Genomic DNA, 72089 nt, shown 5'->3' on the forward strand with positions numbered 1-72089 from the left:
TGAGGTTTGAATTCCTCCAGAAGATTATTCTTGAGAAGCACTGCCAGGTCAAGCTGTTTCTTGGAGTGCAGTACTTTATCTTTCTGTGTTCAGAATGCCAGCACTCCCAAGGGTTGGATGGTGGAGGCTTCTATTCTAGGTCAGTTTACAGGCTCCAGGGCCAGAACAATAAGTCTGGTTGTTTGGTCAGCAACATTCCTGGGATCTGGCTCACAGCGTCTGGTTCTTGGGGTGTTTCCTACTGAACCTCCTGGCCAACTTTCTTGGGGGGGAGCTGTTGTGATAGATTTTAATACGGAAATCTCAAAGAGAAGTGAGTGCAAAAAGGTAAGCTCATATTGCAAACCTATCACAATAATTTCATAACAGGATTCTTCCAACCTCTTGAATACTAGGTCCCATATCAACTATATGGTATAAACAGAAATGCAAAAATCAAAGTCACCATTTATTTATTTTCAACATAGCAAAGAAGGAAGTGGAAGTGGCTTTACTTCCTTAGTGGTCTTAGAAAAATAGGATTGCTAGATCTGGGTGCAAACATCTGGATGATCAGCAAATAAAAAAAAAGCAATAGGAGTGCATACATTTTTATTCTGCCATCTTGGAGTTGTCTGGATTTTTGCAGCCAGATCACCCTTATAGAAAAAGAAACAAATACACCACAATGATGAAACATTGTTCTCCTTTCTAAAATGCTCTGATGAAACAGGGGAAGATGAAACACAGTATTTTAGAACCAGGTATATTTTCCGACTGGCATTTCCTTCCAATCCTTTTTCTGGCTAATATCATTAGAAAGCCGCTCTCAGGTGAGGAGATAATTCCGATCTACAACTGTATTAATATTATCTGTAATACATTAACTGAGCTCATATCTAGTCCTCAAACTGAATTAAGCTGTGGATTAGTGAAAGTAAATTTCACTAAGTAAATTTCCACCAACTATTCATCAGAACTTATTCTAGAAATAAAGCATGATTCTCAAGTAGTTGGAAAACTCCAAGAGTTGTTTAGTGAACCGCAGCTACCTTTTTCCATTGCATTTCGATGAAGGAATCTTTAATGTTGAAATTCACTGCCTCTCCACCATTACAAGCTGCTCCAGGGCAACGATCTATCAAGTTCTGACTGTATCAAACTGTTTGTGCTGGATTCAGCATCTAACACTGCTCTGACTTGCTGCACAATCAGCCAAGAAACAATAATTTTCAATTAAGAAACCTGGAGAAGACTTGGGGACTTGATTTATGGTGCATGACTAATTACCAAATAGCTACTCTAATGAAAATTAAGCTCCTGGTTACTACAAAGATTTAACTTTTTGTTTGTTAGTTAGTTTGGGGGCTGGTTTTTTTTTTTTTTTTTAGATGTTGATATGACAGAAATATAATTCACTGAAAAGTTGTTATAGATGAGAAGACAATACCCTGCCATAAGTTGTAATTAAAAAGATCTGATTCCAATTTTATATCCATGGAGTATATGAACACACACACACACATGTATATACATACACATACATACATACACTCGTATACTCATATACATATTCTTATTATTATGTATCTAAAGGCAACAAAGGTCCCATTAATCACTCAGCCATTTTTTCACTGAAGACCAAATTACAGGCATTTTATTCTTCCTTTCCTTTCCTTTCCTTTCCTTTCCTTTCCTTTCCTTTCCTTTCCTTTCCTTTCCTTTCCTTTCCTTTCCTTTCCTTTCCTTTCCTTTCCTTTCCTTTCCTTTCCTTTCCTTTCCTTTCCTTCTGCAAATAAGGCAATTACTAACTTGGTCAGGAAAGAACTTGTGATGACCAGGTTTTAACTCTATGTCACTTCCTCAGTCTGAATTGTTTCTCCAAGCAACTCTTTAATTTATGGGGAATGAGGGAAGCAATGCACATATCTGTATCAAGCACAGATTTGTTAGATAGGTGGGCATATTTGGAAATGTGAAAGCATGTTGTAGACACTCTTGCAAAATGGCTTTCATGAAGTTTACAAATTTATTCACATTTGAGATTGTGTCTGTAAGGACAATTTTGTCTACTCTTGGTTTATGTCACGGCTAGGGTAGGGGATCAGCAGCAACTGTAGCAAGTGGGAATAGTGGTACCCATCCCCCCCCCCTGAATTCCTACCTCCAAATGCCTTCCCATGAAAAAATGGCATCAAAGCAAGATAGTCCTGATGCTTCAGTTAGCCAACTGCCATCTAACACTCTGTGATACTTCAGAAAGCTGCTTCCCAGCTGTTTGATGATTGTGCATTTTCTTCATTCACTGCTTAGTCTGCATGACATTGCTGATCTTACAGTTCCTACTACTTGACAGTGTGACTAAGCAGAGGCAGGTGAACCATTAGAGTTTAAGCTATTGTGAATTCTGAAAGAGGATCTCTTCCACTTCAAAACTGCACTGATTTGCAGGTATAAGTTTTGGATTCATATTGGAAAGCAAGCTGTCCTAGATTATCCCCGAAGGGAAAACAGTAAATGGTTAATGCAGAATACTATTTTTAAAAGCCTTTTTGAAACTGCTACTTTAGGATCAGAAAGACAGGTGGCAGCCAGGAAGGAAATTTTATTTTATTTTTTCCTTCCTGACCCCTTTGTAATGTCTGGAATTTTCTTGAGTAGTTACAGCAGATTTTTCCATGGATTGGAAATTGCAAGTATTTATTTTCACCTTTTCTAGCACCATTTCCAGTTCATTTGCAGGGAAGATAACACAGTGAGCTCTCTGTCATAGCCAGCTGAATGAGTTGTGTCATGTTCACTAACTCCACTTTGCCAGACCCAAACAGCAATAATATCTAGAGACAATCCAAAATGGCAGCAACATAGCTATAATAGTTCAGTGTCTTGCACTTTTATCCTCAGGATTTTGTTTGGATGGAGTTCCATGAATCATTGGGATGCAAGGCTTCATCATTTCACACTATAATTACTTTATCATAGATTCATTAATACTGTTTTGTTCTTTGCTATAGAACTGCAATTTTAGGCTTCTTTTCATGCATTTCCAAATGTAGGTGAAACTTTTCTCTCTGGGAAAAGTTAATATCCACAAATGTCATGCAGAAGACTTCCCTTTATTCTCCAGTATCAGTACCTATTGAATGATACTGCTGGAGCTAATGCTGGCCTGAAAACTAGACATTTAGGTAAAGCAGTCACTTGAGTCATATGGGCTACAAGAAAAATGAATAAATCTTCCTTTGCTTGGTGTGATTGCTTGTGCATGCATACACATAAAACACCATTGGTGAGTCATATTTGTACTTAATCTTCTTCCACAATATCAGACTCCATTGCTCTGCTATTTATCTTTACTGCAAATGTGTGAGGGGGCACCACAGTCACACAATTGATGAAAGGACAGGAATAATATTGCTCTGAGTGTTGAGATCACATTAAAGGAGTAAAAGTTTTATAAATTTATTTATAAATTTTCCCTGCAACAGGAAAATTTAGTAACAAAAAAAAAGTATCAGGAGAAATATGTATTAAAAAGTATATTAAAGGGTTTTTTAAAAAAAGGAAACGTTTGTTTTGAATCAAGGTTGACTTCTGGTGACTTCATGGGCACATCTTGTAATGTTCTTAGCAAGAACATGGAAGTGGTTTGTGGTTTTCAGCCTCCCAGTCTACTCACAGCCCTGGTTGCCTGGTGGTTTCCTCTCCAAGTACTAACCAAATCCAAATTTGTTTCATTTTTTGAGATCAGTCAAGATTGCTAGGATTAAAATGTTTTGATTGGCATTAACAATGATATTAAGTATTATCAAAATTGATGCAAATAAATTTATGGATTCTTTAAAATGCATTTAAAAATCCTGATGAATCAGAATAGTGGCCAACCAGTGTGGACTATAAACGAGTCCAGATTTACACTTATCCATATTTCCTCAATCACATTATTCCTGCTTCCATAGTGATATTGCCCTGCACCCTTTTGTATTATTAATGCTGAATGGAAAGTGGGAAAACTGCAGAAGGGCAGAGTAATGCTTTGCATATAGAGCATTTGAGATTCAGTCCTTGGCATCTCCAGTTAAGAGGGTCTAAAGTTACAAGGCAGAGAAAGATCTCCAACTTAGAAAGCTGCTGTCCCACAATGATTGATAGTACTCACTGAATGGAACAAAACATATACTGTAAGGCAGCTTTGGGGAGGGAGGGGTTGTAGCTCATTAGGACAACCCATGCTTTGCATGCAAAAGAGCAAGATTCAGTCATTGGCGTCTCCAGATACTGCTGGGAAAGACTCCTACCTGAAATTCCATAGAACTACTGCTTGGCAGCACAAACTGTTCTGAACTGGGTGGATCAATGGTCTGAAACAATATAAAGAAGCAGCTTTCTATGAATCTATCTGGCCCATTACTATGTCTGGACCATTACTATACTAACGCATCATTGCTGACCACAGCTAAAGCAGGAGTGTCCTGGGTGGCCTTCAGGATAATTTCATGAAGACTTGGCCTAATTTAAAAACCTTGGGCAAAATCTTTTCATAAGAGCAAATTACCCCTTTGTGTATGTGCTGTGTGCTCCTTGGGAGGATGTGGCAAGAGAGAAGGACAGGGAAGATAACATCAGAAAGAGAGAAAATTATCAGAGAGAGAGAACTTCTAGTTCCATCCCCATCCAAACCAAGGCCCTAAAGGAAATTGACACTGGTCAGAAAAAAGCATGCCACTACTGAACTAAGGGACAGATACTGCAAGTGCTGCTAACTGAACAATGATAATGTAAGGAAAAGAGTTGGGAAAATATTTGATTATCCAGTACAAGAATAAAATAGAACTAAAAATATTGTGCACAGCTCAGAGATAGTCCACATATCTAATTTCTCACTTGGCCTCTTACTATTGGTCTGAAAGTTAAGCAGTACCCATTGTGTGAAGGAAATATACATTCATGTACTGTGAGTCTATTTCATTTTGTTATTCTAGAAGTTGTCATTGTGTGATTAACTTCAAAAAGGTTTTATGATGGATAGAACAGAGATTTACTGAAATGAAAAGAAAATGAGTGATACCATGGCACTTGAAAACAAATTTATGTCAAAATTTAAACTTTTAGGATCACCTAGACCCATGTAAATCTTGTAGCAATATTTCCATTATAAATTTTTATTTAGTTTTTTAGGTTCTACAATATAATTCATTTAATAGTTTATATGGAATTGTTATGGGCATGCCTCAATATGCCCATGTAACGCTGATGATATGCAAGCTGCACTGGTTACCAGTTGGCTTCTGAGCTCAGATCACATGAAAGCCCTACATGCCATATGGCCGAGATAATTGCAAGATTGCCTGTCTCCTATTGTGTCTGCTTATCTGGTAAGTTCTGATAGAGGTGGCATGTTTGGGTCCTATCTTTTGAGTAATGCCCTCTTGCAGGACCTAGGAGGCATGCCTTTTCATCCACAGCACCTGCCTTCTACAACACCATTCCCACTGAGACCTACGGAGCCCTAACCCTACTTGCCCTTAAGGGAGCATTGAAGATCTGGATCAGTAAGGGCAAGTGATGTTGCAACTGTATGATTTTTCTCTTTTTGAATCATTACATTGTTTTTAATCTTTGTTAGCTGCTCAGAGTTGTATATGAATGGGCACCCACTGGAATAGAAGGGAGGGAGGGAGGAATAACACTATAACATTATGTCATTGTAAAATGATAATTGTCTATCTCATAATAATGGTTTGTTCTTCAGATTCTCATAGTATTTTAGAAATTATTTCCCCTTTTACCATCCCTCAGGTTCTAAACATACTGAGAACTGATTCTCATAGCCAGCTGTCTCATAACCAGAAGACTTCTAGCCAACTGCCATGATGAAATGCTTGCATACATGTGGATTGTACATGCACATCTCTGTGTGTACTGACAGCTTGCATACACCTGTAAAAGCTCCAAAAGCCCAAGGGAATGAAGCATTAGGAAAAGCAATGCATATAAAGTTGTTAATGTCAGTTTATATATATTCAGAATCATCACTGTGTGGCACCAAGATCAGAAGCTGAGATTTATCATTTCTTGTTGACTGCCTTGTGATAAATATCTGACTTTCATGAACATCTTTAATAGAAGGGACATGCTTAATAGAAGGGACCCAGAGTTTTCCCTCTGTACTAGATCTGGTGGGGCAAGCAGAAACAATGGGAGAAAGACAGTCCCACAGGTAGGCTGGCCGTATGTCATATACAGCTTTATAGGTGATAACCAGTACTCTGAATTGCACCTGGAAGCCTGCTTGAGATTCCCAAACTGCATACCAACTCTGACTGGTGAAGTACACTCCTATGTAGAGTTAAAGATACAAAATTCCCAGAGCTGGAGGGGGGGGGGGGGCTTAAAACCCATAGCCAACAGTCTTCTGTTCTTCCCCATCCAGACCCTCACAGCCTCCAGGCACTGGGAAAGGACTTTGGCAGAATTGTTTGGTAGAGATGTACAACTAGGTATCATCTGCATAGTGATGATACTGCACCCCATGTCAGCAGATGGCCTCACCTAACAGCTTCATGTAGATGTTAAATAGGAGTGGTAGAGGGTCAAGCCCTTAGGAACCCCAGGGGCCTAACCTAGACCTCTCCCTCCCAACACTGACTAGAACATGCCCTGGTAAAAGAAGGAAAACCACCATAACACAGTATGAGTACCACGGTTCTTACACTGCGTCCAGGCCTAACCCCCTTGAGATGGCCCAGAAGGATATCATGATCAATGGTATTGAAAGCCACTGAGAGAATCAAGGAGAGCCAGGATGCATGCATCCCCATCCTGGGCCTGCCAGAGGTCATCAAAAGTGTCATCAATGTTATCTCGGTACTATATCCAGGCTTGAATCCTGAATGAAAAGGATCCAGATAATCAGCTTTTCTCTCTGGAGCTATAACTCATCCAACTTCTCAACAACCTTTCCTAAAAAGAAAAGGTTGGGGACTTGATTAAAATTGTCCAGATTTGTTGGGTCTTGTGATGATATTTTAAGGAAGGGGGAGACAACCACACAATTCAAGGCAGATGGAACCACCTCCTCCTGCAGAGAAGCATTCACCATAATACGGGCCCAAACACGGACACAAGTACCAAGCCAAGGAGATCAGGTTAATTAATTAACCAGGAGGGAGAGGGATCTAAAACACAGGTGGCTGAGCTCACAGATCCAAGGATCCTGTTCATTTCATTAGGGCCAACAGGTCCTGAGAGACATGAGCAAAAATAACAGTAAATGACTTATTAGGACTGGAACTCAGTGCCATCAGCATACAAGACTTAATTTTACCATACTGTCTACATAAATACATGATAATAATATCGAGACACTGAATATCAAGTAGAACTAGCAGAATTGTGCTTTCCACATCCAGTTTCCAGCATTGGACATCTACCAACATAACTAAAACAGTTTCAGTACCATAAAATGTATCAATTAAAAGCCCAAATGAATTGGTCCCAGAAAATAATTATAATTCCAATGTGTCTGACGGTTATGAGACCACCACCTTCTGAATCACCATTCCCAGAAATTGAATATTTTAAACTGGCCTATTATTGTACTGCTCTCTCATTGTGTTTTAGCATTTCCTCAGCATTCAGTTGGGAAATTACCACTGTTTATCAAGCCTTTATTTGAATATATCCATAAAGATGTAGATTGTTTCTATATTGTTTTTATTCCATTGCTGAAATACTCTTACAGATAGTTTGCATTCTTATTCCATTAGTAGGTAAGGCCTATTAAAGCCTCAATCAGTTTAAGATTCAGAATCACACAAGACTGTGGGAGTTTCCTCTTTTTCAACTGTACCATATCCAGTCCAGCTGTTGCTACTTTTGTAATGGGTAATACAGCTTCATTGTACAAACTTATTGTTGTTTCACTGCTGAAGCAACCTTGTTAAAAAGAGGAAATCACAGGATAAACAAAGTAAAAAAAAAAAAATCATAATAGCATCATAACAATAGGCAGCTGAATCATCTCATCTTCTAGCATTTGCTTGTGATTTTTCATAATGCTAAGTTTCTCGATTAAAAAGACATGGAGAGATCTTGTTTTACAGCAGATTTGAAACACACAGAAAAAATGCTACATGCTGAGCAATGAAATTGATTTTTTTTCCCTTCTCTTGAAAAAGACCTATCCATTTCATTCACATCTGCCATATTTTTAAGTTAAAAAAAAACAATAGGCATCTACAAAAATATTTTGGTAAAATCCATGGAAGGCTGCAGGGGTTCTAAAACACTGAGAGATATTTCTTCTGACCTCCATATAAATAACTCATCTACAGTTCCCATTGTAAATATTCTTATTTAGTTGGAATGAAATAATAGCAGAGATACAAAAAAATCTGTTCTTTGTTCTTCGTGATATTTTACACTTGATATAAGGTTATTAATAAAAACAAAGCATTGTGTGCATTGAAGATTACAGGGTCTCTGGCAGTTATGTGCTGTTACCTAAATATTTACAAAATACTGTGTAGGAGAATGTGTTCATTGATTACAGATACATTCTGCTTGAAAACGAATAGATTAGATTATTACCATATACAGTCATGGGAACACAATCAATCCCCACACACACACACACACACAAACATATAAATAGACAGCAATGTTTATTTTTTCAACTTACAACTCATCCTCTAGCTTCAGCTTCAGGGTGGCATATATAGCAAAACAGTTAAAATATAAACCAGTATAAAAAGTAGAATTACACACATTTGGCCTTTAAATTGCCATCACTTTTAAGGATACAATTCATTTAGTTACTCCAGAACACTACTTTAGGGTACCTGTTACATTAAGGAGCTTGGTTACAAGGCACCTCCTTAAATTAAAGATGCATTCTTAATGCCTGCAGAAGTGGGAGAAGACAAAAACAAACCTAGAGATGAATGACCAGATCCAATACTGTGAGGTCTGCTTATGCAATGGGGATTCTAACTCTTCCTGTATGCTCACTCATACTCCAAATTTGCTCAGGTTGATCTCCTCACATTCTGGAGCAGGCTCTGAAATACAGAAGGGTCTCCCTCCCTCCCAGTATTGCTGATGGAAGAAATTCTACCATTGCAAGTAGCAGACTTTTTTTACAAAATGCTTTTTAAAGTAATCACAGGTAAATCCTAATTAAGAAATAGTGCACATTTATATTTTTTACTGCATAGTTCTGAGCTTGTGTGGCTTGCTGCCAGCATTTGGAGGTAGGCAGCTGGGTGGGAACAAAAGCTGGCTAGGTGACCTTAGACTGGGAACTGCATGAAAATAGGTAACGTTTGCCTAGAAGAGGAAAGAGAAGTCAGGGAGAACAGAGGCCCTATTTCAGACTTTCAGAGACAGGATATAAACTTTTTTCAATAGGATTAAACTGCAAAAGTGCATTTATTGGGTAGATTAGAAAAAGAATAAGTAAAACCATTTCTACAATAACATGTTGTGGTCTGGTTTGCAAAAGAGGACATTGGAAGGGTGAAATACACATTCCAGGCTAGATCATATGCCTCTGACAACAGTTCTGCTATCCCACCATGCAGCAAAATAATTATAAATTGTACAGACATTTTCTGAGTATTCAGACTATTGAACTGGTATTTGGGCTTTTATGGATGAATAAATTTACCATCAAAAATATTTCCTTTCATGACAAGATCCCAACAGGTAATGGTAATTGCCAAGTACATAATATTCTCAGCACCAACTTCTTCAGGGTTTGGAGACTTCTGTGTTTCCCACTCACCCTTTTTTTTCCAGTAATAGCTGTGAAGTGAGGCATTGTATATCCAAAACTGGATTAAAATGGTTGGTTCTGCAGCCTGGATATTATAAAGCACTCATAAGGTCATCAATTTACTTCTACTGATTTATGCTTTGAAAGCTGAGTGTGACTCATTCTTGGCAGTGTAAAGAAAGTACGGAAAGTAAAAGCAATTGGAAAATGTATCTGCAGAACATCCTTCCAATAATTTATTGCTAGTTGCCTATACAGCTAAACATGGATAGAACTTTATTTCATCTAATGTCTGCATATGTTGAGAAGAGAATGCAAGCAATTTAAGTACAATGGCCTCCTTGGCCAAGATGTTACCTACGTTTTGCTTCTGAACAATGAAATATAGAAAATGTGGGGGCCAAACAGCAATCTGAAAAAGATATGAACATGAATCTATATTTCCAGCTGGATAAAATCTGTACCTTGATTTCTCTGTTAATTTAGAGCTGTGTCCAAACATGAGGAAGAGTAGGGTATGTGAGGGACAATGAGAAGTGTGTGTGTGTAAACTAAAAGCCAAAGTCAGCATATAATGCATGGATGCAAACTGTTTGGGGACCCTTGTACATCATGTCATAGGCCACATTTTGGTGGAGCATCAAGAATGTGGAATGAAAACAAAAAAGAAAACAAAAGTATCCAGAATGGAAAAATATACATTTTTCCTAAACCATCCATGACTTGAGTGCCTGCCACCATTCACCCTCTAATACCACCAATTTTAACTTATTTATCAGAAATCAGCAACAGCTAAGGAACTGAGGGCCAAGCAAATAATCTGGAAAGGCCCCAGATCTTGCAACCATCATACACATACTTCTATAGACTGGGAACTCTGCATGATCGCGGTTCACAGCCAGGGTGGATTTAAACCCTAAACCTATTCATATCTTCCATTCAGTGTTTAGATTTCAAAGGCAAGACCATTGTCATTATACACCTCCAGTTTCATACTTTGAACACTTACATACCACCACTGTTTCCACTTCCCAATCTCTCAGAATTGAAGCCAATCTATGATTGCACTCACTTCTGTCAATTTGAAAATATTAGGAATAATGCTACAGTGTCTAAACTCAGGGGCGGGGGGAGAGAAAGGAGCCAGGAAGTAGAGTAAGGCATGAGTTCCCATCAATGGGAGAGCAGACCACCCACAAGCTCTGCAGAGCTGCTGCTTGAAGTGAAAGGGCCAGCACTGCTGTGGTTTCAGACATACCACAACTGAGTCAGCAATAAATCACCTAAGTTCCATGCATAATTGATACTGTGAGTTGGATAGATCCTGAGCTACTTCTGAACTGGCACAAAGACCCTTCATGGAAGTGCTCTTTAAGTCAATGTACAGAAAGAAAATATGAAATATTTTAGTAGTAGGAGCTATATAGTAGGAGCTATATCCTATTATGTAGGATATTGTAGTAGAGCTAATAGTAGGAGCTATATCCTACTATGCTGCAAAGAAATTATTCAGTACAACAGAAAAGGAGTTGAAACTTACCTATCTGTGTCTGATTTGCTTACTGGTTATATCCCTATCATTGCATTGAAAGGCTCAGTAGGTTCATCCTTATAGCTTTCAGATTTCTTTTAGCCTATTTTCTTCATAAATCAGAACAACTAGTGATATCACTTCTTTCATATTACTGGAGACCAGAGTTCCTCAGAAGACATTCTGAGAATGGGAAGATGTTCTGAGAACCCCTGAAGAATTTCTTCCCAGAAAATAGTTCTCAAAATGGCCGTTCCAGTATCTGCAAATAAGATGATGACATTTGCAAGGCCGTTTTCATCTATCTTTAAAATGTATACTTAATTGTAACCACTACAGTAGTACTAAAATGGTGAGATGAGTCAACAGCTGGGGACCAGTCTGGAATTATTACTGTACTGGGAATGTTTAATTATTGTTGACTTTTTAAAAACTGAACTATCCCTTTGAAAAACTTTTCAATAGACAGAATTCTTTCTTCTTAATCTCTTGTCAAAACTGAAATGGACTCAGAGAGAACAAGCCTTTTGTTGTGTACTGTTATGTGTTACCATACCTATCAAAACCATTTCAGCTTCCTTTTTTTGTACAGATTCTGCATCAAATTGTTAAAAGAAACAGCAGTGTATAGAAAAGAGGAGGCTGTGCAACAGAAGTCTATTAAATGTAGTGATGGCTTTTTTTTTTAATGATTTTGATTTAATGATCCAACCTCCTTTCTAGTTTGCCAGTAGCAATATGTCAGTTTCTTTGTTTGTTTGTTTTGCACCAGTTAATGCCGGATGTCACTTCTGTTGTTCATGTTGAGATGGCTTTTGCCAGCTCCCAGCTAGCTAAATGCTCCGTTAGTTGTTAGATGCCAGCACCCTTTCAGGGTAGAACATTTTTTTAAAATCATTTCAGTGTCTTGGGAGGAAGCTTCATGCAACCTTTTGTGGCGTATAACAAGATTTTTTTTTAAAAAAATTAAAATCCCAGACCAGTGCAGAAAGGCAATGTAGCATAGGAAGCAGTGCAACCTGCATGCAATGCCAGGTGCATATTGCTGAATGGAGACTGAATGGAATACTCTGCTGTCAGCCCCCACTGGGCAAATGTTCCTCTTACTACAGCTTCTGTCAGATGGCATTGGCAGCAATGACTGGTACACCCATATAGTTCACAGTCACAGTGAACCTTTTTGTAACCATGCTTCATTTGTAACACAGCCTTTTGCTATGCTTTTCCAGCCATCTGTGTCGAATCCAGGGCGTATGTATATTTGGACGATGCTATGCCATCTACAAAACTCTTCTAGCTGGCTCCTTCTTCACTGAATGAAACACCTGAGAAAGTAGGCACAAGATTTACTGCTCCAAAGTATGCTAGTGCCTATCCGATGAATGTTTGCCACATTTAAGAACAAGCTAGATCTTACGGTGCTTAGCCATTGGGACATTACCAATATAAGTAAAACATAAAACAATGGATAATACCCACATGCCCAGAGGGAGGAAACTTTAAATCCTGTTGAAATTGATGAAAATAATATTAAATGCAGCTTGAGGATGCAAAATTGATTTTCATTAACTTTTTTAAGTTTAAAAAGTAGGGAATGTGATACACATAATTGTATGTCTTCCCTGCCTGGTAGGCCCACTGAAATCCATCGGGACAAGTTAACTGCAATTAATTTAAGCCCAGAGATACATACAGGATTTTAAGCTTGCCCATGCACTTTGACTTCATAATTATTTTAGTGGTGACACTATTCTCATAACTATTTGTGAAGAGTTTAGTGCTTGGCAACACCACTAAATTAAAAACACTAAGAACTTTCCTGTAAGCTTGTAAACTAATCAAAGATAAAATACCTAAAGTAGCCTGCCCTGCCCTTTCAAATGCCATGGATTTGAAAGGTCCAGAATTCCCAGAAAGGATAGCAAAACACATCTGGAGGAAACCACTTGACTCCTCCCCAATAACACTGTTGAATTTTAATAACACAATTGCTGAAATTGGTGGTAAATTTCCTGAGACAAAGAACACATGGAAACTAAATTATAAGTCTTAACTTAGTCTTAATATAGCCTAAATTAACCAAAAAACTACATTATATCCTAACAAAACCTAGAAGAAAATAGAAAATCCCAGCTCTGCATATAAATGTGATGATGATTCTGGGAATTCTGAAAGGAACTGAGATGAACAATTGGGGATGATCCTGCTGCTAGACAACATTGAGGCATCTACCTTAAGGAGATTATTTTGGATATCATGAAGAAGCATCAACTTATTAATGACATGATTATTATTACACTACTATCACTATTGTTGCATGTTTCCTGTCAGGAAGCTATAGATGGTGAGGTCAACAAAAGATGTGTTAGGAGTAATTTTTAGCTGAGTGTATGGAAATGTATTTATTTATGTATTTATTTATCAAATTTTTATGGCTGCCCATCTCACAAAAAAGTGACTCTTGTTGATAGAAGGGAGTTTCTGTGGTTTTGGCATAATAGCCCTATTCAGGCATTGAGGAAAAGTGGCACCCTGTGGGAAATGATCATCAGCACATTATTTGTGCTCCCCCTCTTGCACTCCCCTCCAAATGAACGTGATGGCCATCAGTGGAAGATCTTGTCACATGAAAAAGAGTGAGAAGGGTTTTTACAAACAAGCTAATGCACACTGACATACAAGGGAATGAAGCTGTTTTTATCTTCCCCTCCTGAGTACAGCAATGCCTGAACAGGCTAGTGTCATAGCGCAGAACAGTTTCCAATGAATGTGCCATTCACTGTACATTTTAATTCATTAAAACACCTTACTTATAAACCATTTAGATTATCAGATAGATAGGTATTTCTATAAATACCAACGTACTATAGCCATATAATTTTTACTTTCAAGTGGAGAGTCAGTATCTACCACCTCCTAGGTTTGGCCCTGGAGGGAACTGTATGGATACTTTCCTGCAACAAAATCAATTGTTCTTAATTTTTTCAGTGATTTGATAAGATGAATTGATTTTGTGAATAGCCCGGTAGAAGTCCAGAGTGCGGGTAGCTAACCCCATTTTAAATAAATTTGGGTGGTTTTGAAGAATGAAAGAAATCCGTTTGTCAGCATATTGACAAGTGCTCGTATGATAACTGCACTTGCCCAAAATACTGAAAGATGAATCCTGCATGCAGTAGTCAGTGGCCAAGATCAGCACATTAGCTCCATCACAAGGTGAAGAATATCTAGCAATGGTATGAATACTCCATCACGTGTTGAACTCTTTACATTAATCTTATGTCTGTAGCCATTGAAAACAGTCATTCATGTTGAGTCATCTAGTATCCAATGGTTACATGTGATAATCCCCTAAAAAAAAACAGGTGTATATATCAATACTGGAGCCATTAAAAATACTAGCTGGGAATTCCAGAAATTGCAATCGTCTCAACATATTTAGAGGATGCTAGCCAAAGAAAGACTGCATTAAATTATAAAACTGGATCTTCTGGGTGCTGTGTAAAGTTACTGTTCCACTAGAAACATAGGTGTGGGCAAGGGGGGCAAGCATGGTGACATCACAATTAAAACACAATGACTTATATACTTGCATCCAAAGTTGAGACACAATTGTGAAAGGACAGGGATTGTATTGTGACATCATCGCATGCTTATTATTTTTCATCATTTTGATTACTTTCATACACATGTAACTATAATAAAAAAAAAAAACCAAGCAAAACTCTGCAGTTGCAGATGTTTTTACATTTACATTTACATCTAACTTCCTTCTTTGATTTGTAAATAAACCAAAAGGAAGAATTACTGCAATATCAAACATATTTCAAATTTCCAACTGCAAGTATTTGTAGTCTTGTTGCTTGGAGAGAAAAATCCCACAGCAGAAACTTAGAGTTAAATAGTATGGCAGTTTTGTTATTGTTGTTAGAAGTGATTAATTACTCAAATCCACTGTGAACCATTTATTCAGTGCATGGTATGTAAGCCTGGCCCTTTTATCTTCTTCATTCTGCAATATACAACTGGTTAGTTTTAATCCACTGAACTAAACAATGGTGTGAGGCCTTCAAGGCACACAGTTTGGATAAACGCCACTGTATATTCACGAAGAGGATCTCTAAAATCAGCTATGAAAATGTCATGATTGTTCATGCTATTGTGGCCTCAATGAAGAGGGGTCCCTCAGCACATTTGGTGAAGCTGCCTTTGTTTTCCCAAGAGATGAAAGCAGAGCAGTAAACCATTTTTGTACAGTGTCATGAAAGAAACATCTGTGACAAGAATTTCTAATGTTGTTTTTCAAAGCCACAGAAGAGACTAAAAGAAGTTGAGCAAAATCAATCTCATCCTAAGTTTTCCAAAGCAAGACACTTCATTTGCTCTCTTTCATGTGTTGTTTTTGCACATATGCAGAGCTGAGTGTATCTCAGAGTTGAGAAGGGACCTGAGAATCACTTTTACCAGTCATACCAATGCAGATATATGAATTAATTCCAAATTGTTCATCAATTCTGTAGCATCAGTGGACATTTGTAAAGATATTTTCCTTATTTGCATGCATTCTATTTTGACAGTGCATGGAGACAAACACCAATTTTACTGTACATTTTATCTCATGCTCATATCTTATGTAGATTGTCCTTACTACTTAGCAGAATGAGATAGAAAGATCATGCAGGTCACCAATTTCACCAGGATTAGCTCTTCCGCTTCAAGGTAGGTTTAATCTGCTTAACCTACTATACATCAATTGAAAGACTAGAATGGTTGTTGATGTCTATTCAGGTAACCTTCCTCATTATCTTTATATAGTAGCTGTTACATATATATTTGTTTATTTCTAAGATTTATATGCTACCTTTCTTCAGAGCATCTAAGATTACATGAAGGACATCCTGAGGGGTATTATATATGGAAGGAGAACAATGCCACAACCTCCTTCAAAAGCCAAAGCACAGCAGTCCCTGGGTTAAGAATGTCCGACTTACAGACAACTCATACTTACGAACAGGCTGCCTGTAATTAAAAATGGTAGACAGCATTCTCCTTCCTCAAGCTGACAAACCGCTGAAGCCATGCAATATTTTCACGAACCACTGAAGCCACGTGTTTTTAATATACAGCTTGTTTTCAGTGATTTTCACTGGTTCATGAAAACATTGCGCAGATTCAGTGGTTCGCCAGCTCAGGGAAGGAGAACACTGTCTACCATTTTTAATAACAGGCAGCCCGTTTGTAACTACAAGTTCTGACTTACATATAAATTCAAGTTAAAGGTAGGCTTAGGAATGGAACTCATTCTTAATCTGGGGGCTGCCTGTACTTTCATTTCTCTTCACTCTTAGAAGTGAAGACGCAACATTGTTTCATGAAGCAGCTTAAGATGTTGCTTCTCTCCAACCTTCATCAAAGTAAAGCACTCACTCAATTATCTGCAGAGTCCTATTTACTGTTCATAGTCATCCACTTTTTGTGGAAGGCTTCTTGGATGATAGTCAGTGATCTGTAATACCCATAGCCTACCATTTGTTCCAGAATGCCCTCATACATTTGTAGCCACACTACCTATTAGCTGGTGGTTCCAGAGATCAACCCTTCTTGGGTTAATATAAATTATTATTAAACAATGAACTCTTATTAAAACTGGCATTATGGCATTGCTGTTCCATTGGCCTTAATGAATATATTCTGTTTTCTTTTACAGAATTGGACTCTTGTATGACTTGTGAAGATAATGAAAAACAGTTGTTGAAGTTCATGAATCTCCTCTATTTGACTAATAATGCCCATCTGTAATTGCAAATTGCAGATCTAAAAAAAATCAAGTAATATGGCATAATGCATGTGGTTCTGTGCTGGTTACTAAAATACCTCATCTTTCATGGCACTGAAGAGATTTCAATTCTGCTTACACAGATAAGGTCATCAGCAGAGATATTTAAGCAAATTTGTAAAGCAGTGAATAGTTTTGGTGATTTTAAAAGGACTGTTCACAAGCTGGATACCAAGAACCTCTCTGAAGTGCTTTATTAACTTGGAAGCTACAGTGAAAAACAAATATAATCAGCAACAGCCAAAGGGGGGAAACTTCCAACATTAAAACAAGCAGCTGGAGTTAAACTTGTGCATTCTTTTCAAGAAGATAAATATGGACTGGGATAGGTTGCATATTCTTATGCTGTTGATATAATGGGAAGTTCTTATCCCTCTTGTGGAAAAAAATATGCATGCATGTATTTAGAAGAATTCTAAATTCTAAAATATTACACTCCATATAGTCTTCAGTATATGGAAATAAAGATTTGATTTCAGTTTATGAAGTCTATTTACTCACAGGGCAAATTAAAATACTGTATGCTATTCTCAAGAATGAAATACAAAGGTTCAGTATCTTGCTACTCCATAGCCCTTTTATCCTTTGGGAGCTGCACTTACATTTTATATACATACATACATACATACATACATACATGAAGGCATTTGGTATTTCCGTATTATCGAAAGAAGGATGACATACAATACATCATTTAGAGAAACAAATATGAGAGAATATCATTTTTTAACGACCCCTCCCCCCCCCGAAAAGACCAGCAACTAAATGCATTACATTAAAGAACATTAAACTTTTAAAAATTTCTTTCCCATCCATAATTTATTTCCCTCATCATGGCAAAATAACAAGAACACCCTTCTTTTCAGATAATGAGATATGTATTCATGATGAGCTTTTGTAAACTCTTTAGAATCCCCCCTCCCTTTCTGCAATGACCTCCACCCATATGGGTGGCCCCAGCTCTGTCTGCATTTCACAAACAAATTAAAACCATCTTGTTTGAACAAGCTTTTGGCCCTTAGTTGTCTCTTGGAAACTTATGTGTTTTCATTACTTTCGCTCGGTGGTTTTTGTATTGTACGTTTTACCTGTTTTTCCCTTGCTTCTCCTAATTCTATGAGGCAGTTCTTGGCTCAGCATTTGCAAACAAAAATCAATACACGAGGGGAACTTATACATATATGTGTATATTAAGCAAAGATTGGTACAAAAATGAATGGTAATTTTGTTGCAGTTTTAAAAAATAGAAATTGCAGAATGCATTTGGCAGAATTAACTTAGGACTGAGTACAGGCAAAATTGTAGTGAAACTGCTTTAGAGTGATCCATATTTTTCTATTTTCCAATTGCTTATTTGAGACTGATGCTACAGTACAAAGTGTATGTTGTATTGTTTTCCTAGGACGAGAAAATTCTCCTTACCCAAATAAGGAAATGTAATGCACTCAGTGCCATAAAAGAAAGCTAATATGCAAATGAAAGTAATAGCAGTAGCAATAAACATAACCATAACAGACGTACAACTTGTACTCCAGTTTCTACTCTTGGTTCTCATATGAATGAGTCCATTGGAACAAAAATTGGCTTCAACTTGTCTACTATTATTCACCGTTGAAACTCATTTCTATCTGTACTTTTGGATTTGTCTTTTTGAATTGTCTTTTTGATTTTAGATTTTTATAACTTGGGGTGAAAAAATTATTGGATTGTTGGTGTTGCATTGTGAATTATAACTGCATTTTACCCCATTTTTCCAGGTTTCTGTTTTACGTAAGATGTATTTAAAGGAACAGATTTAAAATTAAATTTTGTACCTTGTCAGTTTGGGTGCCTGAAGTTAAAAATTATTGGATGCATAGTGTTAATTTGTGGAAACATCATTAAAAATATGTAAAAAATGCAGAGTGTAAAATGTCATAATATATGTCCACAATAATTGATGATGTGAAGTAAAGTTTATTGTAAACTCCTGAGGGTTTTTTTTTTTAATAGAAAGCAATATGTAAAGTTTTTGAATAAATAAATCTATATCCACAGTACAGTATAAATCTTATTATACCAATTTATATAAAGATAAAGTATCTTTTAGAACTCCAGGACTGACCTTTCAACTCCATATTCTACACCATCTTTTTTCATTTAGCCTTGTACTGGTAACTATGCAACAAACAAATAATGTACTACGAGAGTATAATTGCTAGGGATGAACACAGACACTCTTTTTCTATCAGTGGTGACGTTCACTAATTTAAGTTATTCTTTCTCTACTTGTGCAAAATCTGAATGGAATATGAACCGGTAGCTGAATATGAACCAGTAGTTCTTAAAGCATAAAAGCACTACTAGGTCAAACCAAAGCTTTATCTAGTGAGGCATAGGTTTTTTGTTTTCCCACACTGAGTGACCAGATGCTTCTGGGAAGACTACAGGCAGAACATGCATGCAATATCATTCTCATTGCTCCCCAGAAACTGGTACTCATAACCATATTGCCTATATAACCATCTTGATTAATAGTTATGGAGAGACTTATCCTCCATGAGTTTGTCTAAATCCTTTTTAAAGCCATCAAGTGTATGATTAGTGGTCAATTATGATACCCTTGTTTGTCTTGCCAACATGTAATCATTGTCAAGCCCATTGAATAAAATGTTTGCTTACAAACCAGGGGCAAATTTACACTGCTCTGCTACAAAGATTGATTTTCATATGTATGTTTGCCTTCTTTTATCAAAATGCCATCATTTTAAGCTAGGCATTTGTAACCAAGCATTAGAAGCATAAAAAAAGAAACAAACGTCAGATTCTTTTGCCCAGCCAATTTATATTTATTTATTTAAGTCATTTCTTGCTGTACTTATAGAATTTTAAATATATTAAAATTATTGGATTAGTAATCAAGATTAAGCTTTTTCCTTGTGATTTCATTCATTTTGTGCTTTACTAGGAAAAAAAAGAATCAGACTGTCATCTTTGATCCCTCCACCACCTGATCACCACATTGGGCTAACATAAGGCTAGTTTTTCAATTATATAATCTTCAGAAAAGATAAAAATCAGTCTCTGCCAATACATCTCATTCCCCCAAAGTTCAAAGTCCTCCCCCCACCTTAGAGTTTCATCTTCTTCTAACAGATTTCCCCAACATGTTCCATATATACATACTACAACCTCCATCTTCCAGACAGGTTGAGGAAGTCTGATTAATAACTAAGACTATTTATAACAAGATTTGTAAAGAAAATATATGTATATCATGTGTTATATTTTATCATTATAAATCTCTACTGATTGCTGAAGGAGAAAAAAATATGTGTGTGTATAAAATAGCTGACTAAAAATGTTGGTTCAAGTCTAATGTTTCTCTCTTGTTTAAAAGAAAGAAAGGAGTGTATTAAGGTTTTGCAGAGTCTAATATACTTTTATACTGGGTGCATTTTTAAGTTTTAGTGATGCTCATTATCATTTGACATGCTCTGCATTTACTGTTTGGCAAAAAAAAAGTAAAATTTAAACTCATAAATTAATAAACCCAGTCCAGCACTGTTAATCATGACAGCTTGGGAACACACGTTTCATTAAAAAAAAAAAAAAAGTCCAATATTATGGAAATCTCATTAGTCTGATTATGATATTTAAATCATAGGATTTGGTCATAGGGCTAGAAACCTCATTCTCTTTCTGATCTTCCAATAGAAGAGACTATATGTAGCTCAGGGTTGAATTGTGGAGTTCTTGGTGCTCTCTGAGCTTGGTTGTTTGCTTACAGACATTTCATTACCTGACTAGGTAACATCATCAGGGCTAGTGAGTGTTGGGTTTGCTCCCTGTTTACCACACTCCCACCAACACTGGCAGGGCAAGCTACTGTATATAAACATGCTGGCTGCAAAATTCTGGGAGTTGAAGTTCACACATCTTAAAATTGCTGAGGTTGAGAAACACTGCCCTACTGTTTTCCCACAACTTCTCCAATTCAATAGAACCCTGTGTCTCAATAAGGGAGTTCCGTTGAGCCATACCGATTAGGTTGATAGACCTTCATGCCATGAATTGTCAACATTTTTTTCCCCTCTCTCTCTCCTCACACACACGCACACAATGTCTGATTCACATGTCACATTATCCATGCTATATTTAACTGAGATTTACTAAATAAACCACAATTGGTTGGATTCACTCAGCATACTAAACCATGAATTACGATGTTTTAGTTTTTAGGTGTTTAGGCACTCACAATACACTAAGCTCAAACAGAACAAACTATAATATGGTTTAGCACCCTGTGTGAACAACAGCATTCTCACATTTTTTAAAGTCATCTAAGTGTGCCAATAGTTATCACAGCTAGGTTAACTTTTTAAAAAGTGGAACCTACTTTAGAACTGCTGAAAAAAGAAAGTTGACTGCCAAAAATATGAAGCTAGCAAAGATAGAATATCTTTAAAGATTAAAAAGAAGGGAAGGATAACAATAATCTCCCAGCTTGATTGAGATCAATACTCCAACACTGCACAGAGGCAAACAAGTTTAGCATTATATAGAAGATGAAATTCTAGAAGATGCAGCCATTATTGGGGCTAAGAAAAGCAGCCGAAAAAAAATCTTCTTCTTCTACTATTGACTTTCATTGTCATTCATTTAGTAGTCTGGCTACTACAGAGAATGCTTAGTATTGGTAATAGATATGATAGCAGCTCATGAAGCAAGCAGTTAAAAATATAAAAGCAACAACAACAATACAGTATCATTTATTAGTCTATTATGGAAATGTGCAAGGCCACATTTTGGACATATGAGCCATCTACCTTGAACTTAGTTCAGTGGGTGATTGTTCTTCCATTTACAGTAGTAGCAGAAGCTGAATTTGCACAGGGCCCTTGTGTCAGTCATAAAACCACTTCTCCCCTCCTTCCAAGTTCTTCACAGCAGGGATATGAAAATTGCTGTTTGGCTCATTCTCTGCATAAACATGGCTGGGGTAAGTAGCAATTACCATTGGATCTTTGTCTGGATAAATAAGTTCTTTGGGGGCAAACATGGGGGAAAGTGGAGCTACATCCATTCCTATTTCTGTATACTTCTGTATACAGCCTAAGTATGCACGAATATCACATATTGGCAATAGATTCTTGGATTCAGCATCTTAAGGTCCATGGTATCTATGGATAGTTCTTAACACTATCCATCAAAAGCTGTTACGCAGCTACTAATTTTTTTAAAACTTTTTTGGGAGGGTGGGGAGGCAGAAGTGGTGGTAAACATGAGGGTTGTAAATGGAAATATGTCATCTGGATCTTGCTGAATACTCCAAAGCACTGAAAATAGCATGGTGCAATGGCCAAGGTTTTGGTCTAGAATGGGGAGACCCAGCTTCAAGTCCCAATTGCTCATGAAAGTTATTGTGACTTTGGGACAGTGATTCTCTCTCAGCCCAGTCTATATAGGAGAGTTTTTTGGCAATAAAATAAGGGAAGACATACTCTTGGACTCCCAGAAGAAAGGTGAGATGTAATATTTTCTTATTTAGCCTTGATAGGAAATACTCAGAGATTAGGGTTAGGGTTATATTCAGCCATGGGGTGGTGACTAGTTATACTACTTTAGTGAAAGCATGTCCTCACAGTTTATAGAGAAGACAGTTTCTGGGTAATGGATCTTGCATTCATGTAATGTATTCAAATTGGGGGTGTCAGTTAATTTGGCACAAAGATAGGTAATATCTTTGTATAGGCCTTTTCTAGGATACATACTAATATTCACATAGAATCATAAAGCCATTGAACATATAATCTGCTCTAAACTCCAGAATGAATCACTAGAACTAGTCATCTTTCATCAAATTTAAACACAAAAACTCTATCAATCTGGCTCATCCATCTATTTTGCTTGACGACAATTTGGAAGTATTTTGCCACTGTCTTCTTTGGGATAGTTTTTCAGCTTCCAGTCTAACTCACAACCGTGAGATTTCCTGGGGATATTTCATCTAAGTAGTAATCAGGTCTGATCCTTTATAGCTTCTTGAGATCAACTAAGACTGGCTAATTGTAGTAACTTGCACCCTCCAGATAGTTGGTTCTGTTGCCAAACTGCTCTTATGGTCAAGGTGTTTCTCCTAACATTCAGCCAAAATATATTTTCCAAAAGAAACCCATTATATCAGGTTCTGAACAGCAGAGAACAAGCCTTTGCTGCTCTGTTCCATTAGACAGAAGTTCAGGCATTTGAAGTGCACTGTTTCCATCTCAGCCTAAACATATTAAGATACTTCGACTTTTACTCATGCCAGTGCCAGTGCCCATATTCACTGCCCTCTGCCGTTTAAATTTATCCATCTTCTTCTTAATAATGTAATATCCATAATGGTACAGAGAATACTGTTGCACACTAGAGGTCCAGCACTGTACTGAAAAAAAATGGGACTATTAATTTTCATTAATGTGGAAATTATTGTTCTATTAATGCATCTTAAAATCAGATTAGCCTTTTTTATTGCAACATTACACAGATTGCTTCCATGCACTTGTAGTCAATTACACAAGCTTGTATATGTTCATGTTATACATGTGGGAAGTATATTAAACACTGTTCATTCTATAAATATTAAATATTCACATGTTAATAATATGAAATTACATATTAGATTTAAATGCTTAGTGGTTTTTTCTACAGCCTATTGCAGTGTACGTAGAGTGAGTTCCACTGAGTCTAGTGGTTGTCATTAATAGTATTGTATCCTAATTCTTTTTTGAGAATATTGTATATTGTCAGACAAAGGTCTAGTTTCTTAATGCAATTAACTCCATAACTTTATGATATATGGTATATGGAATAAATATGGATGTTGTTTACAATTGTACTCAATCCACTGCCCAAATGTTTCCTGAAATTTCTTACAAATGTATAAGTAGAAACTTATGTTTCAATGCTTAAGTTATAGTGATGATCCATCTAAACCATTTTCTTCAGTTTCTTCAATAAAAAAGTCAGTTTCTGTACCAAGATGGAATCTGAGTGTTGAGCCTGGGGCTCCTTTGTATTATCAATTAGTAATTGTTCTTCTCTTGAATCAAAGAACCATGGTGTATAGGCTGCTGTTTAGAGAAGTGCATAATGTAGCTTTAAATTTCATTGGGAAACTAAACAAAACCTCTGGCCTTAAGGCTGCATGTTCAAATGCTACAGTCCCACAGTGCATTACACTAGTCAACACTTCTTTTCAAATGCCACCCGCATAACAATTAACCTCCCTTCAACCTTGAGGTCTCTGATTAGTGATGGCCCATTGTTTAAGTTCCATTAACATAGCCCCTGTGTTGCCCTATTCTCACTCAAATGGACTAATCAAATCAGTCACCAAGGTCTTAAGCTCAAGATCCAACCTCTTTAGTGATCAGTGGCTTTCAATTTAAAGAGAATGGTTTATGTGGCCAACACAGTCACAATGCATATGGGTTAGCATGGAAAAACATCCCTAATGATCCCAATATGGGAATATCAAGAGCCTCTGGAACCCACAATATGAGAATGTATCTCAATGCATACAAGAAAAATTACAATATCAATGGGAGAAGTCATTAATGCATCCAGTTGCATCTAGCTTGTATATGAATGAGCAGTCATTCCATTGGTCTCTGTTTCATTTCATGATGTCAAGCGTTTAGTGCAACCTTCCCCAGTGAAGGACGGAGATGGCAGGATTTGTAGTCCAACACATCTGGAGAATACTAGGTTGCAGGGAGCCTGGTTTACTTAAGTGTTGGAGAAGATGAACATGGGAAAATAATGTTTCAGCATATTTTTTCCCTGATTTTTCTTCATCTATTTACAATACCATATTTCTGTGTCTGAAATGTCAATGCTGTTTATTTTCCCAAACCTAACACTAAATACAGTGTAGCTAATCTACCCAGGCCACTATTATAATTTGGGGTGTGTAAAGAAGTTGATCTCATTCGTATAAAATGATAACTCGCTATTATGCAGCTTAGTAGATTTCAGAGATTTATAATTAAAAATGCTGTAAGTATTATTTTTCTGTTTCTTTTTTTTTCTCTTTTAATTTCTTTCAAGGTAATGAATGTTTATTATGTACCCTACTGGGGTGCTACAGCTGGGAATGCCATGGAAAACCAGAGCTGTCTCATATAGATAAAAACCAATGAGACTTTCTTTTCTAATATCTATAAATGTTTTTGTGGATATTGATACATGAGCAAACCCAGTACTAGAAATAGGCATTGCTGGATACTGACCGGGGCCCCTTTCTCCTTTTGCTCCTTGCCTTGGTCTCAGATTTACTGCTAAGTCATCTACACCCTAAGTATTCAAGAAATGACAAAACCGCACCCCGTTTGCCTTTACATACAAGCAGAACAAGAAGGTAGGTTAGTGGGAACAGTCAGAAGCAGAGTGAACCATTTTGAGAGAAACCCTTTGCACGCAGCATGCCCAAGAGCTGTCTCCCTTCCCAAATCAGGAGACTGTAGTAAATATGAAACATAACCCATAGTTTAATTTTACCTAAATTACAGGGAATATTCTAAATGCCAATGGACAGGAGTCTTTCATTGATCAGCTTTTGAGAAGAGCCGAGATTATGCATGAGAGTGCAGGTTGCTACAATTAGCCAATCTTAACTGATCTCAAAAGCTATAAAGGGTCAGATCTGATTACTACTTAGTTGAAAGAGGACCAGGAAATCTCAGGGCTGTGCGTTACATGGGAAGCTGAACAGCCATCCAGAAGAAGGCAATGGCAAAATACTGCCATATTGTCAAGCACAATACATGCAGGAAACATCACTGGAGAGAACTGAGTATGGCTAGAAAAGAATGGAAAATATAACCTGTGATCTTCTAGATATTGCTGCACTTTATCTCCTGATAATGTGTAAGGACCAGTCAAAAATAAGGGACGCTGGGAGTTGCACTTGAGCAACATGTTATTGATATCCATGCCTAAACAATTAGAGTTTACCCAGATATTCTTGTTAATGTTCTTGCATTAGCCAGAACAAAAGTCGACTAAGAGACAAACTTTACTTCTAAAAACACCACTACTAAACATATTTCAACAAGGCGTCTTTTAAACGTCCTGTCACAAATATGTTTAACATCTTCAGCTAAATCTCTTTCTTCTGTGGCATGGATTTTATTACCGAAGGACTTGATGTTGGAATTGAGATTGACCCCTCCTTATTTACATTTAGAAGGATTGCTTTAGAGTCTTATGCTGATAGATTTTAATTTAAAAAAAATTACAATGAATTTTAAATTCAATGTTTATAAACCACTTAGAACAACAAAATGGGAGTAGGTAATAACTGTATAGATAAGTAAAATCTGTAATGTTTTGACCACTTTTGTATTTGGGGGGAATGTTACAGTATGCTATTTTTATAACATTAATGATAATCCTGTGTTCCAGAGAAAATATCTAGATTTTCAAATCCAAAAATGGGTTGTATCATTTAAAAAGGATCAGCTACAAGCCGTACCTTCTAAAAATATTACATCTGCAAGAAAAGTTGTCAGATCACTTTAACAATGCCAGAATAAAATGGCTGGGCTTTTGGACAGCACAATTTTCCCTTGTTGGTAGTGCTACATTTACTTGGTAGATCTAATGGCAGAAGTGAGTAGGTACATCATTCCTTTCTTTTCTGCTGTGCCAAGCTAATGCATATTTAAAGCCAAGGTTTTCCTGCTCTGTCTCTTCTGTGGCTGATGGTTGGGCATAAACAGATGTTCTAGAGAATGGATGCTAACAGCATTCGTATCTTGTTATACCATATGAGCATAAATTTGTACTTGTTTATGGCCATCTGATTTTAGCCCTGTACATACACAGTTTGACTAAGCCTGCCGTACATTTTGCTAGAATGAAAAATGTTGAAAACAGGGGCAGATATGCAGTACATTGGACCTTAATATACCTTTAATCAAAGATTTAGAATTTCTAACTATTTCAATATATTAGCCTATATATGATCTATACAGTCTTGCAAGTGGGCACAAATGATCTGCAAGTGGGTATATGAGTATGGCTATGTGCCATTCTAATAAAATAGTCTCCATGTTTGCAGCTATAATTCAAAGTGGTTCTGAATAAGCAAGCAAATGAAACGTGTAGCTATGCTCGTAGAGCAGACATCTATCTTACCTTACAGAGTACATTCCTATGTTTGAAGGGCTATTAGAAAATAGTCCTTTGTTTGAAGGACTGTCTGTCCAATCCCAGGCTACTATAATAAGAAAATAAAGAACCATAGAGACAGCAGGATCATTGAGGTTGCCTCAAAACATCATTGACCATAGAGACAGAAAGCATACAGGTCATCAAGATCAAAAGATTCCCCAATACATGATATGTACTATATTTTTAATTAAATAAAGATTATTTGAAATTAGGATCTCTCTCTGACGTTTCGTCTTTTTAGAAATGTAGGTTTTGGTAGTTTTATCTTTCCATGAAGTATCTATTTGGCTACTTTGGATGTTTTTCTGACCCAATCTTACATGTGGCTAATGAAGATACATTGTTTTTTGGTCATTCAAAATTTTATGCAGTGCTAACAGAGGTACATCTTATTTAAACAGACTTGCTTAAAATGATTTTAAATTCAGCTGGGAGTCTAGTTCCCAGTGTGGTACCTGATCCTTAACTCCAAAAGGCAGGTGGATAATTTTTTATACTTCAAGCACTTCAGCAACCTAACAAAGGTACAGCAGGCAGGACTAAGAAATGTTTCACATTCCCTAGCCGTTGTTTCTGTGACAACACCTCAAGGCTGTGACTCTCCCCTAAACACACATAGACACACAAACACACACACCATCTACCTCCTGTTGCTCTTTTGTTATGGAAGAAGCTTGTGGTTTAGAGGCTGATTATTAGTCTTTTCTTCTCTCCCAAAGTCCCTACTCAGCTAGATCATCCCCTATTTTAGTTCTCTCTTTTAAGAAAAACAAAACAAAACAAATACCTCTTTCCAAGTCCTTTTCAAAAGCCTTCTTACTATCATCATTCTCTCCTTACTCAACAAGAAAGAAAGAGAAGGAAGAAATCTTGTTTTTTAAAAAAGAGAAATCAACAAAGGATACAAACAACATTTAACATTAGGAAGGTTTAAGCTGATTTTAACCACTTACAGCTGCTTTGCAAAACTCTCCTGAGAATATTGTGTGAGGTGGGACTATTTGCTTTTTGGCATGATAATGTGGCAGCCATTTTGAATGGCAAAGGCTCCATTCAGGCCGGGCACACTAAAGACTCAGAAAGTTTTGAAAGGGAACAAAAAAAGTATCCCACCTTGGAAAGAAATGACCACAAGCATTCCTGTTTTATCCATATATATATATATATATATATATATATATATATATATGTATGTATGTATGTATGTATGTATGTGTATATATATGTGTGTGTGTGTGTGTTTCTGTGTATTTTTTTTTAAAAAAGAAAGCTAGGTGCTGCCCATTCTTTGGTTGCCCATTCACTTATAGAAGCTATGTATTTTATAAAAAGGAGTGCAATTATAAAGTCTCTCCCCACACACACACACCAAATCCTCCTTTCTGCAAATCTGTGTTGCATTTATCATCTGGAATGTATTCACAACATTCACAGTGCTGCTGCAGCCTGAAACTGCAGCTGCTACTAATCAGAGTTGATCTGCCAAACCTGGTCCTGAAGAAACATCAGCTGGTGAGGCTGCCAGCTTTCTTATCAACACTCCTCAGAGGGGCCATATTACATCCGCTCTCTGAGAAGCTGTTTGCTCTCAGTTCATTTCCAGTTGTAATTCAAGATGGCATTTTGATCCACGAGGCCCTTGGAGGTTTAAGTCCAGTGTAAGATGGTGTGCCTCTATAACAAGTTTTTGACCTAGTATTCAAAGATCAGCTGGGTTACACATGTAGACTGTGTCTAGGAAGGAATCTAACGAAAGAATAAAAAATGAGCTTGACATTTTCTGAAGGGATTCCATGCTTTTTTTTTTTTTTACTTTAAGCCAATTCAACCTTAATATTTATCCATTATATTGTCCTTCTCCTTTGTAAGATATTTTATCATGTTTCATTTTCCCAACAACCTGGCCCTTACAGGCCCTGTAAAAGATCATTTCAGGAACAGAGATAGAAAGGTAATGACTCACCCAAGTCCCATGAGGATATGGCTGATCCAGTTTAAATTTGGGCTTACCATGGTTAAAATCAGTTAACTGCCAATTGGCTACACATACTTTTCCTAAGTTCTTTCTAAAGTCCTAGCCATGCTTTATTCCTTACATAGCAAAAAAATGCCAGTTAATTTGCTACCATATTGACTACGTTATTTTATTGTATCCTCAAATGTTGAGAACTGTTATTTATCTTACCAAGCTATGGATGTCACCACATTTTATGTTTCCTGCCTTGGAAATATGAATCTCAGGCAGTCCTAATGCTTGCTTCTAGGAAGGAGTGAGTGTCACTGCCCCAATTTCTTCAATGGCTTAGATTACAGTAGGATTCGGACATGAGCTAAAGAAGACAACTTTTATCTTAATACCATTATGTGTTTATGAAAGTCTCAGGATTCAGATGGAAATTTGCAGCACTTATTTTTTATGCATTTCTTGCCAGAAAATGCATCCCATTTTTGTTGAAAATATTAAAAATATCAACATGATTAATATTGATTTGCAATGAGCCTCAATTCTTCTCAAATGGCAGACACTTTGCATAATCTGAAAATGAGCAGGCAATTAGGCCTTTTGCATGCTAACTACATTTGGTATTACATTTTCCCTACTCCCTGGCTACAGTAGCCATAACGCTGTGGATCTTTTCTGCTAGAGTTAGCCATGGGCAAAATAGGAAGAAATTGATGCTTCCTTTTGAAACATTCATACTGGGCTCCATCTCTCTCATTCTTTCTAAGATAAGTCTTATGGGTGGAAAGAAGCAGCAGACTTTGAGCACTGTTTGCTTTAACAACTATCAGAAAGGAAGCCATCCTCTCCTCTGTTGGCAGCCTTACTCAGCCTAGGGACCTGAGAGAGATGCCTCAGGCTTCTCATTGGCAGTTGCTAAGGAAACATTTTAGGAAATCTTTTTCATAAATTCATAGTAATCTTCATTTCTCAAATGTCAAGGCTAATGACTCACCCTTTGATTACAAATGGGATTTGCTACTGCAGAATTGCTGGCAGCCTTCAAAGCTAAATTGTATTTGTCGGCATTTGAAGACTTTTACCATTGCTCCTCTTGAGTGAGCAGAAGAAATACAGATACATGAATATTTACCTCTTCCTAGAGCCCATTTAGCTGACGTCCTCAGAGTCAGCCAGACAAAGACATCAGCTTTTTCTAAAGGGAGTGGAGAATTTGGCGACAGGACTGTTTCTGTCTTCCATCTTGTTTCAAAGCAGGAAAAGATGCGCAGATCAGCCCATGCAAACATACTGTTTCATATGCTTACATAACCTGAAATAAAGTTCACAACATGTTTGTGAGGTAATAAAAGTTATTAATAAAAGGTCAACTTTTATTAATAACTGGTATGTGACATAAGACATTCTTAACTAAAAAATTCCAATGAAGGTTAACTGATTGAAAAGTTTTCACAGGAGGCAGCTCTCTTTGTCTTTAGCATCAAAAAGAATGAAGAATATTGTTGTACCTTAAAAACTAACAAATGTAGTAGCACATACAGTAAGTGTTCATGGACCACAGTCCACTTTGCATCTCATTATGCTGATAAATATAACTTTTGCTTTCTTGAGTTACACAGTTGCAAAGAAATTAGTTCTTAACCTGAGAACTCCATTTCAAAACTTCATTTGAAGTAGGCTTTATCATAATATATATGCCAGGGAATACAGATGATATGATTTTCTACAGATTTAAATCAAAGAGTTTGATCAAGAATTATTCTCTGGAAATGAATAGTGTTTGTAAAATGCACATTGCCACCACATGTATAGAACTCTTACTTGGCAAAATATTTTATAATCTTTATGTTTTTCTTCACAGTCCTCCAAGATAAATCATTATTAATTCTAAAGGGAAATTGAGGCTGAGATATTGACATGACTAACGCCATCTATTGTATTTGGACTTAGGATATGTACATGCCCATGTATGATGATCCTTCTATATGATGTACCAAATGATGTAAAATGTTGAATCCAAAGAACTATGCATAGCCACTAGCTCTGTCTTTGAATATCTGAGCAATACTTATATAGGGAACAATTTAAAGCAATAAACATTTAAAGACAAAACAAAATACATACATAAACAGTACATACATATACATATAATCTTATTCACAGGATCATTTGGGAAAAGGGCGTGGTGGGGATTTCCTTATTTTGTTCTTTCTCTGACTTTGGATCTATTTTTTTTCTATAAGTAGTTATTATTTCTACTGTTTATTTTATTCATTTATATCCTGCCTGATCAGATATGGCTAAATGGCTGACCAATGTTAAAATACAACTGTTTCAAAGTTACAAAACTAGCAATATTTTAGTTTTATTGAATAGGAAAAACTCTGGTGAGCTTTAGAAATTCATGTTTGGATCACTGGTCCTCATTCATAGTCATTTATTTTATAAGTCCTATAAATTGTATTATGTCATGAATCACTGTACAGTATATTGAACTGTTAGGTAATACAAGCTATTCACAAAAGATAGGGTAGAGTATATATAATCTCACTTGAATTTAACTTGCCCTATACCACTCCAACTCTTTTTTTCTCTTCCTCACCTTTCCTAATCTGTTCATCTTTCTCTATGTTCTTAATTTCAGTGGAAGAGTTTAAGGGTTCAGCCTTGGCATCTTCTACTCAGTTTTGGTAGCTTACACTTCTACTCATATATTGATTATGAATTTCCAAAATAGAGGAACAAACAGCAGTGCTTTGGGTTTCCAATGTTCTTCCCAGATAAAATCGTTGTGCTTTCCACCATAACACATTAATAAAAGTTCCTCATTCTCTTCTTTTTTTAATATAATTTTTATTGAAGAAATTTTAACAAGATAAAAACTATTCAAATATTCAAAAAGAAACAAAGAAAATAAGAAAGAGCAGTGTATAAGTAAGAAAGAAAAGAAAAAAGAAAAATGAGTAGAAAAGAGGAAGGAAGGAAGGAAGGAAGGAAGGAAGGAAGGAAGGAAGGAAGGAAGGAAGGAAGGAAGGAAGGAAGAAGGAAAGAAAGAAAGAAAGAAAGAAAGAAAGAAAGAAAGAAAGAAAGAAAGAAAGAAAGAAAAAAGGAAAGAAGGAAAGAAGGAAAGAAGGAAAGAAGGAAAGAAGGAAAGAAAGAAAGAAAGAAAAAAGGAAAGAAAGAAAGAAGGAAAGAAGGAAAGAAGGAAAGAAGGAAAGAAGGAAAGAAAGAAAGAAAGAAAGAAAGAAAGAAAGAAAGAAAGAAAGAAAGAAAGAAAGAAAGAAAAGGGTTATAAAGAAGCAGCTTCCAATCTTTTTGACCACAATAATAAATGCATTTATATTTTATCCTCTCTAAGGTAACATCATAATTTCCTTTTTTCCATAAGCTACCCTTGCTAATCTTCAAACCCATAAATTACAAGTACATCTTCTCTTTTTTTCAGCAAAAAGTCCATAAGGGGTTTCCAGTTACTGATAAATGTAGCCGTTGATCTTTCTCTAAACAAACAAGTTAATTTTGCCATCTCTGCTAGTTCTGTCACCTTCACCAACCTCTGTTGTGGATATTTCAGTCTTTCCATTTTTGTGCATATAAAAGTCTTGCAGCAATAATCATATATAAGAATAATCTTCCATGGCTTTTTTCTAATTGACTGTCCATTAATGAAAGCTCCTCATTCTCTATGACACTAGCCACATTTACCCAAAGTGTTTAACTGTTTACTGAATAAAAACATTTTCTGGGTGCACACCATAAATTGAACTACTGTATATACTAATCAAAAGGTAGCCACAATTAGCATATTGTATGTATACAGGCAGTAGTTTTTAACTGACCTTATTTAGCTTATTAGTATGCAAGAGCATGTGCATGAAAAAGTTTCACTTTAGATGTCTGAGAAACTGAAAACAAGAAATATGAAGCTGTTTTGCTATACTGTATTTGAATACTGGAAGTGGTTTGAGAATTGTGAGAGTTATTTCCATATTTCTATATAAATGACGTTACATTAAAATAAGCTGAAGACGACATCCCTGGGCTTCTGACTTGTGATACTGAATACACGTGAGTAAGGGGAGCTTTGTGAACCATGGTTGAGAAGTACAAAAATTGTTTATAAAGCTACCAATAAAGGTGCTGTTTCTCTATACTTATTTCCTGTGTCATGGAATTATATATGAAATTAGACAGGTCATATCTTTTGGAACTGCTTGCTCCCCAATTTTCATTATGAACTAACATCAAGTAGAAAATGTATATCTTCCTATTAGATATAGACTTACTGTTGCATCTTTATTCAACATCATCTTCCAGATGGGAACTAATTTTCATGGTTCATAAAGCCAAATCCAGCTGCTACATTTGGACCTATGTAAGAAACCAGCACTCTTTTATTGCCTGAGCAGAGCTTAGAAAGCAATTACTATTGTTTTCTAAGGATTTCTATGTGTAGGACTGGTGCGCTGCACATCCTTCAGAGCATTCATCAGTTTTTCTGTTTAAAAAATCCTATGAAGTTAAACACTAATTTAAAAAGAGAAATAACACTCAGCAGAAAGACCATATATTCCACAACCTCCCTAGAGTACTCAAACATTTTTTCTTACAGAACTACAAATAGATATGAAGTGTTTTTAGAATCTCAGTTTCCTTTTTCCTTTTTTTTTTTTTTTTAGAGACAGGAAGTACATCCACAATTCTCTTCTCTCCCTTTACATACCCTCCCTTTATTCCTCTTCCTCCGGCAGAAGCCAATCTTTGATAGCAATGTGTTAGGGAATACTCATTAGGAGTAAACCTAATATTATGGGAGGAATCATGTAACACTTGCAGCTATTATTATAGTCAGGCATAATTCATTTGCATTTTAGATGGGATTGTCAAAGCAGAGCACATCCATTTCAGAGAATTATTTCGGCTGGCCAAATTACCCATCTCTGCATTTTTGCCATTAGTCAGAGATTTCTAGTGATTGTTTTTTGTTTTGATTTTTTTATTCATTCAGCCATATGCATTAAAGTCTTTTTTTCTCTCTCTCCTGCTCACACTTTGAAAGAGCATATGTTCAGCACATGCAAAGAACCCTGAAGAAAAGCAAGTAGAGGGTGTGCACAGAGTTAACATGCCTTCCTGACACGGGAAGCAAGTTTGGCCATGAAATGAGAAGCACAAACTGTAGTAAACCATTGGATAATCCCCACCCTGCTTAAGTGGCTTCCCCAGAGGCCTGATACTGTGCCAAAGCCTCTTACATAGACTGAGACAAAGCTTCTGGCAAGGGAAATTCAATTCCTGAAGCCACCAACACCGCTTACTGACAGCCTCCGATAGCAGTGCCTCTGTATTTGTGATTCCCGCTGCTTATATCTGCTTATTCCCAGGGCCACGAGACACTCGGTAAACAAATAGTTGCTATTGCAATGGACATGTTATCAATTTAGGTATCGTGTTTTGCTTTCCCTTCCAGGATTTTTATCCTGTTCCATACCCTTTGCACAGATTTGTGCAAATTGGCTTTTAATACCTTGGAGAGATTAATTTAGCAATTACAAGCCAGTTTAGAAACACATGCTAAACAATCGGTCATATAATCAAAGCCTCTTCTAGCATAGCACTGTTGTAGTTTTGGTGGGGAGGGGAGTTCTGAAGCTAAAGAGAGATTTGCTCTATGGATTTGTTAAGAAATAAGTCTTAACCTTGTGATTAGTTGCATATTTTCTCTCTCAGGCTGGAGGGAAATATGCCTAAGTGCAAAATTCAAAACCTTTAGAAACCATCGTTAGGTTTATTCTAACCTTGTGAGATTAGGGATCTGAAATCTGCAATTTCACTGGTCAGACGGCATTAACTCATAACATTCCAGTGTTTTCTTACATTCCAAAATAAGTTTGCTTTATAGCAAGTCAGAAAATCAAATGAACCTGTCAGTTCTAAAGATGCTGATTGTAGTTAAAGAAAAAATACTGAAAGGAATATAAGAACATATAGAATGACAAGCTAAAAAGAAGTTGTAGCTTAGCTGGAAAACAGGCAGTTGTTGATTGCTGGGCATGATCCCAGCTCAGTGATGGAGGATCCCAGGACAGCTGGTACAAGCAAATTTCTCTGGAATATCTTAGGATCAGGTTGCTCCAGGAATTGGCTAATCCTGGGGATTTTAGGATTTAAATGGCTGTGATTTGGATTGGTCACAGCCATTACAATGAATTTGGCAATCAGTGCTAGACAGGGTAGATTAAAGGGCCTGAAATAACAGGCAAATTAAAGGCATTGGAGGCAACATTTTTAAAACAATGAGTGCTGAGCTTGCTGGTATATTGCATTGTTGTATGCCAATGTCATGCCACTGGCTAAGATTTTGCTTTGAGATAGAAGTGGAATAGGCTAAAATGAGACAATTTCTCGTTGGAATACTTTTGGGTTAAAGGAGTACATTGCAAAAACTCTCTTTCAGAGAGATGATGCTTCTCATCCAAACCACAAGCTCAGTCAGAGGTCTCTACTGTAATTTCCTACTTATTGGAAAGTTAGTATTAAGAATTTCAAAAAGAGATGCGCAGGGAGAAAGTAAGTTGCTGAATTTAAACTCAGAAATAACAAGAATGGTTTTATGCAATTATGTTGATTCTACTGCATACCTGGTAAGTGGATCATGCTTTTGTAAAATTATAGAATTCTTTCATCAGTTGTACTGAAGGCATAGACAGGGTCCTCTCCATATACAGCACGTTTGTTATATGATGTGGATTGCTGACAGCAAATCAGTTATATGAGGTTTCTGCTAAGACTGTCGTTTATTACTAAGGTATGCTCCCATTTCTTAGTCTATTCTTTGAATATATTCCAACCTGGGAAATGTACCAAAGACAATATAGTATTTCCTCTGCACAATGTGTCAGCAAACTACCTGGTGGCCCAGATTCCTAAAAATGTTGCACCTAATAAAGTGTGGAGGAAAGGAGGAGGAGTTTATTCTGACTTTATTCCGTCATAAAGATAGAAAGGGAAAAGCCAGTGAAATGTGTTCTCTTTCTTTTCTGCATATCTCTGTACTAACAGCATCCTGCATTTCTCAACACCAGTTACACCACTTCATCAACAGAGCAGCTGAAGGCAATAAACAAGCAAATGGTACTGAGTGGTTTGATTTCCCTACTAGTGGTTATCTAGCTGCACATTCATTATTGGAATATAGGAGTATTCACAGTCTGGAGGAATATTTAAAGGTTAGACAATTCAATGTAAAATATACTTTCATAAGAGTGCAGCCTTAGTGGTAACTCCCTGATAAATTTCCCTGAGTTTTGAAGGCTACCTTATAGTTAAATGAGTACAGTGGAAAATGAAAATCTATCTCCATAAATTACATGTAGCCCACAATTTAATTTTATTTGATCCCTAACCTAAATTCGTAAGCTGTGTACAAAATATTTATTCAATTTATATTTTAAAAATCAGTTTTGACTTCTGGTAAAAGCTGTTTGTTCTTTTCCGACACCTGCTGCTTATGAAATGTAGAGAGAGGTGTCAGAAAGGAAAAGGCAAGAGAGATAAGATCTCCCCACCCACTTTTGGCACTGGCCTCAGCTCTTGCTTATTTCAGCCTCAGTTAAATAACCCACCTCACAGAGTTGTTGCTGTGGGTGAAAATACCAAGTAGCAGTATTAGGTATGTTCACTGCCTTGAGTTTTATATTTAAAAAGTGGAATGAAATAACAACAACAACACAACTCCTTATAAATTAATCTTGAAAGAATATGGCCCTTGTCAGAAAATACGTTGCCAATCCCTGATATGAAGGGCTGCAGTGTTAGTTACTTAGTTGGGCTTGATTAACATAACATTAATTTTCAAGGGAAGTAGGCTCAAAAGATGCATAGTGGCTCAATGCAATCCCAGTTCTAGAACCTTACAAGTCCAATTTTATTTCATGTACCTTCAGTGTGGAACTGGCTACTACACTTACTATGGCAAAAAAGGAATCCTGTTGCTTTCTGTTCCAGAGAAAGTTTATCTTCAGATGGAATAAGGAAGACACACATTATAGATTGGGGAAATTCTGATGTTGCAATATTTTTCTTCAAGAGAGGAGCCTCATAGATCTTTTACTTCTCAGTCCTCTGTATGTATGCCTGTGTGAGTGTATATTCCTAGCTTGTTTTATTTGGCAATTGCTGCGTCAGTTTATGAATGTTGGCATATAAAAAATTGGCAGTCCTACAGGACTCTTAAATTATATACTTTGAAAGGAACATAATAACTTCTTTACCTTATGTATAGTTATGGGTCACAAATAATGCAGAAATTTGCTGAAGTAAAATAACAGAGGCCTTCCCAAAATCTGTATGAGATGGATTCAATCTAGAAGCCAAATTCCATCCTTGCTAAATAGCAGGATATTGGTTTGGCCCACCATCCTGATAGGAATCAAATATGGCTTAAGGTTGAAACACATTTGCTGTGTTTTACATTATTGGATTCAGATTTTTTGAAGTTCATCTTTCATAATTTGTAGCAGATTATTTTACTGTTAAATCTTGTTGTCTGTAACTTGGCGATTCTTCCTAAATAAGTAACTGGCTTATTTACATCTCTGGAAGAACATTCTTAAAACTGTCATTTGAACTGCCAAAAATACAAAACTGTTATTTCCAAAAGTTTAATCCCTTGAATTAAAATTAAAAATTATGCTTCCATTTTTGTTGCTGTTCAATCCACTAGAAGATTCCAGCATTTCCAAACATACTTACGGATGCAACACACCACAAGTTAAAACAATAGCCTTCACTTCATGAACGGTTACTTTTTCTCTAGTATTTGGAGGGTATTGTGTTAAAGAATGCTGACTTAAAGAAATCAAGGTTATTAACATGTCATGATATGCCAACTTGCTTTGTTGTGAGGTATTACCATCATGATGGTTTAAGGAGGACACCATCTGGATGCTGTGTCAGAGACTTCTGTTTTATTTAATCTTGAGGTTACCAGGTAGATTGGAATACCTACCTGCTTAAGGATTGGTCCTCCCCCAACAACTACCAGATATTGGAACTCCCAGCTGGACCATGAGATTAAAGATGGGACAACAAGAGTTTATTATACAGAGGAAGGAGAAGCTGGAGGATGAAGAATATCTCAGATGGAACAGATGTAGAGGAAGGAAAGGTGGATTTAAATAAGCAAGTGGAGGAAACACATGAAGGAAAAAGAAAAAGAAGCAAATGAGAAGTTTAGAATAGGAAAAGGACAACATGAAGAATATGGACATGAGAAAGGCACAAGATGGGGAAAAATAGTGAAAAGAAGGATGGTAGAAGAAGAAAACTTTGAAGGGAAGGAAGAGAAGAAGATTGAGACAAATGAGAAGGAGAAGAACAGGGAGTTGCTAGGAGACATAGGTACAAAATCATACACAATTAAACATGAACTATTTTTTTACAAAATATTTCAAGCTAATACAGAAATTAGGCAAACTGAACGTAAGACTCAAAGTATTAAATATTTACAAATTTGCACTTATATCTGTATAGTTGTTATATATCCTGAATGAAAGAAAACATTTTAATTGGAATTCCAAGAGTATGCAGGTATCGTTTTCACATTTATTCACATTGTGAGCTAAGAATTTAAATGACAAGTTCTGACACAGAGTTTACCAAATAAAAACCTGTGTTATGATTTAAAAAAGGGATAGAAGTAGCTCTTTTTTATGTTTACGTTTATGTTTATGTTTTATGTTGTCTCTATTAATAAGCACTGAAGAGACAGACACTGGAAGAATTCTTCCAGTGTACATAGTTTGTGTTTTACTATGCTTTTTAGATTAGTTTAATTTCCCACTGGAAACTAACTCTTTATAAATATTGGCCTAGGATTACAATCACGTAAGATAAAACTCATGTATTAAGGCTGTTCTTTCCCATTTACAGGCAGAATTTGAAGTTTCATATATGAGACCCAAGGAAGCAATAAGAAATCACACAGATGCTGCTCTCTTTTACAGATGTTCAAGGATTTGAAAAAGCATAAGATACTGGTACATCTTCATGGAGATAGTTATATAGATATAATGGATATGAACAAATTTGCCCATGGTTGATAATAGCAACTTTAGTTTACAGATCAGTGTCATATTGGAGATCTCAAAGAGTCAGTCACTATCAGTACCTCTGATGCAGTTCAAGATTTCAGATCATAAGATATGCACAATCCATGTAACTTGCTATTTCCTTTCCTTGTTACAGAATGAAGCACTAAAAGAGCTACACAAACTTTCTCAAGTTTGGTACATCATCATTAGTTTTTGCATTAGAGACAGGTGAAGGGACCTGGAATCCTTTAGTTTTAGCTGGGTTCCTTGCTTGCCAGATGTTACCAGGCAATTCACCAATGCTGCTGCAATATTGTTATGTTACATATTGTCATGGTACATCCCATAGTTTTATAGTCAGGGTAGGATATCTTTTTTTCAACTGAGTTCTGCAAAGCAGCAATGCGTAGATTGCCAGGTTTTTTTCTCTTTCTCTTTTTTATTTCTCCTTTCACAAGCAAATGATTAACAGAGGAAGCCAGAGCATGCTGGCAGAGTTTGAGCTAATAACTTCCTCAGAGCCAAGGGCTACATGGAACTAGTTTAAGAGATACAGTTTGCCCATCCATGCTTTGCAAGTAGTTCTCTACAGTTTCAAAGCCTTCCAGATTATTCACCTGGGTTTTTCAGCTACAGTAGAGATGTCAAGGAGTAAAATAAGCTTACAAATGAGATTCTTGTTACAGAAAAGTTAACATTTTTAGTCTGGCATTTCAGTGACTATATGTTAAATACTATTTAGCAGCCATACAACAAGCAGAGATATCTAACAACTATTCTTGCTGTGACACAGTTAGACAGACAGAGGTTGGTGTTACGTAAAGTTTGAAATCACAGGGTTTATACTATATCCACAGATTTGCTGAGATTTCTCATGTTGGCATGAAAATCATATTATAGCCTAAAGCCAAGAGAGATTTGCACTAAACTATCTCACAATTTGGGTTGAATTAAAACAGTGACAGCAATTTCAGGGTTTAATTTTAAACATGCTGTTATTATTTCACTCCAGTTTTACTAGAATAGCTTTACTCATTTAAAACATTCTGGGGAAGCAAAAAAAGAAGTTAATGCTGGTGTGTTGTAAATAATGTCATTTGGCTGGTACTTTCCATGAATAAACACAACTGAGCTTACATTGAGAGCAGAAAACTTTTATGAACCTACAGTATAATGTGTGATGAACAATATAATGTTCACAGAACAAATATGGGGAGAAATATTGGAAACTTTTGTGATGGTAGATAAAAGTCATACCACTTCTTAGGGATGTCTCACTGGGCTACCCATATTGTGCATTTTTGGTCCATAATCCTAAAAATAACAATAGGAGCTGGTGTTAATATTTATTAATGTTAATCTGTATCATCTCAGATGTTGTTGGCAATAGATCACATGCTTGGAAGGTCCCCCTGCACCTGGGGTTTATTGGCTTGCAACCTGGAAATTGCAGCAAATAAGCATGTAGTCATAGTTTTTTCCCTGTCCTATCTGTCATGGAGCAAAGTAGGTTTTTATTTTTCTCCTCTTCCTCCATCTACAAAGTCATGATTCCATCCTATTTTGAAACTCTGACTTTATTACATAAACTCATGTGTTTTTCAGGGTAAGAACTGAAAATTTTCTAAATTGCTTCTTAACAATATCAATTAAAATACTGTCTATCTTAAAGTGGCTATAGAGACCAGATGAAAATAACCTGGTTAAATACCTATCCATGCAATTGTGCAGCTAGAGATGGACCTCAAAGCTTAAGTCCTGGGCCCCACAGTACATGTGGCAACCAAAGGACTACATAGAGGGTTATCAAGTGACCACCCATGAAGTGGAAGGTAATGGGGCACTACAGACCAGCCCAATATTAATTTTTGGGCTGGCATAGGAATGGTAACAGGGAAGGAGTCACCCTCCACAATATCCTTTAATTTATATTTTATAGTGATGGAAAATGTTTTAAAAGAAGATGCAGATGCTCATATCATTATTATTATGGTTGGCACACAGCCAGCCAGATGTTCAGACTGGATTTAGCATTTTTATCCACCTACTGAGTCCTTCCCAAGGACCTCGGATAGGCAGATGTTGTTGTTTGATGGTGTTAAAGGTATTGTCGCAGAATATAAGCTGTTCCAAGTAAAGCTGCCTTTTGCAATTGACTGAGGGAGATTTTCTCAAAGCCGAGGGTGTTCAAATGGTGCTCTGGATGTTTTGGGATTGCACCCAAGGCACCTATAACTATTGGTACTCTCTTTGCTTTCTTTTGCCATAGTCGTTCTACTTCTATTTGCAGATCTTTATATTTTGTGATTTTCTCTATTCTTTCTCTTCTGTTCTGCTCTCTCCAGGTATTGCAATGTCCATTATCCAGACTTTTTGTCTTTTTTATTGTTGTTGTTGTTATTATTATTATTATTAAGCTGTGTTAGACTTCATGCAACTAAATGATGCCCAAGTGTCCCCTGTAGAACCATTATGGCTACGTACTATAATTATTTAGCTATACCATAACTGAAATTGTTTTGTTATTCATTTTATGAAAAACAAATTCAGGCAACAGATTCCAGCTTATTTCACAATGTCTCTGCCATTCTCTGTGCAAAGTGGGAACAGCAGCCTTCTGTAAGCAAGTATGTTAATAGCAACTTTCATAATTACCACCCAGCATGGACAATAACCATGGATATCAGGAGACTTGTGGTCCAATACACTAGGGTATGCAATTTTGGCAGAAGGCATTAACTACTTGAAAGGCACTAGAAAATATTCAACCACATTACCCTTTGGAGCCAGTCTATGAAACTCCCTGAACATGCAGGCGATGTGACTGTAGAAATACTCTGAAAAAGCAGGTACTTTGTTGAAAATGAAGCTCTGGCTATGTAAGTCTAATAATAATAATAATAATAATAATAATAATAATAATAATAATCCCAAAACATCTGGAGCACCACTTGAAGACCATCGGCATTGACAAAATCACCATCAGTCAATTGCAAAAGGCAGCTTTACTTGGAACGGCTTACATCCTGTGACGATACCTTTAACACCATCAAACAACAACATCTGCCTATCCCCGGTCCATGGATAGGACTCAATGGGTGGATAAAAATGCCAAATCCAGTCTAAATATCTGGCTGACTGTGTGACCAACCATAATAACAAGAACAAGCACAATAATAACAATAATAATTTATTAAATTTATATGTCACCCAACTCCTAGCAACTCTGGGAGGTTACATGTTACCACTGGGAGCTTGGAATAACAGAAATACTTGAAGAACCATTATGAAGTCACACACAAAAAGGATGAATGTCCAATAATTATGCATTAGTCTCTATCCATGACAAATTGGGTGCAAACCCTTTGTAGAAACCAAAGTAAGTTAGCCATTCTGATCTCCAACACAAGGGACCTTTAGCATGTTCACTAATCAGCCTAAGCTCAAAGTAAACTATAGATTCTTACTTAATGTGTCAGAAAATTCTTGGTTTTTCCATACATTTGCTCTTTCTGTGCAGGGCTCAAATTAAACAGGAGATAAAAGTGATCTAATCTGCTTAAATGCTGTGCTGGTCTGAATATACACTCAATGTGACAACCCTTTAAATAGTTGAAGACTGATATGATATCTACCTTAGTCTCTTCTGTAGGCTAAATATACCCAGATCTGTAACCATTCCTTATAGAGCTTGGTTTCCAGACCCTTCACCATCTTGGTAGCCCTTCTTTGAACTTGGTAGCCCTCCTCTGAAATGTTGTCATTGTACCTTTTCAAATGTAGTGCTCAGAAATCGACACAGTATTCCAAGAGAGTTCTGATCAGAACAGAGTAGAGAAAAATCACTTCCTCTGATCTGGATTCTGTATTCCTGTTAATGTACTACATGATAGCATTTACCTTCTTAGCAACTGCATCACCTTGCTGCTTCATTTTTAATTTGTGGTTCGCAAGGACTCCCAGATCTTTTTCAGGTATACCACTGCAAATCTAGATCTCCTCTATCTTAAATTGTGCCATGCATTTTCCCTACCAGATGTAGAAATGTACACCTCTCCCTTTTAAATTCCACTCTATTCATTTCAGCCCAGTGTTCATGTCTGTCCTAGATCTTTTTAAAATCTTTATTCTCCCATTCTTCTCTGCTGTTAGTATGATTATATAGCCAGTTGTGAGTTCATCTAACTAAAGTATTATATGGCCTACATTTTCCCACTTTATTAAAGAACATATAATGAAAGACTTTGTCAAAGGCTTTACTGAGGTCAGGGTATACTATGTCTGTAGCATAGTGTACAGATCTTCAAAGCTAATAACTGTATCAAATAAGGAGATAAGGTTAGTCTGGCCCAAATTCTGTACAACAAAACCCATGCTGGCTCCTGTTAATTTTAGTATTCCTATTCATGTGCTCATAATCATGCTGTTTAATAATTCAAGTACTTGCCTAGTGTAGATACCAAGCTGACAGGTCTGGACCACATACTTCTCTTTCTGAAGATGGCAGTGACATTTGTTTTCCACCAGTAAGTAAAGGCATTTTATTTTCAGCCTTGACATCTGATGCAAATACATAAATTGTGACATTTCTGTGATGTCATGAAACACATATTATTTCTCCCCTTTTATGCCCTGTGGACATCCAGTGGGCATAAAAAGGGAATTATACCTCCATGTTGACAGAGGGCATTCAACTGTTTTAGTGCTTTCTTTGTAATATGCAATAAAGTTTCTTATAAAACTTTGTCAGGTATCTTACAGCCTTAAGCCGAATTCAAACCTATAGCCTAATCAAGCTATGCTGAATGTCCAGGAATTTCTCCTTAGGTCTTGGTGATAAATCTGATACTGATAGGCCCCAAATGCTGTGTACATATTCTCCCAGGAGTTTTATCTACAATGTTATGTGGGGATCTGAGAATCTTTACAAGTCAAAGGCCATGTGACTAGAGACACATCCACCAGCAACACATTCCAAAAGGCAAGGGTCAATGTGAAACTGATTGTAATTGTGACCTCAACATGAATTTTAATTTCTGTTATAGCTTGATTTCATTCTTTCTTTCTTCTCATGGTGTTCACTTCTAAAACATTAGCCCGTTTACAGAATAACTCTTGAATATATATTCCTAAATATATATAGAATTGTTCCTAATTCTTTTCTTTGAAGACCTTTCCATTTACAATCATGAATTAAGAAAGAACATGAGAAACCATACCAAATGTGACTGCAAATTTTAATTTTGATGGACTTCTCAAGAAATATGCAAACTGACTTAGGAGCTATAGTGAAGGCAAAATTAAACCTTGTGACACTTCACATACACATAGCACACATGATGAATACATTTTGCCCTTTTCTGTCCCATCCCATCTCATGAAATAATTCTTATTGCTTAGGAAAAAACAGATTCACATTCTTGAGTCATATATAGCAGAGTTTACATATTGCTTTTGTTTTCCTTCGATTTTGTGTGACTTTTTATCTGGCTTTTATTTTTAGATTGGGAAAGGGTTGTATGTGTATGTTGGGAGGGTGGAATTACAATTATGCAACACAAACATTACATCCCAACTTAACCAGGGCTAATGTTGAAGTTTACAATCAGATTTCTTCTTCGTCGTCTTCATCTTCTTCATCTGCCTTGCTTTTTCAAATGAATTTTCACTCAGCCTTAGGAAAATATTCATGAGCTAAAGCTGGCAATAGAAAAATAATTATTTGAAAAACATTCTATGAGGAGAGTTGTGTGCTTCTCTACTGGATGCCAGTTAAAATGAGCTAATTTGTTTTACCAGTAGCTTAAGAAAACCCCAGCACAGCAGCGCAACAATTATATCCAGGTGCAAGGACTTAATTCAAGCAATTCTAGGTGGATCCTTGCAGTCTGTGCTATGGGCCCCATCCTCGACTGCAGCTTGAAACAGATGCCCTTGAAAACATGATCCAGCCAGCCCTTGAATACCAAGCTTGAAATGCTTTCAGAAAGAACAGAGGGGAAAAATGGTGTTCTATAACCAAAAAATAATCCAAACATGACTAAGAAATATGAGAATTGCAAGTCCAAAGAGAATTTGAATCAGCTTCATTGGACTTTCAGAATCTTTTCTCAGCACAAAGGCAACATCTAAAACGGGCTTTAAAAATGCTTAAAATGCTTAAATTGCTTATTTCAAACATTATCATTAATTTCAGTGGATACATTCCAAAATCAGATTTGAGTATTAGCTATTTAAATAAGTGAAAAAATAATAATACGTAGTTAAACATTAAATTCATGCTTGGGCAATTGTTGTAAAATAAAAGTGGTAATTCAGTTGTCAAGCTACATGCCTCAGCAATAGGCTGGTGTTTTATTTGGAATTTTGAGAGTATGTCGTAGGTGCTCTCACAAATCAGCTGTCATGAACAGGCTATGTAATCTCGAAAAGGCTGCTACGGTGGGTATCCTACTCATAAAACAGCTTTTCACCCGAAGGAAAACTAATCTGCTTGTTCCCCATTGCCCCCTCTAGGCGTTCAGGATGCTTTGTATCACTCAAGGTTATCTTTGGAGCAAACAGATACACTTCCAGACAAAGTCCTGAGCTGTAGCAATCCACCATTTTTATTTTCTAAGAATGCTTGTGAGGCCCAGAGGCATTCTTATAGATACAAATAATACTAGGCCTTTATGTTTTGCCAACTTCTGATTTTTCTGTTTCAGTCAGGGCAGAAAGTCTAAGGACACTAAGAGCAGTGCCTACAAATATAGACTCCAAGTTCTCTCTCCCCGAAACATAGTCAAAATGTGGTATTTTGGCATTTGAAATGGTGTATTCAAAGTCATCATTTCAACAAAAATAGCCATTATAATCTACATAATGAATACATATGCACACAGAGTGTATTGGGAACAAAAATAAGTTTTGATCATTGTTTTCAGGTACCTATTTAGGCTTCATTAGTTTATGGTTCTGTTGCAGCTCTATTGGCTCCTCACTATATAGGCTTCAGTGTCAGGTTCAGCCCAAGAATCACACGAGAGAGAGAGTCCGGAAATCAGCTCAGCTTCTTTATTAGCTTGCACCTAATAGACAGAATCTCACCAGACTAACTCTAATTCCCCAACGAGAGCAACTATAGCCATCAAGCCCTTAGGGAGGAGCCAGTCTCTTCCTCCTTACTTTCACACAGTCCAGCTGGGGGCTGAGGAGATGCTTGGAATGCCATTCCCCTCCCTGTAACCTTGAAGCTCCCTTCCAGAATCCTCCCTGCTCATGCTTTCCATCACATCCAGTCAGGTTTGTGACAACTACTTAGATGCCTAAAAGCAAAAACAGGCAGTCTGGTGCTGCTTAAATGATTGGGAGGCATCATCTGGTTGTCCTGCAGCTCTCCCTGTCCAGATAGCACAGTGGTCCTACAAGTTCCAGCATAAGGTCAGGTGAAGAAACATTGGAATATTTTGAGCTACTGCCCCAGTCCTAGCCATAAAATTTAAGTGCTGTGCATATTAAACAGGGCCACCCCTACTATTAGGCAAAGGGAGGATTCAAGTCCTCTGGTTTTCAGATGCCATAAAGAAAAGTAAGGTGTGAATACTGTTATTGTATATTTTTGTTGCAGAGAAAAAGATATCTTTGGCTGGCCTTTGGACATGAGAAGGCAAGGCTTCATTTGCTATTCCACCTTGGATAACAAAGTGTCTTGAGTCAGAATATAATATTTACAACCAAAATAAAATTCTTATCCTCAGATGAAAGTGGTGAAAGTAAATAATTGGTACGATTATATTGCTCCCATTTAAAAGTTGAGTGTCTCTTTGCAAGTAGGAAACAGGCCTTTAGAAGAAGAAAGAAAAAGAAAGACAGAAAGACTACATTTTATAAATAGAAAAAATAGACTTTTTTTGTGAACAATCATTTCCAAATTGTGGCACATGATTTCCTCATTAAATATAAGCCAGTAACTCTATCAAAGACAGAGAGGTTTACACCATCTCAGTAAATATGACTAGGGTTCCATTCTATCAACCTTTTCCATGTAAAATATCTTAACACCTGAATAACACCCCAATGTCATTTACATATAATCAAGGTTGCAGGTGGAATTTGCATAATCAGAAATGCTTGGATGGAGTGTCAGGAATGATATCATGCAGAAAATGTCCAAAATATCTAGCTCACTGATTCAACACAGCTGATACCCACAAGCCAGAGGAAGAAAGTGATGTGATGGATGATGTCAGTCTATATGATAGACCAGAGGAGTTAGGTGGTCTCGTCCAGGTGGCAGAGATCAATATAGAATCTACAGCCTAAGCTTCTACATTCATTGGTGCCTTTTCCTTGTGATGTGATTCCCACCCACCCAACCTCATTTGAGCATCATACTGTACTACGAAATCAGCCATGGGGAACTGCCATCTGGAGGTTGCCATAGTTATCGATTCTGTCCCATCTTTACAAGAGAAATAGTTTATGGTTGGCTGGGTAGCCAATATGCTGACACTGGTAGCCCAGATGTGATAATAGGATACTACTACACCAGATTTGGGGTGAGGGGGGAGAGCTGGTTTGCTACAATTTCTTCATAGGGACAGAACGTCAGCTAATTGTACATGCCAGATGTATACTGTGATAATTTATTTCAGAGGGTTTATAATGGCTTAATACTGAATCATGCAATGCAAATAAAATAGATGACCCTGAATAGAAATCCTCTACCCATCAGGGCAGGTTTGTACACATATAGGCATAGGGTACATTTTTTAAAAAAATTGAATTCATATATTACTTAAATGTAGACCTTTGGTACCAAAACAATCCTAAGAATGTGAAGCATTGCTCTCACCATCTTTTATGACAGACACAGTTAAAATGAGAGTAGATTTCACAATAGTGAAGTGAGAATCTTTTTCCACTGCTGCTATGCTAAGACCAGGAGCAATTGTATACATTGTACTGTATATTTACACAGAAACATCCTAAAAGATTTTTCTACTGCAGATTTACAGTTGAACTCAGTATAACATTTTACATTGTTTTGATTTTCCTTCTTAACTAGCACTCATTAGAGGTGTATCAGACAACTCAGATTAAACTATTGATTCGTGCTTATTCACATATAATGGGAGCAATCTGGACATCTTGAAAACTTGCCAAAATGGTGTCATAAAAAAAACCTGCCAAAAATCCAAGTCCTGAGTTCAGCCAAGCATGTGTGGCTGGTTCCCATGAACATTACAAATAAAATTAAAACCAGTTGGAAGCCTTGTGGGTTTTTCCCTTCCCCCCGCCTCCTTTCCTCTCCTGAAGCAACCTAACTCCTTCCCTACCCTATAGAAATACTTTGGCCTAACAGAGTTTGCCCTTTTAAACCATCTCTCTGCACCCAGAAGAAGATGTGGAGGTTGGGATGAAAAAGAGGGTTTTTGTTTCAGCAATTCTCTTTGCTGGATCCTAAATTTCTTGACAAGGGTGGGGGTGAGAAGAGAAGGAGGAGAAGCCAATGGAAACACTTTTTTTTTTTCCTGTTCCAAGGGGATATACATTTCATCCTGGAATCAAAAGCACAGTATCCCACCCTCTCCTAATTTAAAACATACTTTACAGAGGCATATCTGATTCAGCTGAGCCTTTGAAACTCTGATTTAAGGTGAGAATTAGGAATAAAATATATTGGGCCAAATTTGCTGCCAGATATAAAGGCACAAACACATTATGCCAGGTTTAAATTTGAGTTTGTAGTGTCAGGTTTTGCTTGCAATTACTTCAGATTTATAACTCCACTTCAGCAACTGATTGTGCTTGTTTCTTGAGACAAACAGCAATGACAGCAAGTACAGAATGTTCCTTTGCAGAGGGAGATTTAACGCAAGAGCAGTAAGGATATTCTTCCTGCTGCCAAAATATTTTTTGCAAGACTTTCACAGGCAGCCTCCCCAAACTGGTGCCCAACAGATGTTTTTAACTGCAACCCCCATTGTCCCTAGCAAGTATTGCCACTGGGTGATTGAGCTTCACTTTAACACATCAGAAAGATACCAGGGTGGTGAAGGGTATCTTAAGGTACTACAGGCATTATAGTTTGTAGAAATGGTATGATTTTAAAAAAAATAGTCATACAATGCAGGGATGTTTATATCATGATGATGGAGGGAGCAGGTATTTATCCCTTATCTTGACTGCAATCCCAATAAAGACCATGATGGTCTCATATGCCTTGCAAGGAAATCTTATTGGTAGCCAGAAATCAATGGATTAGCCATCTTCTCCTTGAAAAAGTAGACTCCTGCACAAGGCTGACTAATTTGGGGGGGGGCAGCAGCAAATGACAACATGAAATGGCAGCAAATGGCACATGTGTAGCATGATGTCATGACATAAATGCAAAGGCATGTCTTTAGTTTTTAAACCAAATTATTCTATTGTAGATGGCAGTCAAAGAAGGCCCGGGGCTGCAAAGAGCGAGCTCTGGGGCCAGAGGTTGCCCATCTCTGATCTAAATAGGGTTCTTGGTATGATATAGAGTAGTTATTCTGGAGAATGAGTTAGTCAGCCTTGTGCATGAATATAATTTTTCAAGGAGAATCCACATTATGATGTGAACATCCCTGCATTGTGTGACTATTTTTTTTTTTAATCATACTGCTTCTACTAACCATAAGGCTTGTAGCACCTTAAGATACCCTTCACCACCCTGGTATCTTTCTGATGTGTTAAAGTGAAGCTCAATCACCCAATGGCAATACTTGCTAGGGATGAGGGGGGTTGCAGTTAAAAACTTCTGTTGGCCACCAGTTTGGGAGAGGCTGCCATTGAAAATCTTGCAAAAAATATTTATTTATTCTACTCAACAGATAGCTGGCCATTGAGAAGGCTTAGGCTAGTTCATAATATTTTCTCAATATATCAGTCTGCATAGGGCATTTAACACAAACAGAAAAACCAAGACCTTTGCATTACTATGAGAGGATTTTGTCGGGCAGAGTGATAATCACAAACACTCCTGTTTGTGCAGAGCGCAGCAAAAACTCCAGGAAAATATTAGCCATGAAAGCAAACACAATGCAATGTCCATTTCTTGTTTCCCAAAGAAATCCAGTCCGAAAATATATACTAACTGGGGTTTATTGATAAAAATGCAAAATTCCATAAAATGCAAATATCATACAAAATATAAAGAAAAACACATCTTCCCATGTAATGTAGCATCCAAGACTTATTAGCAACACAAGCTTAACAAAATCTCTAGCTACAAACTCTTAGAGAAGAGGTACACTACTTGGTACTTTGTTACAACTACGTAGCCCATAAAACCTACATAGTGGCTAACACTAAAACAACTAACAACTACTTAGAGAGACTGCACATTTTCCTCTCCTTGTATTATAGCTCTATGCCACCCCCACTGGCTAACTAGCATACACACACCAATAGGTGGCAGTAAATAGCACAATACACAACACACAATAACAGGTGTTTTTCACATGATCTCTGTAGCCAAAATATTATTTGTTATTGTTGTAAAGATAACAGGATGAATCCTTTCCCATGAGAAAGAAAATCCTGACAGATTTCCCCTTTCCATACATCATGACAGCTTAGAGGGAATACAGTACACTAGAAATGAAGCATATATATAAATATGTAATAACATTAATCCTGAAAGGAACTACTGACTTCAGTCAAGTGATGATGATGATGATGATGATGATGATGTACAATCAAGTCAGTGTTGACTCTTAGTGACCACATACATAAACCACATAGGGAGTGTCTTCATTCAGGTACTTATTTGCTATTTATTAGTTAATATGTATTAATATTAATTGCCACCTAGTAACTTTACTGGGTTCACTTTACCATATCATGCTTTCTGAAACAAGAATAATAGAATACTAGAGTTGGAAAAGTCATTTAGACCCAGTAAGTTCAAACCTCTGGGCATCCCCAACAGATGACTCTTCATCCTGTGTTTGAGCACCTCCAGTGAAGGGGAGCCTACCATTTGTTTGAGTAATAGGTCAAACTAGTCTTACTGTTAAGAAGACTTTTCCAATACTGAACCAGAATCTGCTTACTCTACCTGTTATTTAAATCCATTGTTTTAGCATCTTGGGCTAAGTGAGAACATATCTTGACTTTTTGTGAAACAGCCATTCAGAGCTTTCATGTCCTCCTCCAGTCTCTTTTGTCAAGGCTAAATTTTCCCAGTTCCTTCATACTGTTGTCATGGGACCTAGTGTTTAGTCTTCCAGTCATGCTTGTTCCTGTTCTCTGCACTTGTTCCAGTTTATATGAATGTTCTTAAAGTGTGGCACCCAGAGGTAGATACTGCACTCCGGGAGGATTTAATCAAATGCAGAATAAAGTGGAAATATTGCTTCATTATTTGGAAATGACAACATGGCATAAAATTGCAGTTGGAAGGAAAGACAAGAAGAGGACAACAGAAAACAAAGTGGAAGGACTCAATTACAGCAGTAATGAATGTTCTGATGGAAGGCCTGATGGACCAGGTTGGGAACAGATCAACACAGAGAAAATCTGTGTGATCACTAAGAGTTGACACTGACTTGATGATATATAATCAATCAATCAAAATTGCAGTTGCCTTTTTTTGCAGCCACATCACACTACTGACTTAAATTCAGTTTGCAATTAATTATTATCCCAGGCCAGCTGCCCCCATCTTATATCTCCATATTTGATTTTTGTATCCATATGAAGAATTCTGCATTTATCTCTGTTAAATTTATCTTTGTATATAGCCCATTTTTCTAATCTCTCAACATCATTTTAAATTTTATTCCTGCCTTCTAGTGTATTGACTATCATACCAGTTCTTCTGTCATCTGCAAACTTGGTAAGTATTCCCTCCAAGTAATTAATAATTACTTAATTATTTAATTAATAATTAGCAAGCCTGGGGACTCCAGGGGACGGGGGAATTAATGAGGTGGCTCCCTTATTTTTAACTTCTTTTTATTCTCTGTTTTATTTTGTTTTATGTATTTTAAATGTATGTTACTATTTTTAGCTTTTTTGTACGTCACTCAGAGTCGCCTGTGGTGAGATGGCCGGCTATATAAATTGATTTAATAAATAAAATAAATAAATAAATTACTGCATCCAAGTAATTAATAAAATATTAAAGAGCAGAGGGTTCAGGATTGAACCTTACGGCACCCCGCTCAATATTTTTATCCAATATGATGGGAGCCTTTGATGAACACTCTTTGAATAAAAATCTTGGAGTTGTGTATTTATTTAATATCATGCTATCCATCCGTCACTTAACTAGCCCTCTTATTAGAATGTCATGAGGTACTTTGTTATAGTCAATATAAATTATGTCTGTAGAATAATCTTTTAAACTGATTTTTTTTAAAAAAAATGAGATATTAGTTTCACAAGACCTAATTCATACTGACTTCTAATAATTACTGCATTGTTTTCAAGATATGTAAAGTTCAGTCTGTGGATAACCTGGTCTAAGTCTTGACATTGACGTGACATGACCTATACTCTTTTTCCTCCTTTTGGAAGATAGGAACAATACTTGCTCTCCTCTAGTAGCTGGGCACTTATCTATTCTCCAGAATTTCTCAAAAGTACAGCCAAACCTTCAGCAAGTACTTTTCATATCCTAAAAAGCAGTTTATCTGGCCCTGGAGAACTAAGCTCATTCAAAGTAAATAGGTATCAAGGCCAGTTTAAGGAATTACAGTGTATGCAGCTGTACTTAGCTCTTGAAAAGTGAGATCCTAAGCAGGGGGTCTCCCCAGTCTCCCAACCCTTCACTCCCTTCCTCTGAGCATTATGTCCAATAATCCACTGCCTGGTCCTGCCTCTTGCCTTGAATGCAAGGGCCAACAGGCAGCGGAGGGACAGCAGAACAGGGCATGCAGATGAGGACAATGGAGGCTATTGCAGAAATTGAGAGAAGAGCCCTATGCTTTGGCAGGTGGGTGTCACTGAGGGACAGGAAAGAGTTGTGTTCTTCCCTTGCCTGCCTATACATTCCTAGTCCAGCCTCTGTGCCTGGTGCCCATTGCAGCTCAGGCAAGGAGAGTGTCCTCTTCTGGCTGTCCTGCATGAAACATGATATGGAGGCTGAAGTTTTGCTTATGATATGCATTCCAGATGACCACTAAAAGGCAGAAAAGAGATAAATACATCCAGGTTTTTTGCATCCTAGATTTGGTATTTCTAGGGGGGGTTCTTTTTAAGAGCAAAACTCCAGTGTATATGTATATATAAAAGAAGGTCAAAAGAATATACATTTATGACAAACAATAGAAAACCATCAGGCATTCCGCATCCTGCATCACTGTGATTCACTTCACAAAAGGCACTCTTCAAAATTTTACTAGATGACAAAAAGCCTCTAGACAGTTCCAGGAAAGGGCATAAATATCAATGGTAGTCTGTATAGGTTTGGTGAAGGTGCATCTAACATTACCTCTTCCTGGTTTGGGGGTTAGTTGGTTGGGGGGAGGGTGTTGTTTGTTTTTGGGGGGAGGTGTATTTGGTCATAAAAAGAAAACACTTCCTTTCTTGGGGTACTGTAATGTCCACCATAACCCTACAGATGCTGCTGGTCTGACCACTGACTGGCCAATGCTCAGTTGTCTCTCCACATTCCTGCTGCCAGGCCAGGCCAGGCCACTCCCTTCCACCTGTTAGGACTGCAGGAGTGTGAGAGAAGAGGCCCAAAAATGCTGCCTAAGCCCCCTGCCAATGCCATTCCCCAGGGCTGGGGACCGGGGATGTCAGCTACTAGTAGGCCAGAGGATGCCCTCTTCGAGAGAGAGAGAGAGAACAAGCAAATAGATAGTGATAGTCCAGTTGGCAGAACATATTTGGGCTTCCAAAGAGCTTTTGACAAAATCCTTCTCCAAAGGCTTGAGTACACTTAGTAATTATAGGTTAAAAGGATAGGTGTTCTCTTGGGTAAGTAACTGGCTAAAGGACCAGAAACAGCAAGTAGGAATAAATAGACACTAAGAGAAGTAAGAGGGCTCTCGTGGAGATGGAAGTTGTATTGTTTTCTTTGTATAGCTGAAACATACAATTCATTCTGCCTCTGGCACCATATAATTCTACTCCCTGTGTAAATGAGGCCCAAGTGTCAGTACGGAGAGGCATTTTGTTTTGGGCTTTAGAATCTATTGTGTTGTTGAATTCCAGAATCTGTTGTGTGAGATCAGGTTCAAGATCATCTAATATAGTCCACAATTATCCTAATCCATTGTTATGCCTAAAGACTTTATTATTTAAAAGGTCATGCAAAATATTTCAGATTTGAAATATCTTGAGCTTGAAACACTGTGTTTCAAGTTTGAAACAGCTGCTTCATGTTTGAAAGAGGTTGTGCTGACATTTCTGGAAGTGTCTGAAACTCAAAACATTTCAAATTCAAAACATTTTGTGCAGCACCCCTAGAGACAAAGATGCCCCATATAAGATATTTGGAGCTGAATATTTTCTTTGTATTACATTGAAATTAGATTCAAATACCATTCAGCCACTCTTATTTGTTTATGTGGTTCCACAGATATTGATGCTTTGAGGACTAGAAGCTACGGTAGTCCATCAAATACCGTAGATAAAACTGTATTGCCTTCTAAAGTTATTTTATTCTCAAACTATTTACCTCAGTTTAGTTTTACTCCTGAGAGGAATTTTCTCTCTTACATGACAGAAATTGAATATTATATTCTTTAGATGTATTAATGAGACAAGAAAATGTACATTTTGGGACACATGTATTTAAACATTCTAAAATATACATCCAGAACATTATATTCCTCATAATGTTAACAACGGCATCACCACTGAAAATTGGCACCTGTTGTTTTCAATTGTTCCTTAGGCAGTGGGTTAAAGAAATATTTTTGGAGATATAATTGAAAAAGTAAAGCATTAGCATTCAGTTGGGAAAAACAGCTTGTTGTATATTTTTTCCGATGAATTGCAAATACAATTTTAGTACTGTTTAATAAGATGAACAGTTTTAGCTTCAAACATACTGGTTTTAATTTCAGACTTTTTTCCTGTTTGCTTATATTTCATAAGAGATAATTACTAATGTAATCATTATTGGTCATTGGCCATTAGTTTGCTTCAGAGCGTGTACCTCAGTGGGCAGTAATTACTGCTCAGCTTTCAATAAGATATCATTAACAAAATGAGAAGACCAGAAAAAATATCTTAATTACTGTAAGTGCTGTATTGGTTTCTCCATGGGATAAACAAAGTCAAACAATTAAGATTGCACAAGCATTTTACTTCATTATATTATGCGGTCTAATCGAAAAGAAAAGGCAGAACATAAAGATAAAAGAATGTAACTTTTTAATCTTTATAATAGGGCATTATAAAGAAAACAATAAGGAGCATAAACTGTTGGCATAAATGCCTTAAGTAATTATTCAGTCCAAATTCCCATAGAATCAAGTTATCATTGGAATACATGTATCAATTAGTATCTAGCAGAACTTGCATGTATCTTCTCTTTCACCTAAAACACTAGGATCTAATTTCCCACTGTGCCCAAGTAATATAACATTAATCCCAACAATATGTATATGGCATACCAGAAGAAAGAGATAGAGAATATTAGAATCTTATTTGCTTTACAAGGAATTTATCCATCCTAAACATTACACAGGAATCAATATCAATCAATAGAAAACACCATTTAATCTAAAGAAGAACTGAATCCAGAAAGGATAGAGTGTCTAAAAGGATGATTACATTCAAAAATAAAATAATCCTCAATTTTTACAGACACAATTTCTACTCACTGTAGGAAAATACCAAAGACCCCCTTCCAAATGTGCCTGACTTGAAAACCTTAATCTGACCTTAATGTGAAATAGTACTTTGGAAATATAGCGTAAAGGGGGAAAATAAGTGTATAACTTATTTGATATACAATATGCACTGTTAATGATTTAGGCATGCTTCTCATCTTCCACTTGCTCTTGACGTAATACAAGCTTAGATCTTCCATGGCCAGAGGATAGTAAGTGTATGGTGCATAAAAATTTCTACTCACAACATCAGCACCACAGTCATAAGCTGAAAAGAAAGATATAGTTACAGTAAACAAGGCTATACGTAAGAGTACTTCATTTATCATTTATAGCAGGGTGGGGAGGATTGGTTGGTTGGTTGGCTTCTTATTTGCAGCATTTCTACTTGATCTCTGTGTGTGCATTTGTCTAAGCTGATATTGCTTTGGCATTCGGTTCACAGATATCCAAATGGGGATTTCCTATGACCAGGGCTAGGGCTTTTCCATGCAGGACTGGGACAGTACATCTGTAGTTCTGGATCTCTTTAGGTAAGAGCCAAGATCTAGAACAAGACCCTCATTCTGCCACAACTACCAACTAGCTGTAAGTATTGTTAGAAGACTGTGGTACAGAGCAGCAGGCTGCAGGATGGAAGTAAAGGATAGTCCCAGTCAACACTGAGCTACTTCTATATACATGATGAGTGGTTTCAAATGCCCTTGGGAGAGGTAATGCCATCTCTCTCTCTCTCTCTCTCTCTCCACCCACCCACCCAGTCTGGAGACTTTTTTTTTTTCCTGTATAATGTCCCTGGAAAAGAAATGGAACTCACATTGTTTCCCTTCATGGGGGAAATGTTGAGTTCAAAAGCATTCAGCTGAATTAAAAGAAAAAGGGAGAAAGAGGAAAGACAAAGGAAGCACCTCACTGAAGTAAATGACAGAGAAGAAAGCAGAAAAGGAAGAAACAAGAAAAACCATAGCAATTCAGCTCATCTCAGAAGGAATTCCACACCATAGCCGTAATACTTTATTTATTTTGAATTTAATTTAGGGAGGTAATGAAGCCTAGGTAATTAATGGAAGGGAAATTGATTTTGAAGAAAAGGCTAAATTATATGGTGAGAAATTAATTGGGATAATAGGTAGAAGAACTGAACTGAGTGATCAGAAATGGGGTGCAAATTAGTTGAATAATTTATATGGGTCCATTTGTGTGAGGAATTAATGTGTTCCATGGACCACAAGTCTTTTTAGTAAATATCAATACTTCAATACTCTGATTCTACAGGAGGCAAAGGCCTAGTCAGGGACAGCCAGAAGAGCAGGATGTGCAAGGTACATATTTTTGTTTTCAGTTATTTCTGATTTTTAGTCATTCTAGTTTGAAACAAGGTTGTCACAGGGGACTCTGATATAAGCTCTCACATGGCACAGAGCCCATTAAGGTCGGATATCACACATTGTTTCCAAACTAGCTAAACTAGAAATGAAATCTAAGTCCTCTGTGATGACATAAATGATCCCTGCCAAAGAAACTGATTTCAGCTTCAGTTTCCAGTCTATATAGCTCCTAAATTACTGCCAAGTCCCTCACTGTTAGCCTAAACTTGCTCATAGATGCAATTCAGCAATATCTGGAGGGCTACATATTCTCCACCTCTGAATCCATTATTGTACCTCCCAAGGCTAATGGGGTGCATGCTTATTTCCATAACTTATTTGTAAAACTGTTTTAATGGATCTGAACAGATTATTAATTAGTTTGTTCAAGATCTCACCAAAATCTCCAGACATTTGGAAATTCCAAATATTGTCCATGTTCTCCAAAATGAACAGATTAAAATGGATCCAGTATTCTCCTTTCAAAGAGTTCTATATTTGAATGGATCATACTGACTAAACAGGACAGATCTGACGGATGCTCAGCTTTTGAAATAACTTAGGTTTTTTAACTGTCCAATATAACAACCATCCAAAGAATTAGTCAGATTTGACCAATTGGCATATACAGTCATTCTAAAGTTGACTGGGGATCAGTAAATTGGGGACCTTCTGCCTACTCTGTCAATCATTAAAAGTTACCATAATAGGACAACTTTGAGTTTTACAACAGGCAACACGCTGAGCCACTGTGGTACAGTGGTTAAGGGGATGGACTAAGAATAGGGAGATCCAAGTTCTAGTCCGCCTTTAGCCACTGACTCTCATGGGATGGCTTTGAGCCAGTTGCTCTTTTTCAGCCACAGCTGTACTGTAAGCATATAGCTAGTAAAAATACTACTGAATCCTATTATTGATTTTAAATACTTAAAAATTCATGGAAGAGACTGGCAGCTATTAGCTATATAAAAAGTAATATTTTAATTGGGTTGAGCTCCTTGTGATTTCATGGACATGTCATTCATCCATACAGTTTTCTTGGCAAAGATATGAGAGTGATTTGCTCTTGTTTTATAGTTTTTCAGCTATCAGTCTAGCTTACAGTCCTGGTATTTCCTGATTGTCCAAGTACTATCTGTGCCTGACCCTCTTTCGGTTATTGAGATTAGCCAAACTTAGTTGAGTGTTGTACATGGAAGCTAATCTTTGTATTTGGATTACTGATTGGATAGTCATTGGAGGGTTTCTAAAGAGGTTCATTGGTACCCACCACCGATCCGTACCTGCAATATCACAGTGGCCATGGCCACTATTGTTGTCCCTGCCATTTGCTCTCTACCATTATATCTTCCATGCTGATACTTACATGGATATAAACTAATGCAATATCAATATAAATGTCACAACATATACTGCTTTGCTGCAGCACACAGACCTGGGAATAACCTCATTTCATATAAACAAGTATTTTGTGACTAGCTGTGTCTCCACTGGCAGCAATTGTCTGAAACTCTCCACAACGTGGTCTCAATATTTTAAATATTCCCACTAAGCCAAAAAGTTGTAACAGGTGCTGGGATCATGAAAGGAAATGGCTTTGGAAACAATTGTGATTTAAAATGTTTATTCGTACTTAAAAGTGCAGGTATTCTTTAAAAAAAAAAAAAAAATAGAATAGCAAGCTGGAGGAGGCATAGCAAAGCCGGAGCAAGGAGAGGTAGCAAAGAGTTGGAGAAGGGGGTGGAGGTGGGAATCACTGCAGCTAATGATGCCCATCCTGGTAATACATGGGGAGGGGCAGTTGGGTGCCTTCAAGTCAACGTTTTAAGCCTGGCAACTGCCTGGACAAGTCCCTGCAGTTTCCTTGGCAAGATTTCAGAAGTGGTTTACCATTGTCTCCTTCCTAGGGCTGAGAGGGAATGACTGGCCCAAGGTCACTCATGTGGCTTTGTGCCTAAGACAGGAGTAGAACTCATAGTCTTACAGTTTCTAGCCTGGTGCCTTAACCACTACACCAAACTGTCTCTCCAAACATGGTTGGAGATGTTAATATCATTAGTATGATGTTATGTAGGCATTGTTGTTTCCACTCTGCTGCAGCATCAGGAAAGTGCCAATAGCCATGGTTAATCATACTAGCTGCCTTCTCTGATGGTGGCAGGGAATTACAAGTATCAAGAATGCTGCAGGCAGGAAAAGAGAAATCCATATATGTTGCAGCCCTGACCAAAATCATTCATCTGACTGAAATCATTCTTTACACTGGGATAAATCCTCACTGGGTCCAACCAGAACTTTGTTCCTAATGCAAACAGCTCCTCCAAAGGAGCCACTTATGAGTGCCATTGGAAAGATTTCCTTCCCAGCTCCTGAGAATCCTTATCATGACTCCATCCCTACCAGATGCTATTTTCATTTTTTTTTTTTAAATACACATTAAATTTCTAGCCCTCTGGCTGATGCCCATTCAAGAATATATAGACATGCACACAAACACTCACATGCATGCACGACTGTACAAAATATCCAGAGGAAGTTAATGGCCAATCTTCATTTACTGCAACATGCACCCCGTGCTTTTACACGACCTCTAGGGAAGAACGTGATCAGCCACAAGCATTCCATTCCCAGCATCCCAACAGCAACAGCCTTTGCGGCCAGCTCCTTATATTGCACTGATCAGAGTGTGAGAAATCTCTCAATGGAAGACTGTAAAACAAGAGTCCACTGTCTCTGCAGCCCAGTCTTGGCACACTCCTTCTCCCTTGCCTTTAGAAAAACAGTCTTTAGAAAAACATAAACCCACTGAGGGCAGATGGCCCCAAGATATTAGATACATGTGCTATGATTAACTGACAGCACTATTTCACTCAATCACTGTTAGCAAGAGGGTGCACCCTTTAAAGAATTGCTTTATTTTGCTGAATCCCCAGTCTCACTGCCTATTTTCATCAATATTACACAGAGGGTCCAACCGAGCAAAACCAGGAGAATGGAAGCATTTTTTCAAGCTGATGAAATAGCAATACATTCTCTTTCCCATTTTAATCATTCTGTATTATATAATAGCTTAGATTTTTTATTATTTGGTTTACCCTGAATTGCTTCTTCACGCACAGTAAAGAGTACAGATTGCTGGATTTGATATAGAATACAGAATTCATTGTTGCAAATAAAAGATTATTTTCATAAGAAACAGCTTCTGCTGTCACAGTGGAAGAAATTGCATCTGTTAAAATGCATGTGCAGTGCTACTTATAAATGTACAGGATTCTGTTCCTTTCCTGAAATGGTAACTCAATATGTTAGATGAGTAGCAGCATAACAGAAACTTACAAAGTACTTAATCACTGTTAATATATGTTTAATAGTCAGATGTTTCAAAAGACAACAGCACACAAGCCCACTGTTATGGGGAAGAAAAATAGGATTATTATTATAGAAACGTTAGTGTCCAAATTTTTAATAGGACAAAATCCAGAAGCCATTACGTGTATCCACAAAAAAGTACAGACTGTAGTAAAGCACTTGGAATGTAAGGGGTCTCAGGGAGTTCACAGGACATTCTGTGCACTGAGATACTTAAGAATTTTTGGCTGATAAATGATATAACAGGCTAAGAAGAATAGAGCATTAGTAAGCAGTGAATCCCTATACATAGCCACTGGAAAAGCACAGTTAGCTAAAGGCAGTCTTGTAACTAAAACAAGACAACAACAATTGAATACATAAAGAAGACAACAGGGTTTTGATTGATTGCCTCATAGTAGAGTTCCAGTTCCTTGAAACTCACTTCTCTGAGCCTTCATCAAAACAGAGGGATGCTTCAGCCAAAAGATATTGCAGGTCCCATTACCTTAAACATGAATAGTCTCACCTTCCTTCTCATCAGTTAAGGCTGCCCCTTTTCCCTCAGGAATCAATCTATATTACTGCCAGACAGTGTTCAACAACCTAATATTCCCCAGATACATTGGATGGGGAAGATAGAAACTCCTACAAATATAAAGATCACTAACAGAGAAGAAGAATGGCATAGAGGCAGAAGGAAGAGGAATTAAGGCAGTTGTTCCTTTGAAAAATCACAGTAAAATGACATGCTTTTTTCATGCATAGCAAAATTAGCCATGAGTTTCATTCTACACAGGACAATCCTCAGTCTAAAATGATTCTCTGAAATTTCCTATCAACAGCAAATTTCTGGACCACAAACTAAGTACATAAATAGGACATCTTAATTATAGTCTTCTCCATTATGATGGATGGATTCTGTTTAAATTATAGTATATATTTATAAATTTGCATTTATGCACTAAAATGTATTTAAATCCGTGCTTTATCTAAGTCTGTACATCTTTATTATTTAGTAATTCATTTTCTTTTGCATGGTTATATGGAAAGGGATATCCTACTTGTCATCAAGGGGCTCTATAAGGTAATAGGAGCTGTCTCCTGGGGCAGTGGCCTCAATAGATGCCCCATAATGTTAATGTTTGACTCTATCTTTTGTCTTAACAGCAGAAAATTCTATGAGTGATAAGGCACTGGTCTTATGTTGTATTCATAAAATGCATATTGCACATAATCAGATAACCACCAAGCAAGCAATCTAGCCTTGTAAAACAGGCTTAGTTCCAGCCTTAGTAACAGCATGCCTTTGAATTCTCTTCTGCATACTCTGGAGATCTTACTAGCTGCAAAAATCCAGTATTTAACTCCAGCAAGTCCCTCCCACCCACTCTTATTTATATCTTGCAGTCTACCTGTAGATGTCTATGTTAGCTAACAAAATAATACAATATGCATAATAAGGAAGTCAGAGACTGCATAACTAAAGTAAAGATGTGGCTAAACAACAAAGCAGTTACAATGCTACAGATGCCTACTAGGTGTACAGACTTAATACCTGCCAGAACAAACTTGAATATACAAGATACCATCACAATAGCTAATCAATGGATCTCCCAGGGCATAACGAAGAGTCTAGGCACACTTAGAGAGATGCTGATGGAACATTACACCTACAAGCCCCGCTGCCGCCACCACACACACAAATTCATAAACAGATTCTCTGTGGGGTTTAGGGGAATTTTCTAATCTCTTTCATCCTGAGTAAATTCAGATTCATGATATTCTGATGCCAGACTTATTGCCTGAAGAGAGTGGTGGGACTACAGCTACAAAGAGAGCCAGTTTGGTCTAGTGGTTAAGGCACCAGGCTAGAAACCTGGAGACTGTGAGTTCTAGTCCCGCCTTAGGCATGAAAGCTGGCTGGGTGACTTTGGGCCAGTCACTCTCTCTCAGTCCAACTCACCTCACAGGGTGGTTGTTGTGGGCAAAAGAGGAGGAAGAAGTATTTAAGTATGTCTGCTACTTTGACTTATTTATAAAAATAATTAAGGTGGGATAAAAAAAAATCGTTTAAAAAAGTGTCCTAGATAAGTGGATTATCTGGATCTCTTTCAGTTAGGATTCATACCTGAGCATGCAACGGAAACTGTATTGGTTGCCTTGGTGGATAATCTTCAATTGGACAAGAATGGGGGAAGTGTGCTCCTCTTGATCCTTTTTGTCAGCTATTCAAGGTAGATCAGGTCAGGAAACAGACATCGCAAGAATTACGCTATTGCTATAGGATCTAATTAGGGAATCTTGAAAGCCTGACAAATTTTCTCTCTCCTCCCTCTTGTGGCAAAAAGAGTCAAGGTGGGGCAATCTTAACTTTCTTCCTCACCCTTCCTGTCTTTCTGGGCTAAGCTGAAGTTTTCATAATGGCTGCTTCATATCTTCTTCAAAACTTTATTTGTACTCCTCAATACCTTTAACCCTCTTGGAGGGAGATACCATAATCCATGCACCATGGTATCACTCTGGATTACCTCTGAGTAATTAGGAGTAGGGGGAACTATTCTGCCATGGTTTTGATCTTTTCTGAACAGGCAATACCAGTTAGCAGGATGGAGAGATCAGCCATGTGGCTACTCACTTGTGGGGTGTTGCAAGCCTTGTCTTTGTACTCTACTTTTTGATATCTATATGAAACTGAGAGATGTCATTCAGTGGTTCAGGGTGAGTTATCATGAGTTATTCAATTATACAACTCTACCTCAGTTGAGCCAGAGATATCTTGGCCTGGTGCCTGGATGCTATAAGAGACTGGATGGGAAGAAATGAATTGAGACTGAATTCTTGCAAGTTGGAGGGACTCTGTCCTTGCTTTCCCCAATGGTTACTCTGGGGAGGGTGGCACCCCTGCTGAAAGAGCAGGCCCACAATTTGGAGGTGCTCTTAGAATAAAAAATAATGCTGGATAGACAGGTAGGAGCTGTAACCAGGTGGCCCTTTGCCCAGCCTTCATTAGTGCACCAGTTGCCATCTTTCCAGAACCACGAGCTTATGTAATGGTATGTGGGAAAGACCTTAGGAGATGGGGGGAAGAGATGCTGCCTAGGAACAGTCAGATAAGAGACAGCATATCCCACAGCTGGATAGTGGGTGGGGCTAGAGGCTCAGAAGGGACCGTCCCTAGTTTTTTGGGCCATAGAGGAGACAGCAGGAGAATTGTACTTTCAAACTTGCAAGATTCTGTTAATGTGGCTTTACAATAAAATAGAATTAGCTTATCTGGTTGTGTTTCCTGTCTGGTCTACCTGGTAAGTCTGACTTCCTAGCAGTGGTTATTCACACCCGTATCACCTTAGAACTAACCATTGCAATGTATTCTACATGTGGAATTGCCTTTGGAGACTACCTGGAAGTAGTAGCTGGTGCAAAATGCCACATTCCACCTCCTAACAGGTGAGAGCTGCCAGTGCCACATTTTACTATAATGACTTTTATGGTTCAGCACATAGGCTCTTGTAGGACCCCTCCTTCTGGTAGAATTGATCCATCTGCAAATACTGTAAAATAACAACAATAATATGATGATGATCATGATATTAATAATAATTGTGTTGTTTTCAACTCAACCACTAGCCGTGTTCAATGTATCTCAGAAGCACCTTCCTCATATTATATTCTTCAGGCTCTCAAGTCTCCAGGAGAAATCCTAGTTTATGCAGGACCTCTTAAAGAAGCAATTATGTTTAGCACATAAAACCAAATGTTCGAATGCAACACCATGGCATTCACTTTATTGATTGACTTTGGTGGTTTTATAATTGTACATTAACATTAGTTCTACTGTTGATCATGGAGAACTGACTAATATTTCAGATTCACAATCAATTAACCAATCAACAATTCCTATTAAAATGTATAATAACATCCTTGTATGTAACAGGCTTGCATGTAACCTTGTATGTAACAGGCTTGCTTAACCAGGAAGCTTTTCCAACAGACCCCACATTAGGAGGCCCTAGACAGGTTGAGAATCTTGGCAAATAAGTAGAAAAAATAAGTTTTTTCCCATTAAAAATAAAAAGATTGCAAGTATTACCTGCACAGCTACATTTTATAAGAAAAGAGTTATGGAAACCTACAAATAAGAGTATAATTATGATAATGAATATATAATTTATGCAGACAAGATGGGAAATATGCAAGGTGTGTATAATATATGTCTATGTTATATCTCTTTGTATCTATTGATAGGTTATAAATCTTTGAAGGATGCTGAAACTTTGCACTGGCTTGCATTACTCTGAAAGAGCAATGATTTCCACAGGGTTTTTTTCTTTTGGTTTGTAATTAAACTACATTTCTCTGCCTTGCAATGCCAAAGAAGCATAAGGAAATATAAACTTTGAGATGTTTCTGATTTATATGGATATCTGAGCATTTTGCTCTTGCGTAAACATTTCTGGTGACATGAATATGGATAGCTTCAAATCTTAGACGAGTTCATTACGAAAGGTAGCATATGTTTTTGACTCCTGAACCAGGAGGGAAAATGAGAATACCCAGCTTTGCCAAACAGTAAATTGTAAACAGTTGGTACCCCCGTAAGCAAAAGACTGAAATAATTACTGTAGCTGTGCCTTGAAGTAGCCAGCTCATTTTTATGTTTCCTCTCTGTTTGCTTGCCTTTCATTCTGCTGATTTAATGTTCTGCAAGTTTTGTAGACACAGGCTAAATATATGCTTTAGGCTTGCAGCTTTGCGCTTTTCAATGTACAAATGTCACTCTGCTAGATTCCTAGAGCAAATATGGCTATGAAAGAATCATGCATGTAAAAACCACAATTACCCCTTGGTTTGTTTTCAGCCAATCCCTACTTCAATTCCCAAACCCTCCACGTACACTTAGCTTACTTAACAAAACAAACAAACAAAAAACCCTTACCAAATGGGTAGCACATCTTCTGTCTTATATATCCCTGCTTGAGACGAGATCTATCAATTTGATGACTAGATCAAATAAAAATGTTTAAATATATGCTAGAACAGGGTAATAATAATGCCTAATGATGCAGAAGAGACCTTCCATGAAGTTGAGCATGAAAGAAAGTAGGCTAGCAGGCATCATCTGAGCAGAAATAGAACATTGGCAGAAGCCTTGCTCCCATACAAAGGATAATGGTGTGTGTGTGTTTGGCAAAGAAAATTGTCAGGATGCAGGAAGATCAGTTTTTCCATGTTCTTGTTATTAGAAACATATGTGTATTCCAGCTCAGGAGGTAGGGAGTGCACAGCCCAGATCTAAAGGAAAGGAAAGAAGAAAGGAAATTAATAAAACTACTGAGGGAATGAAGTTACTTGAAAGCCTGCTTGTTGTCCTACATCATAAGACAAACAAAATATTTCAGAGCTAATAGTGGTGTGCTTCCTAAACAAAATGACCACATGATATTACAGCACTAGAAATATTATGGCTGTAATCCTGCATGCTTATTTATGGATATAATAAGACTACCAGATCTCTGCTGTGGAAATCCAGACAGCAGACAGCAAAGAGGTACATAAAACTAAGTCTGTGGATTTTAGCAGTTCAGGTCTGGTAGTCCTAGGATATAAACTACTAAACACAGGAATACAACACAGTACATACACACATAGATACATACTCCTAATGATAGTCCCTTTCAAAGTAAGCAACAGTATACAGAAAGGATAAAGAAACAGCAAGCCAAAGAAATTAAAATCATAAGATAAGAAAAAGAAAAGCAAGCATAGCTAAAACTAGTTTATACCAATACCATTCGCTATACTTCTCTATAATTTTCTGTCCTTATAAATCTCCATTGTTTCCACCACATCCATATACCACTCCATATATTGCCTTTGTTCTTTAAACTTACCTCTCTCTTTGAAGATCTCATCAACTGCGTCCAAGCACAACTATCTCAATTTTTCCTTCCTCTTGACTCATTTACTTTTCCTTCATATATTTGTTTTGCAGTTTGATAGTCATTCATTCTCTCTGTATGATCAAACTATTCCAATATATTTCTTCCATACTGTTGACTCACTTTTATATTCAATCCTCATTCAGTCATCATCCATTATTATTGACCCTATCTCTTCTTGTTTTTCACTCTTATTACTTACATATCCCTTTCTCATTGCATTTATTTCTATGTTTCTATTGAGGTACTCAACGCTCACTTCCTTACAACAAAATAAGCAGAAGCATATTCCTATATATGAAGATATTGTAACTCTTACTGTATATATGAAGATTCTAACAGACCACCTGCTACACATTTTTTCTAATAGTTGCATATGTAAAAGTTTCTCCATCCATTTTCCTATAATTAGTAAATATATTACCAAGGTACGGAAATTCATATACTTGGCCTACTCTTTAGCTATTTGTGTATAACTTGCAATTGTGAACTCCCTGTCAAACAGAACAATGTAGACCTTTTATACATTAAAGATGTTTTAAAGGCCTACCCTTGGTTGCATAATATAATCTATCTAACATTCAATGTTCTTCAGGTTCTCCAACAACAAGGCATTACCTGCATACAAAAATACCCATGCATTCACATTCCTGATCAACATACCGCAAAGAACAAAGCACATAAGCAGTACCCTGTCCTCACAGTGGCCAACCAACTGCACAAGGAAAACTATTAGTCCCCCAGCAGATGGCCTTCAAAGGCAGTCACACTGCCATCAAGGCTAATAGCCACTGATCTCCATGACTTCAATGAACCAGTCCAACCCTAGATAACTTATAAATAACTTGGATTCAAAAAAATTGTTGGAAACATTGGATCATTTTTTCATACTTGGTGGCAATGTCATAAAGCTCAGCCTTTTTGGAAGGTGATTCACATAGAATTAACCAAATCTTAAATATCAACTTTTCTTTCCTGTCAGTTGTTTTTCTGCTAAGCATTACTAAGCCTTATATTCCTACAAAGTATATGGAATTGACTCTGTATACAACAGTTACAGGTTACTTTGTGCTTCTTACTGAATATTACACATAATTCTTTCTAAGCTGTGAGAGTATGAATTAATGTCAAAAATAACTCTGTATTTAAAAAACTGATATATAATTTAACCTGGAAACCATTTACAGACTATAATTCTGCACATGGACTTGTACCTCATCCAAGGTTTGGGTTTCTCTCAATATAAGGCTTTAAAATATTTGATCTTGCCTGATTTGCTATAATAAGGAGAGACTTTTTTTAAAAAATAGAGCAAAACTTAAATTATTTATTATGGTTGATGATTCTTATTATATTGGTTACTTTTGTTAATTATTATTGATTTGCTTTCAATTACTGTATTTTTCTGACTATAAGACGATACTTTTTTCTAAAATCCTTACCCTAAAAACTGAAGGGCGTCTTATTCAAGGAAGTCAGCCGAGAATCACTGTTGCAAAACTGCCAAACTTTGTTTCTGCAGAGAGGCTTCCTCCTATTGCTAGCCTCCAATCACGAGTGAAATAGCTTGTCTCCCAAACAGACTTCCTCCAATCACGAGCCTGATGTAACTGACGTCAGCTGGTGCTGAACAAACCAATTAGAGGAAGGCTGTTTGCAGAGACAAGCTATCTGCAGTTTCACTCATGCTTGAATGTAATCAGTTATGCAAAAGAGCATGGAAATAGAGCTGCAGAGAGATGGTTTGGACCTCCTCCCACCGAGTGTATCAGGTCAATATTAACTAATTACTAAATAAAAATGTGTTCTGCACTATCTTTAAAATATTGATTTTTTAATTTTGGGTTGGAAAAGTGGGGGTCGTCTTGTACATGGGGGCGTCTTATTGTCGGAAAAATACGGTATATTTAAAATTGATATATGTAATATTAATCTGTTACTTTCAAAGTTCTTGTTCAAATTGACAAGGCCTGTAAATTTCTCTTTATTTCTTTTTTATTTATATATTTATATTTATATATCAAATTTGGCACGGCCCATCTGATTAAAAAATTACTCTGGGCAGTTTACACAAAAGATAAATATTAATTAAAAATACAATATAACAGTAGTCCTAAATAAATAATAAGTCTAGTCAAAGGAGTGATGATAACTAGAGTATTAGGCTCGGAGAGTGTCATCAGGGTGCCAGCCATCCCCAGGGTTTCTTTTTTGTTCCTTTATTTCTTTTTTCTTGGTAGTGCTTTTAAATACATGATAAAATGAAATAATAAAATTAATAACATAACATTAAAAATAAAAATAAAAAGATTAGCTTGCATGGAATAGCATCAACATGCTTGGGATAAAACCAGACTTTGGTTATACTTGTATTTGTTGTTGTTGTTCAGTCATTAAGTCGTGTCCGACTCTTTGTGACCCCATGAACCATATCGCGCCAGGCCTTCCTGTCCTTCACTGCCTCCCTGAGTTTGCTCAGTCTCATGCTCATTGCTTCAGTGATGCTATCTAGCCATCTCATCCTCTGCTGTCCCCTTCTCCTTTTGCCTTCAATCTTTCTTATACTTGTAGCATACTGTCAAAACATGCCCAAACTGATCAGTACTACCTTCACTGTTAGCAAGGATTGCTGTTTGTTGTGGTAACTAATTCTATACCTTCTCTATATTATTAAAAAAACATTATGTGAAAGCCTACCTCAGGATAAATAGGCATCATCTTATACAACTCATCAGCTTTAGCAGGGAGCTATTAATGTTTCATAAACCTGAATTAAAATATTTTAGCTCCCCAAATATTAAGTTTTATTTCTGGGTATTGATCTGTTCTTAATTTGTGAGGAAAAGTGCAGGTAAAGTGAATGATGCCCAGAAAGGTTTAAAATAACTGGTTTTGTTTCCCTCTCAAATAATTCAAAATGTTCTGTTTATCATGGACTTTAATCATGACTATATCCATGGTCATTATACTTGGAATTCAGTATATTTATAAATGTATTCAAACATATAAAATCACTGGAGCACATCCTATTTACAAAATAAATCAGAAATCCCAATATATTATAATTTTGCTTCAGGCCTTTCTATGCTTTTAAGTGCAATAAAAAGTGCAATTGTTGTTAAATAGTTGTGCAATATTCAAAGATCTTTCCATTAGCTACCACATCTGTTGTGATATCACATCAAGAAAGAGCATTTTCACAGTACCTAAGCAGCAATATTTTATTAGTGGGTAAATATATAGTTAGTTATCCATATTCATGAGATCTCCTTCCAGTTAAACTATCCTTTGGAGTTCTCTGCAAAGCATGGCAGTGGTGTTACACCCCTTGGTAAGATGTGCATAAGGTTTGAGACAGCTCCATACAGGCACCTAGCTAACAGGGAAGTAAGCTATTGACTTCATTTATTCCTTTACCATATTCTTTTCCATCTTCTTTGGCGGAGGTATCTATTTTCAATACTTAATAGAAGTTTTTAATCTATGCTTATCTTAGGACAAGCAATGGACATTCCTCATGGAATCTGAGAGAAACCTGAACATTTGTTAAAACAGAGTGAGTCTCAAGGTAGGAGGTTGATGTTTAATTTAAATATGTAACATAGAATTTTCCCAAGATTGATAATAAACTAATCCATCTATAATTAACAAGGTCTTCCATTTTCCCCTTCCCATTTCCACTATTTGTTCTGACACCTAGATTTTTTTCTGTTTCTTAGTCTTTGGCAGTCTCTTTTCATATTCATCTTTGAGAACTTCTTTTATTTGATTCCATAATGATTCCCTATCAATGAGGTTCAGGTCTTCAAAACAATTCCTGATGTTCTCCTTGAAAGTGGTGGATATATGTTCAAGATCATATCACAGAAGCTAGTTGACCTTTATCTTCTGCTTTAGTTTGACTAAAGGCACATGAGTAGATTGTGATCTGTTCCACAGTCAGCTCCTGGCCATGTCTTTGCTATTATAATTGAGCTTCTCCACCTCCTTGCACCAATAGTCAATTTGATTTCTGTACATTCCATCTGGTGATGTCTGTGTATACATTCATTGTTTTGGTTATATGAAGACTGTGTTAGCAAAAAATAATTCATTGGGTAGTCAGAAATTGATTTGTTCTCCTCCTTCATTTCTGTTTCCTAGGCCATACAGTCCAACTACATTTTTTTTCTTTCCAAGTTTGGCATTTTCTGTTGATTTCAGATTGAACTTTAAACGTAACATGTCAATGTGAACAATTCATTTCATCTTTTATGGTGTTGAGCTTCATGCTTCTTATGGTCCATGTTCCTGCTGTAATTCCTTCTTTGCAGCTTTGGATTTTCTTCTCCAGCCTGGCAATATCAGCAACTAGACATCCTGAAGGCTTTAATCTAGCCATATCGTAAACTCCATGAATACTGTAGAAGATCCTCAGCTCTTTCTGAGCAGCATGTTGAGTGTCATAAGCTGAGGGACCTCTCATTGTCAATCACTTCTCAGTAAAATACTGGAGTGTATTTTATACTCTTGGCATCCTTCACTCACCCCTCTGAGGAACATCCCCCAGCACATCACCATAATGAGGCAGCATAGCAGGACTGGGAAGGGAGAGAGAGAGAGAGAGAGAGAGAGAGATCCAGATGCAGACACACACACACACACATATACACACACACCAGCATGGTATAGTGGTTAGGGTGTTGACTTAGACTGATTCACAATCAGCTACAAAAGTTCACTGGCTGACTCAGCCTAATCTATCATAAGGTTGCAGTTATTGAGGGGAAAAAATGGTCAGAGGGAATCATAATCTCAAAAGGCAAGATGCCCGTGTAATAAAAGAAACAAATTTTGATCAGAAATCTGACCAATTATTTAAGCGGTATCCAGCATTTTACAGATGTTAAAGTTAGTATTAATTTATTAGCTTTTTTTTAAAATTGAGATACAGCCAATCAGAATCTTCCATGTACAGAATAGCATCTGACAATAGAGAGCATTCTGCCTATCATGTACAGACTGTTACATATTCATAAAATGTATTCTGAAAATTGAGAGATCTTCTGAATCATATCTTGGCAAGGTGGCAGGGCACAAAGCATAAAAAAGACAGGGAAAATTTCTGTAACATTGGGTTTAAAGCATTATAATTTATTTTAAATTTCTTAATCTTAAAAGAACAAGGCACAATAAATAATAATAATAATTATAATAATAATTATAATAATAATAATAATAATAATAATCACAACTTTTCA

Source organism: Python bivittatus, unplaced genomic scaffold (genome assembly GCF_059951505.1).
Source record: "Python bivittatus isolate LINGU-HERP-01145 unplaced genomic scaffold, Pbiv_v1 ctg000980_np1212, whole genome shotgun sequence".
Classification (NCBI taxonomy): Eukaryota; Metazoa; Chordata; class Lepidosauria; order Squamata; family Pythonidae; genus Python; species Python bivittatus.